We start from the raw sequence: 72,089 nt of genomic DNA, 5'->3' as shown, positions 1-72,089 counted from the left end.
ACTATTTTCATGAAATTAATAAGCAAAAATAAAATAAAATAAAATAGCGCCAGCTCCAAGGGACCCAGGGCCTAATGTTAATAAAGGGTGAATTGCTAAAAATAAAATAACAACAACAAAACCCCACCTTTCTAGTAGCTACAGCTCTGATAAGGATGGCATGAAAATCTGTCTTTTGACCACTTTTTTGACCACTGCTTGACCACTTACAAAGCACTGGCATGTTGATTAACTCAGTTGAGCCTCACAGCAAACTTGTAGAATGGCAGGACATGCATGAGGGTTCCCATCTTGCAGATGTGGAAAGGAAAGTCCAACAATGTGAAGTCACTTTCTCACGGCCATACCACTCCCAAGTGACAGAGCTGTTACTTAAGTTCAGGTGTGTTGGCTCTAAAATACCTGGGATTTCCATGAACCAGATCACCTCTTCTGAAGCATGAAAATTCAGATCCAAGAGGTACTCTCGTCATCAAGATCTCAAGTCACGAAATCTCAAATGAAAGAAAGTCTTTTTCTTCCAAATATTTCTTTTTCTTTAATATTATCCCCCCACCATCCCCAGATCTACTTTCTTCTTTGTGCTCTAGCACTAATCACTTTTTAATATATTTTTTATGATATTAATGGTGTATTTCTGTTGCGTTCCTTCCTTCACACTCCTTGAGGACAGGATTTTTGTGCGTGTGGTTATTTTATTTTGGTCATGCAGTTTTGGTCAAGTGCCCAGAACATTGATCAGCAGACTATAGTTTGCAGCTGGTTTTACTTGACCTCCCAAACTAAGAATTGTTTTTACATTTTAAAGCGTTGTTTAAAAAAAAAACTGAAGAAGGCTATGTGACAGAAAGCATGTATGGTCCACAAAATTTCACTATCTGGTCCCTTACAGAAAAAGTTTGCCAACTCCTGGTCTAGAAATTTGCCCAGCACACGGTAGGAGCTCCGCGTACCTGTTGAATGAATGGTGCATGCGTGCACCTGTGTTGAAGTGCATCTTCTTCCATGGAGCTAATTCCTGACAATAAGACCCACCCAAATGAGAGAACCTGAATGCCTCATTCTCCCACTGTGAGCCAGTGGCATCTGGCAAACATGACGGTGTTTTCTGTCCCGTTGTTATTTCCATCTCCATAGCACAGATGTAGGTTAGGCATCTCAAAATCAGGAGCTATTCAGCAGCTAGTGGAGAATATTCATTGTTATTTGGGCTGTCAGTGTAATTAGCTCATCTTTTAGAAGGCTTTGCACCAAGCCTTGTTTGTTATTGGAGACTTTGCCTCATCACCACCATTCACATGCATATTAGAGTTTCAAAGAGCATGTTGCTATTTTGATTTTTCTTAGGAGTTAAAATAAAATATTCAATATCTATCTCACCCATCGCTCACAGCCCTTGAAGACAAAGCCCCTTGGTCTGCATGTAGCTAATGGCCAATATTCCACGGAGCCCTTGATAATGGCCCAGATAAGAGTGCAGAGCAGGCAAGCACAAAGTACACTGTAATAAGGTCACTAAAGCTGTAAATTACTGGTTTTCATCCTTAGATATGTCTTGCAATGGCCGGAGAGAGTTTCGCTTCATTAAACGTGAGAAGTCGCAACTCAAGCTAAATCTCTCTAGAGATATTAAATGCCGAACATATGCAATTACACCAAATGATTCTCCCAACTTGAACAGCCCAAGCTTTTTTTAAAAACTGTTATCTCAATTTCTTACCCATGTTTCCTCTGTCTTCACTGTCCCTTGCCCCCAGCCCACTCTGCCCTCCTTTACAAATAGCTCTTGAAATACCAGCCAGGGCTCTGGCGCTGGGCTGCTGGCTGCTCATCCCGTCTCACTGATGATTCCCACCGGTTTTTAGAATCAAACTCTGCTTCTGTCGTTCACAGCAGCCTTTCCTGGCTACATTTTAATTAATTCCGTATGGTACAATGACGATAATTTGGCCCAAAATAAAAGTGAGCCTGAGTTAATGCTGTTATTAGAAAGATTTAATGTACAGAGGCAATTAGGAAGTTCTTCTGGAAGTATTGTGGAGTGTGAAGGGAAGAAAGAAGTAAGGGATGCCAAAAACTCATTCACCATATTAACAGCTGTGAGAACGGGAGACCCTAGAGAAGTTCTCCCCTGGGTCCCTTCCGTGATTGCATCTGCTAGTGAGTCTTATTGAACCTCAGCATGACCTACGTTTTTATTATATGGTTGGTACTGAGAGCCGACTCACAAGATCCAGAGGGGGCAGAGATGCAAAGCCTTTTCCACGTCACCTTGGTGACCGACCTGGATTGAACTGGATGCCTGGATTGAACAGTCATGCCCTCTTCCTTGGTAGTACATTTTCTTTATTGTTTTTTTCAAAGTGGGATGACCAAAAGCCAACGTTGTGACGCCATCTACATTTAGAAGTGTTCTGCCCACTCTGTTATTGTTTTTGCTGTACCTTGGTAACTAGCCCATACATCTGGATGTGCCTGTTCTCTTTACACTTCCCTACTTACAAAGCATCCTCTTGACTCTGGGCAGGATTTGCTCTTTAAACTGGTCTCAGGGCTGCTTCCTCTATAAAACTTCTATATCATGTGTTTAATCTGTGATGCTGTTACCAACTAGCTGTCCTGGAAAATGGTTCTAATATGACCAAGCTTTTTTTTTTTTTTTTGCGGTACGCAGGCCTCTCACTTTCGCGGCCTCTCCCGCCGCGGAGCACAGGCTCCAGACGCGCAGGCTCTGTGGCCATGGCTCACGGGCCCAGCCGCTCCGCGGCATGTGGGATCTTCCCGGACCGGGGCACGAACCCACGTCCCCTGCATCGGCAGGCGGACTCTCAACCACTGCGCCACCAGGGAAGCCCTGACCAAGCATTTTTGACTGATAACAGTTGACTTACTGCCTTTCCCAGTGATATTTGCACCTTAATATTGATTAATGGAGGCAAGTCAAGTCCTTTTATAGCAGAGAAAATTTTGGTTTGAGGTAGACTCTTCCTGAATTCCTGACAGCTTTCAACTGATTTTGATACATATTTCCAAATTGGTCTTAGGAATATTTAATTTGCTTATATTGATCAAATATACAAGTTTTCCCAACGTTGGAGCACTCCAGCCCTGTCCTCGGTCCTCATCTCTTTATTCATAGTTACATCCTCCTTGATCTCATCTAGTCTCATGGTTTAATACCTCAGGCACAGACTTTTCTGCTAAACTCTTCGTTCACATATCTAACTGGCAATTCCACATCCCCACTCGGATGGCTAAGAGATATCTCCCGTTCAACGTGCCCAAAGTGAAACCCTGGTCCTTCCTACCAAATATGGTTCTGTCGCAGCCTTCCCTACTTCAGCTGATGGAAGCCTCATCCTTCTATATGCTCAGGTCAATTTAGATAAAAAACTTGTCATCTGTGACTACTCCATCTTTCTCATACTTTACATTCAATCCAATTGTTGGATCTATCTTCTTTTTTCTTAACATCTTTATTGGAGTATAATTGCTTTACAATGGTGTGTTAGTTTCTGCTTTATAACAAAGTGAATCGGCTATACATATACATATATCCCCATGTCTCCTCCCTCTTGCGTCTATTTTCTATAGATAGAATCTGACTATATGTTCTCTTTAGAGTACCTCCGCTCCTTCTACTACCTTGGTAGTACAATGCGTTGCTTTCCTCTCCTACCACAGCAATAGTTTTTTTTTTTTTTTTTTTTTGCGGTACGCGGGCCTCTAGCTGTAGTGGCCTCTCTCCTGTTACGGAGCACAGGCTCCGGACGCGCAGGCTCAGCGGCCATGGCTCGCGGGCCCAGCCGCTCCGTGGCATGTGGGATCTTCCCGGACCGGGGCACGAACCCGTGTCCTCTCCATCGGCAGGCGGACTCTCATCCACTGTGCCACCAGGGAAGCCCCACAGCAATAGTTTTGACCAGGTTTCTGTGGCTTTGTTGTTGCTCCCCTGTAATCCATTCTCAACACTGCAATGGGAGTGAAATTTTTAAATGTTAGATCTTTGTCATTCTTGCCATGGCGCTCCATGTTAGAGTAAAAGCTCATAGAGAACTGGCTCTAACACAATGTTGTAAATCTACTCCAATAAAAATTCTAAAAATTAAAAAAAAGAACTGGCTCCTCTTTACTTGTGTTTCCATCTCCTACTGTCCTGCCTGCTCAGTCCACTCTTGCACTTTCATCCTTGTTACTGCCTTAAGTGTCACCCTTCCATAGCCCCTTTGCTCTGGTCCACTTTGCCTAGAATGGTCTTCCTCCAATGCCTTCTTTTCTAGTTCCTGGTATCTTTCAAGTCTTTGCTTATATCTCACCTTCTCAATGAAGCGTGTTCCACACCTCCTAAGCCTTCCTCCTTACTCTGATTTTACCTTTTTAATTTTTCCATAGCCCTTGTGACTTCTAGCATACTATATAATTCTATGTATTATGTATGTTTTCCATCTCTTTCCACTGGCTAGAATGTAACCTCCTTGAGGTCATAGATCTTTATTTCGTTCATTGATATATCCCAAGAACTCAGTAAGCCCTCAATAAATATCAGTGAATCGTATGCAGTGTTTAGGGTTCTGGCGTCAAACAGCAAGGTTAAAATCCCACCACTGCTTTGCTTACTGGTACTGACTGACCCTGTGCAAGCCACTTGGCATTTTGTGGTCTCATATTACTTATCTGAAAAAAAGCATTGAAGATATTACCCACTTCATAGAGCCATTGTTAGGATTATTTGAGCTAGCATATACAAACTCCAGAGAATTGCACTGTACAGACAGAAAACTCTCCAAAATTTTATTTGTTACTTATCCCCTGCAACAATCTTATGAGATGAGTACTATTTTATCTACATTTTACAAGTGAGAGAAACTGGGACTTAGAAAACTTAACAATTTGATGAGACACACAGTAAGTGGCAGAATTGGGATTCAAATTCAGTTCCATTTGACAATATATTTAATGTTCAGTCTCTCCTTATAGTTTATGATGCTTTTGCAAATGGAATATCTTTTTCCAATTACATCTTCTAACTGAAGGTATATAGGAAATTATTGATTTTTAACTATTTATCTTTTATAGCCTATCAGATGAGCTTTGTCCTTTCAGTGTTTATTTCAAATCTTGTTTCAAACACTTATTTAAAATCTTGTGTCAGATCTTACTGTATGGAGGAGAAATTTCAGAAAACATTTAGTAACGGAGGCAGCAAAGCATCCTTGAGTAATCTGAGTAGTTTATGCCATCATGGGAACGCTTTTAATGCTCATTCTTTATTGTTATACTCACTGAGGACTTAAAATATACATTGTTTATAATGCTTAAAGGAATCCTTTTATTCTTAGTTCTGTGTTGCTTTCATCAAGAATGTTTAAACTGATCAGTTATCTTCATATACTATTTTAAATAACCTTAAAAAAATAAATGAGATAATAGTTGCAAATACCTGTTTAACCTTATGAAGAAGAGTAGCTTGTGAATTGTAGACACCACACAAACAATATTGATTTGAGGTGTGCCTATTGCTATAATGTCTAGGATGCTTTGATGAAAACTCTATTTTAAACTCACATGCTGTATGAGGCAGCTGGCTGTCTTGATCAATCCTTTCTCCACCTGAAACCAAAGCTTCAAGCACCTGATAAAAGGGTTGCTACTCCAGAGGCTCATAGGATCACACTGTATTCTGTCTTCTACTCTATGGCAAATCCTTTCTTTCTGCCTTGTTGTCTGTCTTTCTCCTTCTGGGAAGGTTATCTATTGTTTCCAAGTATCTGTGGCCCTACTTGGTAACCAAGGAGATGGTATCATTCCCCACTGATACGAGGGGCAGTGATGGGACTTGCACCGGTCAATAAAGTGTGACCAGGATGACACATGCCATGTGTGAGCAGAAAGTTTGAAAGCCATAGCATTGCTCTACCATTACTCTTTTCCCTCTATCACAAGAGCAGCTTGCCCCCTGTATGGGTTTCTCTTTCAGGCTCAGTCTCAGAATAAAGAAGACGAAGAGCAGAGCTACCTCCAGTTGGAGCTAGAAATTGTTTATCTTGGGAAGGGGTTAGCGTGTTGTGGGAGAAGGAGGGAGGGAAACAAATACTTGTGACCAAGTGAGAATACTTAGGAAGTCGTGTTAATTTTCTCAAGTACTCTCTGCTCCACCCTGTGAGAGGATTATACACTCCCAATCCATGGTATCTAGCTTAGTCATGTGATTTGCTAGTGCAACGTGACTTCTTTGGCCAATAAGATGCCAGCAGAAGGAGGTCCAAGCCACATCTGAGAAAGCTTGATTGTCCTTCTGCCATAACCAAAGCAGCATGTCCCAGAGAGGAGCTGTTCCATCAGCCTTGTTTCCAGAGTGAAGACGAATGGACAGCAGAGATGCAGCCAAAGCACATTGGAAAAAGCATGCATGAGGTAAACCCTCATTGTTCTAAGCCACTGAGATTTGGGGATTGTTTGTTAACATTGCAAAAGCTCACTGATGTATCTTCTTTTCCTTCAAACAGGGATTCTATTTCTCAACCAACAGGGTGGCCAACTTTTTAGAAAGCCAGCCTGGGGCATGGCCATACCAAAAATACAAAGTAATAGAATATATAATAAATACTTATATATGTATGTTTATGACTCAATCATAAACTTATGTAAAATATGTATTTACATGAAATTTATATTATACTTTATTATTTACTTTTCTGTTATATACATGCTTTTATTTAAGCAGAAAAATAGGACTAGTTAACAGTGACAATTAGTAGTAATTTATGGTAGGATTAATTGAATAATGTGTATGAGAGAACATAACAATATTTTGTAATGTTTCTTTTTATCCTCTGGTTTAGTGGCTTATTTTTAACTTTTTAAAAATCTTTTACGTGGGTGTATAAATTTGTAGGCAAAATTACTTTATTTCTTAAGATATATAAATATAATATACTTTAAAAGTAGAATAGGACTAAGTACACAGATCTTACCTATATTTAATTTTTAAAAGATACATGTTTCTTTCTGTGCCATAGTATAGGGTATTTTTTATCTTGTTTCTTTTCCTAACGATACTTCTTTGAAGTGTCTGCAGCTTTTAGAACTTCCTTCTTTTCCTTTATGTGGTGATAAAACTTAGTACAAACATACAACTCACTATGAACAGTTGCAGGCTGCTTTTCTCACACCCACTTACATTGAATCCTGGTGTCAGTCCAAAGCGATGACATCAAGCCAAATAGCTTCTCCACAAAAATGTCTGAACATAGAATATTTGAGATTTTACTTACTGGCAACAACAGGTTTTCAAATTTGTATACATTTGTTTTCACCTTTCCAAAAATGTGCATTTATTTTGTATCAGTAATCTCGTTTTGGTAGACTAGCTGTTTGTCAGTTACGACCTTGGCATCTATCTTTAATATGGAGGGTCTCCATGTTTAATATGTCACCATTTTTAAACATATTGGGTATCATCATCAATTCAACTTTTCTTTCTCAGGGAAATGGATTCGTATAAATACCTAAGGGGCTAACACACCTGTATCAAAATTTTGACTGTTGTTTGTCCACATTTTATGAGTTGCAAAATCTGAATCAGGAACTGTCACTTAACTTAGTTGCACTGAGAAATTAAGGGAATGATTGGATAGTGTGTGTGTGTATCCTTGTGGTATGTCCACGGTCATCCAGTACCTGTTATTTTCAAATGAGCATTGGTTTTATTTGGTGAGATTAAAAAAAATTCTTGATTTAGAAGTACTTACCTTTCTCATGCCTAACTTATGAGATTCAGGCTCTATATTTGCTTTCATATCCTTTCTCCACCATGCCCAAACCAAAATTATATTTGGCATATTGGCAGGACGTTCTGTTTTTGATTATTTCCTTTCCCAGTCCTTTCACCTGTCTCTAAATGAACACAGCTATTTATCCCTCTTTTCTGGTGATGTCTGGGTCATGCTAGCATTGATATTGTCACCATTTTCATTGTCATTATCTGACCTCTTAGAAAAATGTGGTCCCAATATTGACAATGTTAAAAATTAAACTAGCACCATCTGGATAAAAAGCAGAGCAGTTTGTCCTCAGGCAAAGTCAAAGATGGACTGTTAGTTTTCATGGTTACAACATACTTAAGCTGCACACTTAAGTCACAGCACTTGGAATGACACAACAATGGTGATACATTATGGTGATGGACGAATCATGATTTGTAATATCACCAGTCAGGGGGAAAATCAGTGACAGAGATTACAGAAGGCGAGTAGCCTATGCCTTATTCATGTGACACTAAAAACAGTATTACTTTCAGCCCATGGGTTTTTTTTTTTTGAAATGTCCCATTTTTTGTTTTGTTTTGTTTGTATTTTCCCGCCAAATGTTTGTACCTATCTCTGAATACCAGGATTTCTTGCTGAGCTTTCAGCACTAAAACCAGGACAGAACTGAGCAAGCGGTATGGGTTGGCCACCCTATTGCCAATTCTCTCAGATTATTGCTTTATTTAGCTATTTGTCAAGGCATTGCTAGGAGACTGCCTCTTCTATCATGCTTGGCTGCATTTTCTGGAGCTCTAGGGCCAGTTGCCAGGACCTCTGTGTTCCAGAGGATTCCAGGGATTCCATTTTCTGGAAAGGTTCCCACTTATCTTCATCCACCCAAAAATGTTACTTATTCCAGAGCATGTCACCCTAAAATGTTTCATTTCCTCAATTTCCTGGAGTACTTTTATTTTATTCATGAAATTTCAGAAAGATTCTATTACTTGACCCTTTAACAAGCATGGAAAAAAATTTGTCAGGAGAGTTTAAATATCAGAACTTATTTATACTTTGGTTGTTTTTTCTTTCTCTGAGAACCTGATCAAGTTCTGGAGAAGGTATTATGGATGTGGAAGGAATGGTTCATGTGCTGAGTCTTCTCTTGTTTCAGAGTTTTTGTTTTCATATTTTTACACTTTATGCCTGTCTTGAACTGCCTGCCATGATTTATGAAGCTGTTTCTTTGAATATGGTGTCTTCTCTAGAGGGAAAGACAGATGTGGGGGGCAGGGGGAATTGTTGAGACACATCTATAAACATTGTGAAAAAGCAGGAGGATGCAATTTCCAGAGTCAGGCAGTTTATATTTTCAATAGAAATTTTCCTTGCTCTCAGGAGGGGGAAACACTACCACCTGTGTGCTTGTCAAGTCTGGAATTAGATCATTAACTCTTTGTTTAATGTCCTTGATCATTTACTAAGAAGAAAAGAATATCCTGCTTTGTTAATGTCATAGAAAGTTCTCTTAATTTCTTCATGGGAATCTGTAATAGGATCTCCTAAGATCCTAGAATCAAACTGAAGTCATAGCATCCCATTTGTATATTAGTATCAGATTCAACTATGGGGAAACTTTGACAAAGTAACTCATGAAAATAATTAAATGAAATCACAAAGGAATATAAAAATTGTATATTCTATTCATTTTAAAGTTATTTTTACAATATCTGATTAGAAATTTAAGCTGCAATTAAAGGTTCTTCTTGAAATAATTTGACATTTTTTCTGGCTATGTACAGGCTCTGAAATTCTGTTAATAATGAATTCTTTGAATTTGCTATTTATTTGACTTTTTACTATGCTAGCGTTTCCTTTGACCTATTTCCAAAGATATTCACTTCTTATTCTTGAAACCATAGTGGTAACCTTTGTTCCTTGGGATCAATACTACGCTACAGGAGGTAGATGTGTGGAAGACAAATGCACTGTATCAGCAGTAGAAACAACCTACATTCAGATTTCAACACCCGTGATTGTTGGAGAACTCAGGGTGCCTTTGTTGTAATGTCCTTAAGGGGTGCGTGGAGAGAGGCTTTGCTGGGGTCTGGTGCTGTTCATCCTGCTTCCTTCCCTTTTATTCCCTGACTTCTGAGAAGCATCCTTCCTGTGATACTCCTCTCCTCTCGCTCCTTTTTTATTTTCCTTCTCTTTTATTCCTCTCCCTCTCTTTTTCCTGGCTACTCCTTTCTCCCAATCTCAATCACATTCTTTCTTCCTTTCTCCTCAAAGAAAACTAGTTCCCAAATATTTTTTTTTCTGAATACATAGTGGAAGGTAGGACAGGATGCAATAGAATATAGAAAAGAGAGAGAGAGAGAGAGAGGGCTGTAAAGGAATACACCTTATGTTATGAGACTAAAGGCAGAGGAAAATTGTTCTATGGCAATTGTTATGGAATCAAATGAGAGATATTTTCTGTTTCTTCTTTCTCTTCTTTAAAGCTGTTAATACTGATGGCTTCCTCTTTGAGAACCTTGAAATAAACAGTAAGGGGCAGATGCTACACAAATGAACAGTCTTGTTGCAACTACGTAGCAATTTTTAGTTCACTCTAAATTAATGTGTTTTCTACTTAGAAAAACTCTAGTGAGTAACTCATATGTGTTTTAGATAATAAAGATTGTATTTTACACAAATTTGTTTATCCCCATCCCAAACTAAACAGAGAGAATGTGCTTTCTTGACTGCACTGGAGTTAACTATGACTGCTGTAGACAAAAGTATTGTCATGAAGTTAGGGCTGGCCAAGGTCCCCTGTATCCCATCTTCCAGGTCCTTGGAAAATTCTGTTTAAAAACTTATAGCTAAATTGTTACTGTTTCTTGAAACAAATTACCTTGACAGATGTTGAGTTCTGCTTCACCTTCCCCTACCTCCAACATTTTAGTACTGTTTCGCTCTTTTGAACAGAACTGTTTTTGTCAAGTCATTTCTCTTTCCATGCACAGAGATGAAAAAAAAGAGAAAAACATGATATGAAAACAAGCACAAGCTCCTGGGAAATTAAAAATTGTGTCTGAGCTAAATGAGCCTTAGGAGAGAAAGAAAAAAAAAGGCAAAGGTAAACAGAGTGAAAGCAACATGCATGGAGTCATGTTGATTTTAGTAAAAGTTACCCAAAGAATGTATATTTCGGCATGAGAACAAAACTGAATCAATATCTTAATCTTTAAAAAGTGACCATAAATAAACAATATAAAAATTAGCATAGAATATGAAAGTTGTTCAGAAAACATAACAAAAACATTTTAATTAACAGAAAATATTAATCAAACTCTTAGGAGAAAGAAAATAGTATTGGTAAATATGGTAATATTGGTCTTATTAATAGACCCTTCAGATGAAATTTGCACGGTCAGCTGCTTACGTTGTAGTTCTGAACTCTTGCTGATTCTTTTTGATAGATGCAAAGTCATTTAAACACTGCTAATGTTTATTAAGTGTCTGTTGGGGTTACTTGCATTCTGTGAGATGTGTGAGGATGAACAAAAGAAACGTTATATATTAACTGTTTTTTTCATCACGCAAAGTACACCTGGGGAAGAAGATAGCCAGATGTAAAGGCAATATGTGATTATTAACAAGAGTGTTGTAGATAGTAAATGGGACCAAAAGTCAGGTGCAAGTGTAATACCTTTTTTTTTTTTTACATTTTATTTTATCTTATGTTTAACTGGAGTATAGTTGCTTTACAATGTTGTGTTAGTTTCTACTGTACAGCAAAGTGAGTCAGCTATACATATACATATATCCCCTCTTTTTTGGATTTCCTTCCCATTTAGGTCACTGCAGAGCTTTGAGGAGAGTTCCCTATGTTATACAGTAGGTTATCATTAGTTATCTATTTTATACATAGTATAGTGTATATATGTCAATCCCCATCTCCCAATTCATCCCTCCCCACCCCTTTCCCCCTTGGTATCCATACGTTTGTCCTCTATGCCTGTGTCTCTATTTCTGCTTTGAGAATAAGATCGTCTATACCGATATCTTTAAGTTGGAATGATTAAGAAAAGAATTCAAGCCAGATTTTGAAAGATGGGTGCAATTCTCATACACATTAAGGAGAAACAAAATCAAGTTATGCGGAGGATAAATATAAAAACGGTTAAAATGTATCTTTCAGGGAAAAAGAGGATAGGTGTCAAGGAAATAATGGAAAGTAAAGAAGGAAATGGGTGAGGAAATAGATCATTTTAATGACAGTAAAGAAGATCTTTTTGCTTCTATCCTAATCTTCCTTTTGGTTGAAGCTCTGTGCTCATAAAGAAGATAAAGATTATTGAAATGTGCGTTTCACAGGTTTTCATGCTCGAATCTTAAAAATACATTAACTCATTGACAGTTCTACTGGTTTCACATTTTGAGTTTATTCTTTCTGTCCTGGAGATCACAGTCGTCCCTCGGTATCTGCGGGAGATTGGTTCCAGGACCCCCCCTTGGATACCAAAATCTGTGGATGCTCCAGTCCCTTACAGTAAGCACTCTGTACCTGCAACCCACGGTTGGTTGGACCCGCAGATGTGGAACCTGCAGATACCGAGGGTTGACTGCTCTTTGCTCATCCATGAATTTACTTTTCTTCAATTTGTTTATATGACCACGGCATTTGCGAGACAACTAAATAAGGTTAAAGGGTGCAACCTGTGAAACTGAAGTAAGAGTTGGAGGAAAGCTAGCTGCTAAAAGTAAGATTCAAACAGGAAAACTTGCTCTTTTACAATGTGTAACTAAACAATGGATGGTTGTATTGACTAGAAATAGATCCTGATTCACCAGCTTGATGGTACCTCAGCTCAACTATAAGACACCAGCACAACCTACTTTAATATATTAAGCTTAACTTTATTCAACTTTATTCTAACATATATTAAATATCGAATGTGTTGTCATCTACTATGCTAAGTTATGGAAATATTAAATTTAATAATAAGTGATTATTATTAAGGAGGAATTTATAGTTCAGTGAGGGATAAACCCATAATTATAATACAAGGTTCTAAGTTCAAAAATAGGGGTACACTCATGGTATAGATAGAGAAGATTATTGTTAATTCTGCTGGCAACAGGAAAAGGGAGGCTTCACAGAAAGGTGACTATTTGTTATGGACCTTGAAGGAGTTTTTCAAAGGAAGAAAACAACTTTATAGCTGGCTATAATAGCAAGAGGAAAGGAATGGAGAAATGAAGTTGTGGTAGAGTTGGGAATCAATGAGATTTGGTATGAATAAGTTGGACATGAGATTCTGGGAATAAGACAAAAAGGGGAAGGATGGGTACAATTGTGAAAGGACTGGTAAAACACTAATGCTTAGGAATTTAAAACTTATCTTTTTAAGAACTGTAATTCAATGAAGAGTTGTGGATGGGAAGATGATGTGTACAGGTCTATGCCTCAGGTGATTCTGGAAACAGTGTTAAAAATTAAATGAGAGAATCCTAGCTAGGAAAATAGAGTGGAAATAGAAGAAACATAATAAGATGAATATATAACTCAATTTCGAACTGAGAATATTTGGTGATGCAAATAGTCAAGTGGAATATTACTTTTGTATAATTTGATGAATATTATTAACAACTATGGAATACAGGAGAAGAACACCATTGAGAGAAAAGTTTGAGTTTAATTTTGACTATGATAAACTCACATTTCCTACATAACATTCAGGTAGAAATGATCCTTTTGTATTTGGATAGGGAGTTGAATAGAGAGATTAAGACTGAAGATTTAAATTTAGAAATTATAAGAATATAAAATATCGTTAAATCCTTGGTATTTGATGATCACCCCCAACATGTCAGTGAAGCAACAGGAAAATGGGGCATGGGCAAAATACTCAAAAGCAACATTTTTTTTTTTTTTTTTTGCCAAACTGTCAGAAAAAGTTCCCAAACCTTAAGCTTCACAGTATGACATATTGAAAAGTTAAGAAGAAAACTGTTTAAAAGCAAGGAGTCAAAGCCTTAGTAAACAACCAGAGTCTCAGTTAGGAACTCCCTAAAACACAGAAGCCTAGGAGTGTGAGTGATCCGGATAAAAATGGAGTAAACACTTTAAAACCTGAAAACCTGCTTCAAATCAACTGGCCCGGCCCAGATGGAATTGCCCAGATGGCAATGTAGTGTCCACTATAACTGCCAAGTAGTAGATAGAATAGAACATACCTGGAGGAAGATACCTTCATCTCTAGTTTCTGTAAAATATTCTACGAAATATCAGGCATTAAATCAAACATTACTGGGCTCATTACAAAAATAGAAATAGATTTATAAATGTCCCAGATTTTGAAGTTATCAGATATTGACATTAAAATAACTGTGATGAATATATTTTAAAAATAAATGGCAAGATGATACCTTTCACCAGAGAAATAGAATCTATAAGAAAAAATACAACTGCTATCCCAGAGCTAATAAGTACAATAGCTGAAATTATGAATTTAAAAGCAAATTGGATAAAGTGAAAGAAAGAATTAATTTTATTAAATGGAGTAAGTTATTTGGCAGCAACTAGGATGAAGCACAGAAAGCCTCACACCCCTGCCAAAAAAAGAAAATACAAAGGACATAGAAAGGAGATATATATACACATACACGTATATTTAGCAAAGGCGCTATATTAGCCACGATTAAATCATCAAATATATGTGAAACTGAAATTTCAAAAGGAGCAAAGAGAATACGACAGAAATTATATTTGAAGATATAACAGTCCATACTTTTCTGAAACTGATGAAAAACTTCAGAAGAGAATGTAAAAGTACATTAGTACCCCCAAGCTAGATATATACAAAGAGAATTATATGTGGAATTACACACCAGAGAAAAGCTGATTAAGACCAATGACAAAGGAGAACATTTTAAAGCAATCAGAAAAAAAAATACACACTGTCTTCAAAGGGTAATTGAAAGACTGAAAACTGACTTCTCAGCAAAATATGGCAGGCCGAAGACAATAGAGTAATATCTTGAAAGTACTGAAATAAAATAGACACTGACCTACACATCTATGCCCAGTGGAAATATATTGTGTAATTAAAAGAAAAGTAAGTACTGTAAAAATAAGTCTGAGGGCTTCCCTGAAGGCGCACTGGTTGGGAATCCTCCTGCCAATGCAAGGGACATGGGTTCGAGCCCGGGTCGGGGAAGATTCCACATGCCGCGGAGCAGCTGGGCCCGTGCACTGCAGCTACTGAGCCTGAGCTCTGCAGCCCGTGAGCCACAATTGCTGGGCCTGCACGCCACAACTATTGAAGCCTGCGGGCCTGGAGCCCGTGCTCCACAGCAGGGGAGGCCGCTGCAACAAGAAGCGCGGGCACCACAACGAAGAGTAGCCCCCGCTCACCGCAACCTGAGAAAGCCTGTGCGCAGCAACGAAGACCCGATGCGGCCAATAAATAAATAGATAAATAATTTAGTAAATAAATAAATAAATCTGAGAATTTATTGCTGGAAAACCACACTAAGAAAAATACTAAAGGGATTTGTATAGGCAGGCGGGAAATGACCTGAGTTGGAACTAGGAAAATGCAAGAAATAAAGAGCAATGTAAATATGAGGAAAACTGTAAATAATTCCGGATAGAGTCATAGTGTTAAGAATGGTACAAGACAATAAGAATATGTTTTGTGGGATTTGAAACATATGTAGAAATAAAATATATTATGACAGTAATAAAAAGACGGAGACATAAATGAAGTAAAAATATTCTAAGATGTTAGCATTGTTCAGGAATTTATAAAAATCCTAATTTATATTACCTAGCAATAAATCTAGCTATGGATAAAATATATATAATCAACAAGCTGGTACAGAGGAAAAATTGAGTAATTAACAAAACTGATTAACCCAAAAGAAGGCAAGAAAGGAGAGCAAAGGGAAACAGTAGATATATATCCTCATATATCACTAATTACAGAAAGTGCAAAGAAACTAAACACTACAGTTAGATAACAAAGATGTCACACTGACGAAAGAACACTCTAGCTAGAGTGTAAGTTGGTACAACCATTTTGGAAAACTGTAAGTGTCTGTTAATGTTAAACATATGCAAACACTATCACCCAGCAATTCCACTCCTAAGTTTATACCTTTAGAAGAGCATACATACATGAACAGAAAAACATGTTATAATCACAACATGGTGATTCCCTCAAACTGGCAAAAACCCAAATATTCATTAGCAGAATAGACAAATAATATTATTGCCCATTCATGCAATGGGATGAATGAGAATTCAGCAATGAGAATGAACTGCTTTATACATCAACACAAATGAATCTTACAAGCATAACATAGAAAACTTCATATACAAACGAGCATGTACAATATGGATCTATGTACCCAACATTCAGAAACAGGCGAAACTAATGCATGATGCTGGAAGTCAGGATATTGGTTATCTTAAGGGGTTTATGATTGGAGAAAGGTCATAGAGTCCTCTTTTTGAACCTTTGTTCCGAATACATCTTTGTGCTTACTTTGGGGAAATTTACTGAATTGTGCATTTATGATTTGAGGTGTTTTGTTTCAATAAAATATTTTCTTAACAAATATCAAATCTTGCTTAATAAAGCTTAACTCTGTCTATTAATTTCTGGGTGAGGTTAGAGTCTAGAGTAGGCAGATCAAGACATAAACGCAATATTAACATTTAAGGGATGATCTTAATTCCAGCAGATCTGCTGAAAATGTCATATTTTTAGAGCTCATTTTTTGGAATTTATGTGATAAATTAATTTACAGATAGCTATCTGCTAATTAGTCACTGAGCTGGACATTTTAAGTAGATCCTTTTAAGGGAATTTGCAAGCAATTCTTTATATTGTTTGCAAAATACTGAGAAAAAGCATGCGGCATATGTATTATAAAGCAATGTTCTATTTATCAAACAATGGGAAGGTTCTGACACTGCTTCCTGGTGTGCATCTAATTAAACTGATGGAACTGTGGAAGTTACTGCATGTTCATTGACACTTATCAGTTGTCTCTTAGACAAGAGGATCTTAAGTCTAAATGCTGAGATCTGAAAGAGCAAACTTCATGTTTCCAGGAACTTCTTAGGATAAAGTGACTTCTCTGCCTTTTTATTTTTTTTCAGATAACCAGTTAATACTTTTTAAGAACTGAAATCTGACTCCTCTTAGCTTAAGGAGGGCTACTCTGGTCATCACGGATCACAAAATATTGTGGCCTCTTTAAAAGTTGAGTGGCTAATATAATTCTGGCCAATAAATGTAATAAGTTCCTTTAGCCCAACCCTGCCTTTACTTGTGGGACAGACTAATAAAGGTGAAAAGTGAGTCACATAAGTAGTGCATTGATTCTTTCTGAAGCCCTTGAAATACCCTGACCACTAGGGAAATCATGGAGACAAGATTTGGCTGCAGTATATGTCCCACTTGGGATAGACTCGCGAATATAGTGCAGGAGGACTGATAATTCTTGTCCTTTCCAGATTCCAGCTGAATGCCTCCAGTTTTAAAAAATTCTTGTCTTTTCCAGATTCTAGTTGAATGCCTCCATTTTTTTAATGTCTTGACTGAATTTTTTTTTTTTCTTTTTTTTGGTACGTGGGCCTCTCACTGTTGTAGCCTCTCCCGTTGCGGAGCACAGGTTCCGGACGCACAGGTCCAGCGGCCATGGCTCACGGGCCCAGCCGCTCCACGGCATGTGGGATCTTCCCGGACCGGGGCACGAACCCGCATCCCCTGCATCGGCAGGCGGATTCTCAACCACTGCGCCACCAGGGAAGCCCTTGACTGAATTATTTTTAAATATTCAATTCCAAAGTTGATTTTTTGGTTGGGCAAGGTGGTTGGGACATGGAGAAGTGGTGGAGCATAAGGAGAAATGTAGGGCATATGGTTTATCACATCAGGCAGCATGGCATGTAGTTTCATATGTAAATTCTTTGCATTGCTTTTTTAAAATTTTTTTTTATTATTTTATTTTATTTTTTTAGGAACTAGTATTATTGCAGGTAACTTTTTATTTTATTTTATTTTTTTAAACTTCAATCATTCTTTGGCAAAGACTAGACCTTTGTTTTGTTTTGTTTTTATTAATTAATTTATTTATTTTTGCTGTGTTGGGTCTTCGTTTCTGTGTGAGGGCTTTCTCTAGTTGTGGCAAGAGGGGCCCACTCTTCATCGTTGTGCGCGGGTCTCTCACTATCACGGCCTCTCTTGTTGTGGAGCACAGGCTCCAGATGCGCAGGCTCAGTAGTTGTGGCTCACGGGCCTAGTTGCTCCGTGGCATGTGGGATCCTCCCAGACCAGGGCTCGAACCTGTGTCCCCTGCATTGGCAGGCAGATGCTCAACCACTGTGCCACCAGGGAAGCCCTCTTTGCATTGTTTTTAATGACCCTAAAGACAAGAGGTGAGACATAAATATAAGTCAACATTATTCATCACATAAAACAATCTTCATCACAAATGAACACTCAATAAGGATGAGTAAGAGCAAATGAACTTTGCTTGATTTCTCCAGGAAAAAAAAAAAAAAGGGATTTTAACATTTCCAGTTTACACCTGGTAAAGGAAACCTCACATCCTCCTGTTCCTTTATTGCTTGGACTCAGTACTTTTGACACTTCTCATCACCAAATGTGTGTGTGTGTGCGGGTTTCCACACACCAAGCAATTCTGTGACATCAACTGGGTGTCCTACAGTGTAACTCAATTCTGACACTACCTGGAGATAGTATCAGACCCTACAAAACTGAGCACCCCCCCCCCCCACACGCACGCAGACACACACACACACACACACACTTCAGATGCCAATTCCAAGTCCAGGTTGTCACCTGTGCTTATGAGTGCCAGTGGGTTGTATAAATCCACCTCCTTCTTAGGTATAATTAATTTGCTAGAATGCTCACAGGACTCAGGAAAATAGTTTACTTACTAGATTAACAATTTATTATAAAAGGATATAATTCTGGAATAGCCAAAGGGAAGGGGTGCATAGGGCAAGGTATGGGGGAAATGGTGCTGAGTTTCCATGCCCTCTCTGGGTGCACCAATGTTCCAACCCCTCTGTGTGTTCACCAACCCGGAAGCTCTCTAAACCTTGTCCTTTTGGGTTTTATGGGGGCTTCATAAAGGCATGATCATATAGGCATGATTGATTAAATTATTGGCCATTGATGATTGAACTCAATCTCCAGCTCCTCTCCCCACTCAGGAGGTCTGGGTGGTGGGACTGAAAGTTTCAACCCTATAATCACACGGTTGGTTTCCCCTGGCATTCAGCAGCCGTACTTAGGGGCTTTCGAAAAGTCACCTCATTAACATAAACTCAGGTGTGATCGAAAGGGGATTGTAATGAATTACAAGACACCTTTATAGCTCTTACCACTTAGGAAATTCCAGGAGTTTTAGGGGCTCTGTGCCAGAATCGGGACTAAGACCAAGCGTATATTTATTATTGTAAATCACAAAATCACACACCCTCACCCCCACCCCGATTATATAGAGAGATGCGCAGACATACAAAACCACAAGAGAACACCAGACTTCCTTCAATTATCAAGAATTATGATAAAGAGAAACTCTACTATATCCAATCCAAAAAATGTCTATTAGATCTGATTTATCCTTTCATTCAATGTATATGAGTATTTTTACAAACCATTGCTTTACCTTCCAAAGAACTTGCAGTTCTAATTACTTGTTAATTACCAACTATTTCCCAGTTGCAGTGAAGTTCTAAAATAATAATTGCTGTTAACATATTACATTCATTTTCTGAAGAGCCCCTGTGCGTGCACATTTAACTAATAGAAGCAACATGATGGCTACTTTGCTTGTATGTTTTATTTATTTCCATATAGGTTTAACTCCACTGCAGTTTCTTATTTTTGCCTGTTGTATAATTCATGATTTGTACTATATTGTAGTAGGTGTATGACACTCTCATTTTATTAGCTGAACTATAATTTCTGCAACTATGTAAAAATAAAGTTTGGCCATGGAGAGTTTTTATTTATTTTTTAATTTATTTATCACCTTTTGGCATAAAACATATTTCTAAACCGTTTCCTCAAGACACTTTCAATTTGAACCCATGTTTTGAAGTTCCTTTTAACCCCCCTTGGATTGCAAGAGCCTTCAAAGGGGCCAAACAGCAGCATTAATTATTGGAGTTTCCTAAGTCATTTTGATACCTAGCAAGAAATTGGAAAATAATAATCCCGTAGCAGCAAGAGCTGAGAGAGTAGTCTGATTTCAATTAGTGGGAATTTGATGTTCTGGAATCAGAAAGGCAGTCACACTTCATGAATTTATTTATGACATTTAACCAGAATTGGCATCATTTTTGACACTTCCATCAATTAGTAGGGTGCAAAGAAATTTTTCTTTTTTTGTCCAATAGTGACAATGGTACCATGAGCTCAGAGAGATCAATTTTAAAAGGCTAAACATAGAGACTGAATTCTCAAACTATTTTAGCTTTTAAGGAAAGAATTCTGAAAACATTTGGGCAAGACTTCAAGGTAAGATGTGACTTTGGCTATAAAATGTTTGAACTTAATGTTTTTAAAGTATCTGCCTTTTAAAGATCAATCGTCTCAATTTGGATTGATCATCTACAACATTCTGTACAGCATGCTAGACCATAAAGACAGCCTGAACCAGGGTCTAGGGTTCAAAACACAGAAGATGAGAGTAATGCTTGTAAAACAACCAGATGGTTTCTGATGGAAGCATAGTCTATTGGAAAGGGGATAGTGAACAGAAGGTTTGGAAAGAAGGTAAAAGTCAGAATGTCGCGTGTGTTGAATGTCAGGCTAAGGAATTCATTTAGAGCAATAATCAATGTTATCAGTTTCTATCTGGGCTATTTCTAGAGCCTCCTAACTGATATCCTTGTTCCTAGGCTCATCTCATGCTTATCTACTCATCAGAGTGAGAATAGTTTTCCAACTTGTAAATCTGTTCAGATCCCTCTGTTACACACCTTTCTATGGTTTCTCATTTCTTTCAGGATAAAATCCAAACTCCTGAGCTAAGCACACAGACCTTTTATGATCTGTCACCTGATTTCTTCCACAGCTCATTTCATTTACCCCTACCTAATCTGTCAGTTTCTGAAGTTTCTTAAAGGTATCATACCTTTTTTGCTTTGCAATAAAATTCTGTCTGTCAAAAAGTCTCCCTGATACCGTTTTCTTCTATTCTTCCTAACTTTCTAAACAGAGTTCATAGAGCATCTTTTTGGGGGGGGGGATGTCCACCCTTACAATGACAGTGTAGTTTAGTTACTTCTTCTCTGTGTTGCTGTAGAACAATGGGCTTAGCTCTGTTTTGACAGTTCCACTATTTTTAAATTGCCCTCTTGCTTCAATGTTTTCCCCAAGAGACTGTGACTTCCTTGAGGGCAAGAATTTTGACTTTTTATCTAGAAGGCCTACACTGAATGTTCAAATATTTGTTGAATAAATGGATGCTTAAGCCAATGTGTGGCATAATTTGGCCTGGATTTTAGAAAAATTAATCTAGCAGCTGTGAGAATGGATTAGGAAAGAAGGAATAATACTAAAATGTGGCGGATCAGGAAAAGGTAAGGAGGACAAACATTTTGGTCTTAGGAGTAACTAACAATTACTAGTGTCACTATACAAACCCTCCTGTATAAAATATTTTTACTGTGGTTCTCACTATAGCATATAGCTGGATTACTCCCAAATAATTATTTCCAGTCTTGATCTGTCTCCTAAATTTCACAGAAGCACTGGAAAAGAGTAGAAATTTGGGGTTTCGATTCAGGTACATGTGAATTCTTATTGTGACGCTGACACTCAACATTATTATTGCACTGGTCTTAATTAAACGTTTAAAAACTCAGAGAATTGCCTCTGAGAGAATAATTCTTATTATGATTAATTATGAGGTATACACTGGGTAAGGTTTACAGTAGAGTAATGTTTGGTGTCTGATCGGTCTTCAATAATGGTAGTCATTTTGTTTTGCTTACTGGAGTGTGCCACCTAGATATCACACAGGTATCTACTTGAGGTTTAATTTACCGTATTTACCCCTGTATCTGCTGCTTCTCATCTATGGTTTTTTTTTTTTTTAGAATTATGGCAACTCCACCCCTCAGTTTTTCTTTGTTTGTTTTTGTTTTTTCGTTTGGTTTTTTTTTGTTTGTTTGTTTTTTTGTGGTACGCGGGCCTCTCACTGTTGTGGCCTCTCCCGTTGCGGAGCACAGGCTCCGGACGCGCAGGCCCAGCGGCCATGGCTCACGGGCCCAGCCGCTCCGCGGCACGTGGGATCTTCCCAGACCGGGGCACGAACCCGTGTCCCCTGCATCGGCAGGCGGACTCTCAACCACTGCGCGGGAAGCCCCTCTAGATGTTTTTTAACTTCTCCCTTGTAGTGGAACAGAAGAATGATGATGCTTAACTGTGTTCAAAGATTACAAACTGGATAATAGATATTCGCTATCCCAGTGCCAGACTCAAGGGAAACACATGAAGCAGCATTGCCTTCTAGGTAACATTAGTATAAATGCTGAGCGTCCCATGCAGACATGTGGTACCATTCCAACCTCAAGTCAGCTTCAAGTCTGTATCCCAGAGTTGCAGAATCTCATTTCTAACGCCTGAGGATTTCACAGCTATGAAAGCTAAGTCATTGTTAAAGTTCTGCTTCTTCAACTCAATTGAAATGATAGTTGAGCAAAGATTTTTAGGCAACCCAAGAAAGAAAAAGGAAGTCAAAGAAACAAGAAAAGTAGGGAGATCCTAAATGTAAACATGTCACTTAAAATCCATTATTCAGGATGGTGTGTCCATCCTCTCACCAAGTTAGAGAGTAGGTAATGCACCTTAAGCTATTTGGAGAAAAATAAAACTTTGCAATTCCAATAAATAATGAAAATACTTCCCTGGAGTTTTTGAACCTCTTCTTAAATGTATCTGTTTTGGAATATAAGTTCCTTTAGGGCAAATATTATATTATACATAACACCAAGAAATGATATATGCTTTATAAATATTTTAGAAACCTCAGAAATTAATTGCCGAGAGGAGAGGGCTTATTAGTTATTATTTCAATGTGCACAAGCGTCTCTTGCAGTAGCGCCTATTTGTAAGATGATTGAAACGCTTAGACTCAGAGATAAACTGAACCAGGTTGTTAGTGTCTAGGATAGAATGGAAATCAGGAGCTATTCCTTCCTCTCCAGCCTTTGGAAAAGATATTCTTCGGATACTTTATCATATTTTCTCTATGGAACTGTTCCTCAGCCATGGCTGTGCATTAGAATTACCTGCAGAGCTTATAAAAGATACTAATGGTCAGGACTCACTCCTGGAGATTCTGGGGCTGGCTCTGACATTCTGGGATATGTAACCAGGCTGGTTCCTTTTCCTTATTTACATATCAAAAGCCTCCTACAGTGCATGTTGTTATTTTAATAATGAGATTCTAAAGCACATTCTCAGATAAGTAATAGCCACTGTGGTCATATAATGATTGCACAAAATCCAAAGTCTTCACGATGGTCCACAAAGTCCTATATTACCTGGAATCTTGCCTGCTTCTCTGATTCCGTTTCCTATTACTCTCAGCCAGGTCCATTCTGCCTTAGACACACTGGCCTTCCTAATAGAGCAAAGTTAATTTCCATTTCGGAACCTTTGTAAATTCTCCTCCGTCTGCCAGGATGCTCTTCCTCCAGCTCTCCTTATGGTCTGCTCACTTCCTCACTTCATTCAGTTTCTCTACTATGAGAGCAGGGATTGTGTTCATCTGATTTACTGCTCTATACCGAGTATTTAGAACACTGCCGTTACGGAGTAAGCACTCAGGGATATGTCTCAAAGGAATAGGTGACTTAAAAAGTGACAAATTAACACAATGTTGTAAATCAACTGTACTTTAATTAAAAATAAGGTGAAATATACTTAAAAGAGTTTCTTCTTGATGTTAACTGACTGTATCTTCCCATTACGATTATGAAAACCTACTAGGTATTTTCCAACTAGAGACCTGACTTGAGTTATATATACGTATATGGGAGCGAAGAGAGTTGATAGGGGTGGGGCTTTGGGACACTCAATATGCTCTTGCCTCACACACGTTTATTTTAAGGTCTCTCAACAAGTCAGGAGAATAGACGTGGGCGAGTTATTCTGTCAAGGAATGGTCCTTGGGTATTGCAACTTTATAGGATTTGAGTAATCCAGAGTCATCTGAGTCTAACCAAATATCCCCAAACTATGTTTTAGGATTGCATTCTTTGACAATTAATCCTCTCCCATATTTAGATAACAGGACTAGTCAGACTGTGAATTCAACTCACCCTATAATTCATCAACCAAATAATCAGATATTTTACTGTGTTAGCTTTTAGCTATTTCTTTTTATTGGGGTATAGAGCACAGGCTCTAGGTGCACGGGCTTCCGTAGTTGTGGCTCGCGGGCTCTAGAGCGCAGGCTCAGCAGTTGTGGCGCACAGGCTTAGTTGCTCCGTGGCATGTGGGATCTTCCCGGACCAGGGCTCGAACCCGTGTCCCCTGCATTGGCAGGCGGATTCTTAACCATCGCACCAGGGAAGTCCTGTATAGCTATATTGTATATGTAGATGTAATTTGTTCATTTTATTGCTATATCATTCAGTCCAAGCTGGTGATGTAGCAGGCTCCTGAATTCACTTTTTCCATAGACACACCAAATATACAGCTACACATAGTAGTGAAATAACTATAGCTATAATAATTTGTTAATAGATACAGGAAGTAAAAAGATGTAAATTGTATCATCAAGAACAAAATGTGGGTAAGGCAGAGTACAAATACAGAGCTTTAGAATGCTTTCAAACTTAAACTATCATCTTAAAATAGACTGTTATGTTTTATATTGCTATATAACATTCTATTGAATTAATTTACCAAATGTTATTTATTTAGTCTACTGTGATGGGCATCAGGGCTGTTTCCAGTACTTGCCTATTAAGAATAGTCCTGCTGTTAACATTCTTGTTCATGTCCTTTGCACCACATATACACACTTTTCTGTTGGGTGTATACCTAATTGAAATATCTACATTATTGGTAGAATAAAATTTATCATCCAAACCAGTACTAGGTACTACTAGTCATTATACCAGAGGAATAGGTATAAATTGAGTCTATCTTGTGTAACCTAGGGCATGTGGACATTCTGGTCACAGCATATGTATGTGTCCAAATTCAGTAGATAATACTAAATATTTTTCTAAGTGATTATATAAATTCCACTCCCACCAACAGTGTACCTGTGCTCCATATCTTCAGCCACACTTGGTATTAGAGTTTGTATAGTATTATCTAATTTATTTAATTAGCATGTCTGTGATTATTGGTAGAGTCAGGCAGCTTTTCAAACATGTAATGGTAATTTGGAATCCACTTTTGTGAATGCTCATTTTAGTCTTTTGCTCATATTGCCTGTTTTTTTTTCTTATTGGTTCGTAGATGCTCTTTACACATTCTGAAGACAACTCAGAATGCATTTATATGCAGTTCCATATAGACTTTTAAATTAGCTTGTCAAAAAAAACAACAACAAAAACATTTTATTTTGATCTGACTGCATTGAACCTATTAGGTCAAAATGGAGAGAAGTGACATCTTTATAAGTGAGTTGTCTATGGTCTTTTTTTTTTTTTTTTTTTTTTTTGGCGGTACGTGGGCCTCTCACTGTTGTGGCCTCTCCCGTTTTGGAGCACAGGCTCCGGACGCGCAGGCTCAGCGGCCATGGCTCACGGGCCTAGCTGCTCCACAGCATGTGGGATCTTCCTGGACCGGGGCACGAACTCACGTCCCCTGCATTGGCAGGCAGACTCTCAACCACTGCGCCACCAGGGAAGCCCTGTCTATGGTCTTTTGATGCCTATAATTTCACAAGAGATTCACCTCTGAAGGACGAGGTAATAAGTAATACATGATAGCACTGCTTCACTCTCCAAGCCTAACTTGGAGCAGAGGGTAATGGCAGAAAAGAGTCCTAGAGGCCTTTTGGCCTCTTCTTCCCATGTGTTGACCAATCTCTAAGGTAAGAAGAGAGCCCATTGCCAGTTGAAATCACCTTCTCAGCAAAGAAGAGGATATAATGTCATTGCCCCATTCTCTTCTTTACCAATATACAAAGAAATCATTCTAACAATATGTTCCACTGATCTAATGAGAAAACCAGACATCATTTAGTCATCTGGAACTAGATTTAAGCTATTAACCAAGAGGTTACCTACTATTCTTTCCACTGCCAACTGTTCTTCTTGCATCACTCTGTTTTAATATCTCCCAGTATGAGGAACTAACTTGATCCACTTTTATAGTCATAAAACTCTTTATTTTTCTCATATTTGTAAATCTCTGCATTTTTATGGCCATCTGTTCATTTTCTGTTTCCCAGGATACAGAATAGAGTTCAATCCCAGATCCTCTATTTTTTTCCTCTTTCCTTTTATTCAAGAAAATTCTATTTTTTTTCTTACTTCTTTTTAAACTCCTAGAAGAGTCCAGGACCTAATAGCATTCCATCTGAAGTGATAGCCACTTATTTCTCTTACGTACCATCAAGATTTTCTTTCTGTGTCCCAATTCTCATTAACACAGCTCCAGATTTCACTCATGCTGGTGTAACAATTTCTGTCAATCTTCCTTCAGTAATTATCTTAATTCTCACAGAAATCTCTTTTTATCCTAAAGGTTCAGAGACCCGTTCTGTGGAAATGATTGTGATTTCTTTTCAAGCTTTCAAGTTGTTTTCTTCACAGTTTCCTAGCTAACTAGGAGAAGGATTTTACAGCCAGAGCATCATATGCTTAAGACAGGGGCTGGGGAAACACTCTCAAAGCATTCTTTGTCCTTTCTCTTCTAAGACACACTGCGCAAATATTCCCCTATTTTATTCTACTAACAGAATTTCTGGGACAGGCCCCTCTTAGCTCTCCTTAAAAATCTGTGGTTCTCAAGCAACGAATCAATTACTGTATCTTTATCAAAAGATAAAGCACTTAGGTTACTGCATAGTGTTGCCATTAAACTTGAGTGTTTTGAAGTAAGAAAACCTGGGTTTTGATCTCATTCTGTCAAATGATTGTATATAATTATCTTAATCAGGGCTGTTAATACACACTGCTTTAGCCAACCCCCTTACAATTTCACTGGCTTAACACAATAAAAGTGAATTTGTTTCTAGCTCTCAAAAAATCCAGCTCAGATGTTCCTGGTTAAGTGGCTTTCCTGGGTGTCTTTACCCCAGGTGGTGACTGGGGGGTCCATGTCCCTTCCATCTGATGACTTCTGGCATCACATAGGTGCTCTGCTGAATGTATGCATTCGTCTGGCTGATGAATGTGTAGCAAAACTTAAAACATCACACAGAACATTTTGGGGACAAGGGAAAAACATTTCCATTCACTTTCCATTAGACAGAACGAGAAGTATGGCCCAATCTCCATGCAAGTATATTGGGAATTATAGCCTTCCATGTTCTGAGGATTGAATGGTTATCATTGAGAAAGTTCCTTTATTGAAGTTTCTTCAAATATAAGATGGAGCAAATAGCAGTACTTACATCATAGGTTGGTGTGAGTATGTCCAACCACAGAAGTGTGTGATAAATGCTAGTTATTAAACTTGTAAGGGTACCACTATGCCTTTTGAGACCAAACTTCATTTGCAGCAACATCAAAAAACTCTTGAAATATTGGGAGTCCCAGAGACTGAAAGGGACCTCAGACAACAATTTGTCATTTATGGCCACAGAACAAGAGGAAAGGAGAGCCAGCCTCAGCTGCCAACACAACAGAGGAAATCTACAGATTGTTACCAGACTGATCCCAAACCCACATTTTTATTATCGGATCTTTTTTTTTATTAATTAATTAGTTTATTTATTTATTTTTGGCTGCATTGGGTCTTCATTGCGGTGCGAGGGCTTCTCATTGCGGTGGCTTCTCTTGTTGCGGAGCAAGGGTTCTAGGCGCGTGGGCTTCAGTAGTTGTGGCACATGGGCTCAGTAGTTGTGGCTCGCGGGCCCTAGAGCACAGGCTCAGTAGTTGTGGCGCACATGTTGCTCCGCGGCATGTGGGGTCTTCCCGGACCAGGGCTCGAACCTGTGTCCCCTGCATTGGCAGGTGGATTCTTAACCGCTGCACCACTAGGGAAACCCCAGATCGTATTCATTAAAGCTAAAACAAGAGGAGCTCTTCACCTGATATCCTCCTATTTCTGCAAGATCTGTTTGGGGGGAGGGAGAGGAGTGCTGTGAGCCCCCTGAAATTATATGTAAATAAATGTATGTAATTCTAAATGCATTTTTCCTAAGGAGAGATGCCCTAGTTTCATTGCCTTTTAAAAGTGCTCTGTGTCTTATCAAAATCAAAAGCAATAGGTCTTAAAGGAGTGACTAGTGTCTAAAATTTATTATATCATGGCTGGGATTCAGTTAATTACTCGAAGGCCGCTATTTTGAGAGGAGAAAGTGAGAAAGCATTAGTCAAAAAGAAGGGAGAATACTTACCAGCCGTCTCCTGTGTCCTCCCCATTGTGTTGAAAACTACAACTGTGGAAATGGTGATGTCTTTATTTTGCACTTTTCAAGGAGATTTTTTCTGACTTTTTTTTAACAAGGAGTTCCAGACTTCTAGGTTTGCCGTTGCTTTTGTCTTTCAAAAGTTTGCTCCAGTGACTTCATGTGCTGCTACCCTGTTGGAGCCCATTCCCTTTAATTGAATTATACTGACTAGATGCTCTCACAGCCTCTCTTCATCTCACAGCGTATTTTGGACTCTCTTCTGATGCTCCAGGTTTTGATTAGCTGGAGCTCACTTCTCTGCTCCATTGCTAAATGACCTTTCTTTTTTAATTAGTAGAGGAACTACTAGAACCTCTGGTTCTTTACCTACTAGCTTTCCGCTCTTCCCTCCAATGGACCTGTTACAATGATGTTTCCTGTGCATGTTTGCAGACTTGGGGCAGACACTGACCTTGTATATTGAACTAATTTCACTGAATCCAGTGTTCGTATCTGGTTTAGACTCTCTTATTTATATAGTTGACATTGAGAAAGGTGATAAGATCCCATTTTCCAGTAACCAGTATAGCATAAAGATCTATCATTTTAACTGGATGATACAAATGCATAGTGACAGCTTTGTAGAGATGTTTATAAGCAGAAAGACAAAATATCTTGTTCAAAAAAGACTGACCCTTTAATTCCCACTCTCATCTGCCTTGCTTGGCTCTGTTGCCCCCTTTCTCTCCTCCCCCAAGCTTCCCATCTCAGCAAATGTCACCACCGTCTAGCCAGGTGTTGAAGCTGGAAACCTCAAGTGGTCCTTAATTGCATGTTTTGTGCATCCCAACACCCACAGCCATTAGGAAGTCCTCTTATTTCTACATTCACTATACTTTATTTCAAATCTGTCCACACTACACCATCTCCATTGCCATAGCCTTCTCCATACCATGTTATCTCAGTAGTCCTTGACCTTCTAGTTGGCCAGTTTTTAATGGCTCTTGCCCACTCACATCCATTCTTCATGCCAAAGTAATATGTAAACCAGAGGACGGCACTGCCTTTTAAAACCCTACAGTAGCCATGATTGTATTTAAGATAAAATCTGAACTCCTTCTGATAGTCTGCAGAGCCCTGACCATCTTCGATCTAAGCTTGCCACTCTATGCTTAGTTTACTAAACTTCTTTCTATTTCTGGAAGATGCCAGGTCAACTGTTACATTAGAGTATTTATATATGCTATTCTTTCCACCTGTGATGTTCTCCCCCTTCATTCTCTGTACAGTTCATTTCTTTTCCTCCTGGGTGTCTCACCTTGCTCTTCTCAGAGATGCTTCCACCCCAAGAACAAACCTGGTCTTCTTTTTTTTTTTTTTTTTTTTTTTTTGCGGTACGCGGGCCTCTCACTGTTGTGGCCTCTCCCACTGCGGAGCACAGGCTCCGGACGCGCAGGCTCAGCGGCCATGGCTCACGGGCCCAGCCGCTCCGCGGCATGTGGGATCTTCCCGGACCGGGGCACGAACCCGCATCCCCTGCATCGGCAGGCGGACTGTCAACCACTGCACCACCAGGGAAGCCCAAACCTGGTCTTCTTTATCTCATTCTCTTATGTATTTCCTTTTTAGCACTCTTCACAATCCATAATTTTGTTTACCTTATTTTTTCTTTATTTGTTCTTTTGCATTTCATCATGTTAGAAAATACATTCTTTGAGTAGAGTGACAACTGTCTTGTTAAACTTGTTTTGGAAAAGGCACAATATGCATTTTATGATTGAATCAAAAGCTAATTTTCTTCATCCTCATCTCAAGTCCATTCTCTTAACTTCCTGGCACTTAGTGAACAGGAGTGGAATGAGAGTCAGAAAGGAGCATAGCAGAAATGAAACTTTTCCATTCATTCATGGAGCACATTTTTGTTATGTGTTTACTATGTACCAAGTGGAGCGCTAGATGCGAGAGATTCAACGTTTGGCGAAATATATGTTTCTCGTGGCTTCAGGAAGAGTGCAAACTAGTCCAGAAGAACAAGTTTCCTCAATAACCAAAGAATTAGCATAAATCTGAAGTTGCAATAAATGCTACAACTGACGAGTAAGAGGTACCATGCGAGCACCTTGTTGGGAGGAGAAAAGGAAGAGCATTCAGAAAAGGAGTCACGTGTGCAAAGGTGGAGCGACCATGACAAATATAAGAAAGATACAGGAAAGCTGGAGGACTGAGCAGAAGGTACCCTGGTGTCAGGTGGGCTGGACCAGAGGCAAAAATCCTGAGACATCAGCGTTCAAGTATTTTGTCAGGGCTGGGAGACGGAGGACAGGAGAAGGCAGGAGTCCGTTAGAACTGCCATGATCAGATTGATGTTTTCAAGGAATCCATCTGTTTGCCAAAGTCAGCATTAGGGAGTTTAGTCAGGGGAGGTCATTGATGGCTTCAGGGCAAATTTTAGTGAAGTAAGGTGAATGGATATTTGAATGTATGAAGTCAAGGAGGAAATTAATAGTTAATAAAAGGACAGATGACATAATTAAGAATCTATTAAATATAAACCTATTATTTATTAGTCAATTCCAGGAGTAGTAAACTGTGAAATAGTCTGTGTATGTTTAAACAATTGACCAAGTAATTGTATATGGAGAAAATTAATTCTGATCGTATTTAAGCTTGAGTGCCAAGCTCATTGCATACTTCAATCTAAAGTTTTCTAGGTGTCCCACTGCCAGCACTCCTAATTATACCAAATAAGAATCAATAAGATAGTCTTAAGGTATGCACCAAGTATAGTGGGTCGTAATGTAGCTGATCTGGCTTAAGACAGGTTCTGGTACCTAACCAAACATGTTGCCTTCTGTACTGAGAACCTACATATGAATCTTGTAGTTTACTTCTCTTTTATATACAAAAACGCCAAATCCATAGCTTAAGATTTTTACAGAGGTCCCTGAAGGGAAGGACATTTTATAGCCGTAATTTGAATTGAACATGGAGAAAAGGATTAAGCTCTCTCTCTCTCTTTTTTGTGTTTATAAATAGACTCTCCCATGTTTTCCTTTGACTCCACGACAGCCTAGGAGTGACTTTAAATGCATGGCCCTCTATGCATGTAGAACTGAATCCTTATCCAAAATGGACAAAAGCAAGACGCATCTCCAAAACCTCCCCTCTCTTTTCCTGTTAGATCAAATGTATCAGATCTCAATTCTTTTACCATCACTTGCCGCAGATAATAGCATGTTCCCACGCTGAAGTCAGTATAAAAGGTTATGATGTTACTGACTTCACACAGCTCTATCAGACCTCAGTATTATTGATTTAATGACTCTTTTTCTTTTTTTGTAATTCAACTCCACAGTTACCCCTCGGTTTATTAGTGCGCCAGTGCTCAGAGCTTTTTATTACATATCTGAAGACTTATTTTTAAGGCTGCCTGCCCATAAATTACTCACCAACCGTTCAAAAGCAGAGCCAGAATATAAAAAATATCAAGAGATTGGAAAAACAGGCCTAGGTAGTGCACAAATTTCTTCCTGCTCTCTGCCTGTTGAGTATATTTCCCAGTTTAAAAAAAAAAAAAAATTTAAAGGAAAATGTCACCTGGCATGTGGCATATCTGTGTCTCATAGCAGATGGCATGGTTCTGCATGGGGAGAAGGATGAAATGCCACATGCATGGCTGGAATGGAAGGATTTTGAGCAAGTGGCATTCCTGGGATGCTAGCCGGCAGGCTCTGACATTAACGGTTTTATTAAGTTCAGCTGTGGGCTGGAGCAGCCTTGGCTTCCAATGTGTGGTAGTGGGTTTTTTTGTTTTTTGTTTTTTGTTTTTTTTTTGCGGTACGCGGGCCTCTCACTATTGTGGCCTCTCCCGTTGCGGAGCACAGGCTCCGGACGCGCAGGCTCAGCGGCCACGGCTCACGGGCCCAGCCGCTCCGCGGCACGTGGGATCTTCCCAGACCGGGGCACGCACCCGTGTCCCCTGCATTGGCAGGCGGACTCTCAACCACTGCGCCACCAGGGAAGCCCTGTGGTAGTGTTTTAATGGCTGTCCCTCTGGTTCAGGCGGGGTGGTGTGAAAAGTGATTGTAGCGGGTGGCAAAATTGATAGGGTCGAGGCAGATGGGGAGATAATGTGCTTTATTTCCAACTTTTTCATTTACTCAAGAAGAAAAGCAAACATGGATGAATTACTCCAAGAATGGGATTTGCTTTTAAAGGGAAATTGTCTGAGACAGGTGACACTGTGCCCTATTTTGAAACTTCTCTAAATCATAGCTCCAATGACTCTTGCATCGTATGTGAAAATGGTACATCCTACTGTGAAGTCAGAGTCGGGAAGAAAGTGAGTTTGCAAACACGCTGGGCTCTAAAGATGCCTGGCATGCACTTAGCAGCATGATAGTTGTGAATATTGGGGCGTCATCTACAAACGCCGGGAGTGCTTTTTCTCTTGCTTCTGTTTCAAATGAGTCTAGGAAGGGAAGAGATGAAATGATATGATTAGAGTTTATTGTGCTCTGTTTACCTGTTGACCACATTACGTAGTCATACCGGTTTTCCTTCTGAAGAGGTTGTTCTGACGTTTTTGAATTGTGTCATTTTAAGGCAGCCTTCAGTGACAACGGGTTGGGCTTTTGGCAGCATCCTGATAGTTTGGGCCACTCTTCCTTTCCCCAAAAGACAGCTTCCATGGGCTTCAGCCTAGACCTCAGGATAGTATAAATAGATGTTTGTTGGTTCCTGGTTATAGGTTCCTCGTGCCCTATTAGGCTTGAGGAAAACAGCTTCTGCGTGATGGGCCGATAACTGGGTGCGTGTATAATGGCAAGTTTTAAAAATTTTCCCTCTGCTGCTTGACATCAAACACCACTAACACAAGTTGAAAATCATGTCTACATTTCTGTGCCATGCATGAAACTTTTGTCTACACAATACTAAACTAACTAGTTAATTCAATAAATTTAACCAAATCAGTTATGTGTAAAAAAAAAAAAAACCTCAATAACATTTACTATTGAGCTAGTGGTGTTAGTCCCATGTCAGCATAACAAATGTATTTTATTATGCAAAATGAAGAAATGTAATAGAGAAGTGGTCAAAAGCAACGTTCAAGTATGTCACTTTATGCAAATTCAGTTTCTCTTCTCCACTCCTCACAAGCATTTTAATCACTTTTCCGTCTTCTTGTCCTTTTGTTAGTGGAGGGTCTGGCTGCTTGCTGCTCAAAAGCTTGCAGCTCAAAAGCCAACAAAGAGGTAAGTTGGTGGAAAGTTTGCTTTATTTCTGATGCCGGCAATGGGGGGTGGTCTCCTGTCCAAAGGCTGAATCCCCCCCAACCAGTGGGCAAGAGCTTATATAGACAGAGGGAGGGGGCTACATGTAGAAACAGTACAATCAGCTCTGACAATCATCTTGAAATTAGCCATGCAGTGATCTGACCAGTGTCATCTTGATTGTTTTAAAGTACAGTTAGTCTTCAGTTCCAGGGTCGGTTTTTTCCCATGTCCTTGAGGCCAATTCTTGGAACTGTGCCAGCTTATGTCAGACTGGTCATCATGTAGTTAACTTCTTTACCTGGCAGGGGTTTCGGTATCTATAAGACAGCTCACAGGATACAGCTCAGAATATTATCTATAGCACCTGAGAAGGAACTAAAGGTCCTTAACTATGCTTAATGACTGAACTATTATTATTTAGTCTTGTTGGGCTGTTTTCCTTTGTTTCTGCATTTTCTCACTTCTCTGATTAAACTTATTCGTTGGCTAAAGTCTTTCCACAAAAGGCAGGTGGAGCACATGGGGGGAAGGACCACAGTGTCCTGCTCTGTTTCACTTTCTTGAAACACAGCTTCTCCCATTAATACCTTTAAAATTAAGACAAAAGACACAGTTTCCAAAATGTTTATGTTGTTTTCTTTCTAAAGCAGAAGAATAATTATTTTTAAGGCAATGTAGTTAGATTTAAATAAACTGTAATGGGTAGGGATGAACTGCAGTGCACACATTACAGCTAACATCCAAGTGCCCCCAGTATACTGCAGACCGAATTACATTTTAAATGACCTATTTTCTTAGTTTCGAGAAACGTGCATTTTCCCATATTACTATACTATATTTTTCTATATTTCACTCCATTCTCTAGTGAGGCAAAGATGTCATGTGGTTAAACATGTTAAAATGGAAAATGAAATTAGAAATATAAATAACTGAACAAAATTTGGAGCTTTGGAAAAAGAAAAATATCATTTTACTATATATAGAATGCTGTTTCTTCAAAGAAAACTATTTCTATCTACCAAGAAAATTGTCTAGAAATTTAACTCAGATAATTTCACATTATGATTCCTGAGGAGAGGTAACTGTCCTCAAAACCAAATCCATAGAATTAATGGATTTAATTATTAATTCCAGGTTGCCTTTTTCTGGACACTTTGGCAGGAAATGAAATTGACTAGATAGATAGATATAATGTTGACAAGAATTTTTTTTATTTTCGGTTGACTTCAAGTTCATTGATAACTTTTGATGATCTCTAAAAATAACCTAACGGGTATTGTAATAGAGAGATGAGTTAACACTAGGACACCCTTCAAGGATGCTCAGACTTGTGTCATAGGAACGTGCCTAGAATAGATCAAGAGAGCTCATCTTTATACCCTGCATCTTCTAGTTTATCATCCTCATCATAAACATAACTTCCTTTGGTCCTCATAACATTCCTGTGAGGTCTTTAGCACCCAGTGATGATTTTAAAAATATTTAAAACAGGAACTGCACTTGCACTAAATAATCAGAACCCAGGAGGCAGCAAACAGCACCCAAAGGCTCCTGTAGTAGACATTAATCTTTCAGTTGCTAACTGAGAAAGGTTCAGGGCTTCTGGAGGAAAGGACTAGATCAGTGCAGGCACTGATGGCGGGTGGGGTTGGGAAAGGGCACCTGGGAAGCTCAGGGCAGTGGGTATTTATCAGCTGGTATGAAAGTCCTTATTTTAACAATCATACATGGTGATGAATCCTGAACAAGTTATCTGCCCATTAGTTCTCTGTACTATTTTTTTTTTTTTTTTGCATCAGTGGGAAAGACAATACATTACTGCATTAATATTACCAGTTTAGGAGTTTGAAAGTTTGTACTGTAACCCCTGCACCATCACAAAATAAGTACTACAATTTCGGTCAAAAAAGTGGCTCTAAAGTCAGTTTCTTTTTCTATAAAATGAAAATTATATTTGCCTTGGGTATTTAAAAGAATTGTTGGGAAAGTTAATAACTAATGATATTCAATATGTGTTGGGCTTATTGTGGATTTCTTGAAGGAATAACTCATTTAAGTTTCATAATTATCTGATGTTATAGATGCTCATATTTTCTCCATTGTATAGATGAAAGAACTAGGATACAGAGAAGTGAAGAAATTGTCTAAGATCACATACATGAAAAGCTGCAGGACGTGGATCTGAATCCAGGCACTTGGTGTCAGAGTCCCTCCTCTTAACCACTACGTTCCAATGCTGTCTTTTCTTTATAAGGAAGACTTCTGAAAAAAAAAAAATCACACATTCATGAAAAACAGTCATTTTCAATATTGTTTTTCATCATTGCTTTTGGTTGCTTTTTATAACCAGAAACAGAAACCAACGATATTCCTAGTGCCTCTAAGAACGATTATCAGTCCAATTTAGAAGTTTGGTTTTAAGAAGTAGTTTTGGTTATAGAATCTGTAGGAGTACAATTGTTACATTCAGTTTTTATCTGTGGGTTGTTGCTATGGCTGTATGTTTAGTTCATTTATATTAGAATAAATGCTTTGCTTCGTAGAATATAAATAATCATATCGAACCAGCATACTTTTTTCATCAAGAATCTCTGATTAAGTATCGATGCATAATAATCAGGAACGACAGTGAAACTAATAGTGAAAATTTAATAGTTGAATGTTTACCATGTATTGAAAACTAGTGCTAAGCACTTTGAATGCCTTATTTCATTTCATCTTCCTAAGACGACTATAAGGTAACTGTTTTTTATTACTGACAATTTACCAGTGAAAAAACTAAGACATAAACAGTTGAAATAATACATGCGGGGTAGGGCTTGACTCCAGTTCTGCCCACAAAAATGCCAGTTCCTAAACATCTACTGCCTATAAACTGAGTTCACAAAACATTTTTAAAATTCAGTGAATAAGCATGGTCAGCACATGGAGCTATCAGCGAAGTAGCCCCAGCATTAGTTAAAAATATGTTCAGAAAATTAGTTAATTTTTTTTTTTTTTTGCGGTACGCGGGCCTCTCACTGTTGCGGCCTCTCCCTTGGCGGAGCACAGGCTCCGGACACGCAGGCTCAGCGGCCATGGCTCACGGGCCCAGCCGCTCCGCGGCATGTGGGATCTTCCCGGACCGGGGCACGAACCCGTGTCCTCTGCATCGGCAGGCGGACTCCCAACCACTGCGCCACCAGGGAAGCCCCTTAAATTATTTTTAAAAAGTCATGTGATGAGTGAGATTGTTTCTGGAAAAGGAATGCATTCTAAAATTAACCTGTAAAGATGTTTTAAGGGGGAAAAGTGTTTAATGAAGAAAAACAAGATTAAGGGGCAGGACCAAGAGGGTGGAGAAGGAGGACGCTGAGCTAACCTCTCCTCAAGGACACATCCAACCACAACTACACGTAGAACAGCTCTTGCTGACAGTGACCTGAAGGCCTCCGGATGGCTCTTCCACCACCAAGGCTGTAAAGTAAGATCTGGTAGGAAGGGAAAAGCGATCAGGTCAGGACCCACATTCCTAGCGGGGAACCCGGAAGGGGAGGGGATATCACAGGATGGGGAGTCTCCTTGGGGAGTGAGGAGTTTGAGCCACATATTAGGCACCGCAGCCCTGAGGTCCAGCGCTGGGAAGAAAAGTCCCCTTAACTGGTTTGAGAAGCTGTAAGAAACCAAGATTCCACGTGCTTCCTCCCAGTCAGAGTGCAGAGGCAGCAGATTGAAAACTGCCTGGGGCTTTGGCAGGAGGGCCAGACCACCCCAGCGTGCCCCAGGCTCTTGCTCCAGCCCCCCTTGCTCTGGCACTGCTCCCCACTAATGCCCAGGCTGCTGTTGCCAAGGAGATCACATACACGTAGAGGGAACAGGGCGGCTAGACCCGGGCCTGGCATCTGACCAGGCATTGCCGGCACCCACGTCCCCGCGCACACGTGGGAGGGAGCGAGACCAGCTTAGCAGGGCAGCTGCAGCCACTCCAGCGCCGACCCAGCCTCTAACAGGAGTGCATACCTGGGGAAAAGTGAAACCAGCACCCAGAAGTGCAGCCATAGTCCCCCCAACCAAAGGTGGAAACGCCATCGCGCCCAAGGAGAAACCCAACTCCCTCAGGCTTTCTGCTATCAGCCCCAACTCCACGCCAGATAGGGTGGTAACTGCCTTTGAGCCTAGGAGAAGCCCTGGCTGGCACGTGGCCTTGGCTCCAGCCTCTCCATTTTCATCCCTACCTTCCGCCAAGGCAGTGGCTCCCAGCTCACCCAGGGAGAGACGCAGCCCACGCTCACTTCACACCCAGCTCTGGCACCAGAGCCACTGGGTCCACACAGACTGCACAGGGACCGGACGGTGAGAAAATGGAATCACCGGAGGAGCAGAAACCTACTTCTTTTGATAATTTATGATCGGAAAACTATTCATTATAACTTTAAAATTCTCCAAGGATTTGATTATTTCTAGGTACAAGGATAAAACTGAGTTTTACAGAAATAGAATCACAAACTTACGATTATGTAAAAAACAAACTTATGGCTACCGGGGGGGAAAGGGGGGTGGAAGGATAAATTGGGAGATTGGGATTGACCTATACACACTACTATAAGTAAAATAACTAGTAAGGACCTACTGTAGAGTACGGGGAACTCTACTCAATACTCTGTCATGACCTATATGGGAAAAGAATCTAAAACAGAGTGGATACATATATATGCGTAACTGATTCACTTTGCTGTACACCTGAAACTAACACAACATTGTAAATCAACTATACTCCCATAAAAATCTTTTAAAAAACAACTGAGTTTTAAACATGCCAAGGGCCAGATATGGGGCTGTGGTGACCCTAAGTATTAGTAATAAACCTTTGTCAAGAAGCAAAAAATAAATCTCAGTTTGATTTAAACAATCAAGATATAGTTTTGGACTCATCTATACCTAAAAACTGAAGGGTTAGGTCTGATTTTATGAGAATCTTAACGTGGTTTCTTCACAGACTTACCAAGACTTGGTTTGTCTTTCTCCAATATTAGTTCTACTCCCAGAAGCTGATACCACCCTCCTCAGCTTTTCCCTGTGGTTTTCTTAAAATGGCTACATAGGAACATGCTCTCTCACTGTATCCTGCAGGGAAGAAAGACTATTTCCAAAGAAGACCTATGTTTCCATCACATTGAACCAACTTAGGTTGTATGAATACCTCTGAACCAGGAAGTGAAAATATCAAAGTTACTCAGTCTTGAAGTGCATAGACTTCATGAGGGAAGGATGGAGATCTACATTGAGTGGGATACTATACAATTTAAAAAAAGGACAAATAAATCTCAGGTGGCTAGAAACAGCAAAATTCTATTACACCTAGTTTCTACTTATTTTAACAACCACAATAAGCATAAAGAATTGGTTTCAGTTTTGAATATATCTTTCTGAGGGTTTCACTTCTAATCTGATTTATTTTCTATAAAAAACTTTGAAACTTTGTTTTTTGTGTTTTTTTAAAGTAAGTTATTCTTCTATTTTCATCCAGCTGTTCTCCCTGAAAACTAGTTTGATTTGTGGTGAATATCCTGACAAACTCTTTAAGCTGTAATCGTCTCATTTATAGAAAATAAAATCATTTATTATACTTTCACAAAACACTTTGTGATGCAAAACTTAAAAGTTAAATGAAATTTTTATCTTTCAGAATTATCCATGTTCCTGTTCTAGATAATTTCTGATTCTCTTTGGCCAGGCGTTTTTGCTACACTTTAACGTTCCATAAGTACACGTATATGAAACCTTGTATACGTTTATAATAAGGGGCCTAGCAATTCTTTTTGTCTATCAGTGACATGAATGGTATGGGAAAATGTATTATAATCTGCAAGCCAAGAAAACAATGCTTCTCAAGCATTATTTACTTTCCTATATGGTTTGAGAAGCGATGCAAATCATTAGTTCTCAGGTTCTCAGTTGTTTGAAAGTCACAAGGCAGACAAGGATCAAGCAAGTTTGAAAAGACTGTCCTTTACCGGTGTGTACATGACTCAGTTTAAACCTTTTCAACCTCCAAATCACTGAACCATGAAATCACTGGGAGCAGTAGCCCAATCCTCCACAATTACATATTTTCTCTATCTCCACTGTTGCCACACACATAATTCCATCAACACAGTCTATGGTTGTGTCTACCCCCAGGGGAAACTTACACAAATTTAACAAGAAATATAAGCATGTACCATGTTCAAGGCACTCTACTGGCCAGTGGTGGGGGCACAAAGATGAAGAAGGACGATGCAATGATAATTTAGTAGGAGCATGAGGGAAGATGTTATTAACCGCCTTGGAGTTGGAAGGGTAAATAAATATGACTTGAAGAAAGAGGATGAGGGTGTAATACTAGGAATCAGGCCATCTCATAGTACAGCCTCTAAACACATAACCTCTGCTAAGTCACTTAACCTCTCAGGATAGTATTTATTTACTCAAGAGGACAGAAACTGTTTCTTTCATTTGTATATTCCCATCACCCAGCACATTGCCTGGCAGATCCCCTCAAACGCACGCGCACATAAAAGTTCTCAAGTCATGTTTGCTCTTGAAATGAATAACTTTGTGCACAGGATGACCCTAAATGCTTTTTCAGCACTAGCATTCAGTGATTCTAAGAGAATTTGGCGTGCCCCTGTGTTACTGTGTTATCTTCATATTTGTGAGAAGAGACGGTCCGGAAGCTAGGAGCAGAATGATAATTCGTGATTAACAGGAACACCACCTGCCTGAAGATGTCCTTCTTGAGAAAGGTCAGCTCTTGCTGTAAGTAAATATACTTCTCCCGCAAAGTGAAAATGCTAGGTTATACTTTCTCTCTTCCCTCCTATTTTTTTCCCTTTCATACTATCGGCTTTGCAAATGTTGACTTGTGAAAATGTGAAAGGTCAGGAGTGAGTATGTTAAGGAGAGGTGGACGCAATTCTTTTTCATTTGTATTTATACAGGCAAAGAAGATTGAGCTGGAATAGAAGTTGATCCACATTATTGAACTGTAGGCTGACACTTGGAGAGCTGACACTGCTATCTTCTTGGATAAGACTAGAGCAGGGGAGGGAAGTTATACCAAAGGTCACGCAGAATAAATGACTAAGAGACACCAGAAGAAAATGAGAGAACATTAGGAGGTCCTCTGATATGTTAACTGGGGTCATTCACACGTAGGCAAACACAATTCAGCTCCCTAGAAGCTCCTGCCTAGCAAGGTAAGTAGAGACAAGAGAAAAAAAACAAAAATGGGGAGAATTATCCACAAGAGACAATCAAGCCAGAACTGTTTCCACACTAGGAAACATTTAAGTTCAGTCCAAATAAGATGATGTTTACCAATGTTTACCAATCTAAACAGGAACATCCATGGAAATAAGAAAAGAAAAATATAGGGAACTGCCTAAATTCATATGAAACCATTCCTCCATGGGGTTCAGGATTACCAGCCAGGCTGGTACCCAAACTTACTGATGTTAGATGAGGTGATGATGGCTCTTACGATGCTTTACATTCTTTATTCTTTACGTCTTCAAGATATAACTTACTTTATTTCTGCTTCATTCGGCCACTTAAGTAAAGATAACAGTAGCTGCTAACTAAACTCATTGAAGTGTATATATATATAAGGAAGCTATGTTGATGAGTTCTTTTATTTACTCAAAGACACCTCTGCCTAACTTGCATGTTGCGATATATTGATACAGAAGTAAGTTAGACAGTAGTTGCCAGATTGGGGGATATTTTTTTAGAGTAAATGATATATAAACTACACATACTATACACACAAGCACACTCATTCACATAATTGTCCACTTTTAATTTTGCCAGGAATTAAAAATAGTGTCATTTGGTTTTATCACTTTTAATGGAGCATTTTAATACAAAACATAGGAAGGATATATTCTCAGAATAAGTGACAGTTATAAATTGAACAAACCTGAATTATGAAAAATATATTAAATTGATCTTCCTTTCTCATGTCACACACATTTGAAAAAATTAATTAGGGATTGGCAGCAGTCCTTGCATTGGCATTTGGAATATTATGACATCTGACCTGAGATCTAGGGCATAAATATCCAGGCCAGGATAAATGTAGCCTCTCTTTCTGCTTCTGTGTGTGTGCTCTTCCTTTTTTCTTTTCTTCTCTCCACCTTTTTCTTCTACTCCTTTCTTTTCCTTCTTATCTGCCCATGCTTTGGGATGCAATGGGCATAACTCCTCTGTTCTTGTACCTTGAGGCTATCATGGTAGCTGATAACTGAACTACAAGCTTTTCTCAAGTTGTTTAAATATGTCCTATCTAGGTGGCCCATCCCATTAAGCAATGAAACATGCTTTCAGTACTGGACTGGGAAAGACTCAATGAAAAGAAGTTGGGGTAGACAGAAGGAGATGGTCAGGGCTGAGAACAGGACTGAAGGGCTAAGTGTAAAGCTGGGGTGAGGGTTAGGACATCTGGAAAGGTAAGTATCAGAAAACTAAGAATTGACACCAAAGTGTGGGCAAAATGGTATTAATGGTAGAGAAGAACCACAGGTCAGGTGCAGGTGTAGACACTAGGACTGAGGTGAAGGCAAGTTGGAGTAATAGACTTGGGCAGTGGTTATTTATACCTGTTATTTGAGAATTCTCAAGGGCACTGTTGGTCACTCTCATTTCTGATGAGGGTTTCTTCATATCTCAGACACCAAAAAATTAACAGTATCTTCTGGAATCAAAATGTCAAGGTATAATTTCTCCTACATTTCCAATTAGTGATATTATTTGTACTTCTCAAATGATAATATAGGATGTTAAGAAAGTATTATTTTATTTCTTATATAATGGCTTAGCTTCTTAAGAAAGTATTAAAGGATTCTTGCATAACTGTGTGATCATGCTCATCGCTCATTGCCTCCAAAATCACGTTAAAGGAAAATGGGCCCAAAAGCATGGGCTATATTTTTATTTTAATTTGGTTTACTAACTTTTATGATTTTTAAACATTCAGAACAGCCCAAGAGTTTTCCTAAGTTAATTCTCTTCAACACAGTGATTATTTTCCACTGCCTGTTACAATGTTCCATACAGATGTCCTGTGAACGTCCTAATACTTGCTTATCTCAACTAGTTAACCTGGTCCATACCCCACCCTTCCCCAATTTCCCGGTTTCAATGAATAGTTGAAAGCTGGAGTAACAATACTCATATCAGATAAAATAGACTTTAAAATAAAGAATGTTACAAGAGACAAGGAAGGACACTATATAATGATCAAGGGATCAATCCAAAAAGAAGATATAACAATTATAAGTATATATGCACCCAACATAGGAGCACATCAATACATAAGGCAACTGGTAACAGCTATAAAAGAGGAAATCGACAGTAATACAGTAATAGTGGGGGACTTTAACACTTCACTTACACCAACGGACAGATCATCCAAAATGAAAATTAACAAGGAAACACAAGTTTTAAGTGACACAATAGACCAAATAGATTTAATTGATATTTATAGGACATTTCATCCAAAAACAGCAGATTACACTTTCTTCTCAAGTGCACACAGAACATTCTCCAGGATGGATCACATGTTGGGTCACAAATCAAGCCTTGATAAATTTAAGTCTTTTTTTTTTTTTTTTTTGCGGTACGCGGGCCTCTCACTGTTGTGGCCTCTCCTGTCACCCAGCACAGGCTCTGAACGCGCAGGCTCAGTGGCCATGGCTCACGGGCCTAGCCGCTCCGCGGCATGTGGGATCTTCCCGGACCAGGGCACGAACCCGTGTCCCCTGCATCGGCAGGTGGACTCTCAACCACTGCACCACCAGGGAAGCCCTAAGGTAATTATTGATATGTATGTTCCTATGACCAGTTTCTTAATTTTTATGGGTTTGTTTTTGTAGGTCCTTTTTTTCTCTTGTGTTTCCCACTTAGAGAAGTTCCGTTAGCATTTGTTGTAGAGCTGGTTTGGTGGTGCTGAATTCTCTTTGCTCTTGCTTGTCTGTAAAGCTTTTGATTTCTCCATCGAATCTGAATGAGATCCTTGCCAGGTAGAGTAATCTTGGTTGTAGGTTCTTCCCTTTCATCACTTTAAATATACCGTGCCACTCCCTTCTGGCTTGTAGCGTTTCTGCTGAGAAATCAGCTGTTAACCTTATGGGAGTTCCCTTGTATATTATTTGTCATTTTTCCCTTATTGCTTTCAAGAGTTTGTCTTTAATTTTTGTCAATTTGATTACTATGTGTCTTTGTGTGTTTTTCCTTGGGTTTATCCTGCTTGGACTCTCTGCACTTCCTGGACTTGGGTGGCTATTTCCTTTCCCATGTTAGGGAAGTTTTCAACTATAATCTCTTCAAATATTTTCTCGGGTCCTTTCTCTCTCTCTTCTCCTTCTGGGACCCATTTAAGGAGAATGTTGTTGTGTTTAATATTGTCCCAGAGGTCTCTTAGGCTGTCTTCATTTCTTTTCATCCTTTTTTTTTCTTTATTCTGTTCTGCAGCAGTGAATTCCACCATTCTGTCTTCCAGGTCACTTTTCCGTTCTTCTGCCTCAGTTATTCTGCTATTGATTCCTTCTAGTGTAATTTTCATTTCAGTTATTGTATTGTTCATCTCTGTTCATTTGTTCTTTAATTCTTCTAGGTGTTTGTAATTTAATTCTTCTAGGTCTTTGTTAAACATTTCTTGCATCTTCTCGATCTTTGCCTCCAATGCTTTTTCTGAGGTCCTCGATCATCTTCACTCTCATTATTCTGAATTCTTTTTCTGGAAGGTTGCCTATCTCCACTTCATTTGGGTTTTTTTCTGAGGTTTTATCTTGTTCCTTCATCTGGTACGTAGTCCTCTGCCTTTTCATCTTGCCTATCTTTCTGTGAATGTGGTTTTCCTTCCAGAGGCTGCAGGATTATAGTTTTTGCTTCTGCTCTCTGCCCTCTGATGGATGAGGCTATCTAAGAGGCTTGTGCAAGCTTCAGGATGGGAGGGACTGGTGGTGGGTAGAGCTTGGTGTTGCTCTGGTGGGCAGGGCTCAGTAAAACTTTAATCCTCTTGTCTGCTGATGGGGGGGTCTGGGTTCCTTCCCTGTTGGTTGTTTGGCCTGAAGTGACCCAGCACTGAAGCCTACCTGGCTCTTTGGTGGGGCTAATGGTGGACTGTGGGAGGGCTCACACCAAGGAGTACTTCCCAGAACTTCTGCTGCCAGTGTCCTTTTCCCCACAGTGAGCCACAGCCACCCCCACCTCTGCAGGAGACCATCCAACACTAGCAGGTAGGTCTGGTTCAGTCTCCTATGGGGTTACTGCTCCTTCCCCTGGGTCCCATGCTCTCACTACTTTGTGTGTGCCCTCCAAGAGTGGAGTCTCTGTTTCCCCCAGTCCCGGCAAAGTCCTGCAATCAAATCCCACTAGCCTTCAAAATCTGATTCTCTGGGAATTCCTCCTCCCATTTCTGGGCCCCCAGGTTGGGAAGCCTGACGTGGGGCTCAGAACCTTCACTCCAGTGGGTGAACTTCTGTGATATAAGTGCTCTTCAGTTTGTGAGTTACCAACCCAGCCATTATGGGATTTGATTTTATTGTGATTGTGACCCTCCTACTGTCTCATTGCAGCTTCTCCTTTGTCTTTGGATGTGGGGTATCTTTCTTTGGTGAGTTCCAGTGTCTTCCTGTTGATGATTGTTCAGCAGTTAGTTGTGATTCCGGTGCTCTCACAAGAGCGAGTAAGCGCATGTCCTTCTACTCCGCCATCTTCCCCATGGTCTTTTTTCAATATTCATTTAACTCGATCTCTCAAAAGCAATGGATGTAGTTGACTACTTTCTCCTTCTTGGGACACCTTCTTCTCTTGGCTTTTACACTATCCTGATTTTTCTTCCACGTTTCTGGTCTCTTTTTTTTCACTGGTGTTTCTTTATGTCTTCAGCTTCTAGTTGTTGGAGAGCTCCAGGGCTGAGTCCTTTTCCCTCTTTTCTTCTCCACCTATGCTGAATCCTTAGGTGGCTTTATACAGTTTCATGGTTTTGCATTGCCATTCATATTGTGTTTACATCTCAAGTTTAGACCTCTCCCCTAAACTTCAGTGTAATATATCTAACGGCCCAATTAACACCTCCACTTGATGTTTCATATTCATATAAAAATTAATATGTCCTTGTGGGTATATGTGAGTGTGTAAGTGTGTGAACACCTGTGTGTGTATGAGCACATGGAGTGTGTACGTGAACACGTGTGTGGAGGTATATGGGAGTGTTTGTGGCACATCTGAGTGTGTGTTTGTGTGGACATAAGTGAGTGTGTATGTGATTGTGTGAGTGTACTCACATATGTCACACACACAAATACTTGCATGGAAAAGTGGAAGCAAAACAGACAAAAGAGTCTTTAATTTTTTCAGTATTTGATATGGACAATTGTGAGTCGCTGGGAAGATTTAAAAAGAGATGCAAATGATTGATTAAATTAACTCAAAGTGAAAAAAAATTAATACATTTAAAATTAATTTCCTGGTATTTTCCTGTCAAAAAACCTTACAACATGAAACAAAAAGTAATTCCTCTCTCAGTCTTCCCACATCACTTGTTCATCTTTCTTTTAGTTGCTAAGGCTAAAAACCTAGAAGTCATATCTGCTACCTTTCCTTTGCACATCTCCCCTTCAACATATATCCAGAATCTGACCACTTCCTCCCCATCTTCTTGGCCCATTCACCATCTTCTCTCTTTTGGATTATTGGTCTAGCCTCCTAACTAATCTTCCTGTTTCTGTTCTTGTCTCCTGCTATCTTCTCTCAACACAGTAGACAGATTTATCATTTGAAAATACAGATTGAATCAAACTCCTCTTCTGGTTAAAACCCTCCAATGGCTTCTTAACTGTCTCAGGGTAAAAATCAATACACTTACTATCTTCCATAAGCTTACATGAATTGGTCCCTGGTTACCTTGTTCCCCTCATCTCAAACCAAGTTCCCCTTCACTCACTGTCCAACCACCTTACCCTCCTCTTCCTGGATTGCTCCCTCTTTAGATCCTTGGCAAAGGTGGGTTTCTTTTTTTTCTCTGATAATGATGCTGCTTTTCACTCACACATCCAATGTGACAATTTCAGGTTTTGATTCAAAATTCACTTTCTCATTCAACTCATTCAACTCATTCAACTCTCATTCAGTGATTCCCATTCAACTCTCACCCCAATGTTTCATGTTTCTATTTTTTAGTTCTTTTTTCTTTTTATATATTTTGACTATAATCTGTATTTTTATCTTGTGTAGTGTCTTGCATAATATGTCACCTCCTAGAATGATGTCAAAGGGTTTTGCCTATTCTACTAACAGCCCCAACACGTAGAACACATAGTTCAGTAATTAACCACTGAATGAATAAATGGACCTTCCACTACTTTTCAGTCTTTGCTTCCAAAAGACATAGGTATGCTATTCCCAGACACTCATTATCTTCTTTTTCTTCCATGCTTTGGTTTGGCAGCCTTTTCCTCTGTCTGGCACAGCTTTTGTCCTTTCCCTAAATCTTTGCAAAGGCAAATCTCATAAACTCTTCATAGCTCTTCAAAAAGGTTCCATTGTCTATGGCTACTTTTCAGTGCCTTTTCTACCCAAGAGTGCTTGGCTTTATTCTGATTATCACAGATTTGCCACACTTGAAAGTAATCTCTCTCCTTCTGAACAACCACAGCATTCCTCCAAAGTGTCCATCCCCCAGCAGCAGTGAGTTCTTCCTTTTGAGTCTCACTCTGAGCCCCGTATATAAAGTCAATTTTGTTGTCTTTAGTCTGATGCACTTTGTTTGGCTCCCTTGTTACAGTATTATACCACTTGTCTCTATTTCTCCTCGATTTCTTTTTAATCACTCTATTCATTTCTTTCATTTTTTTTATAACCTAAACTTACTGATTGCTCCCCGGGGAGCTTCATGTATTTCTATTTCCTTAGATGCCTACTTCCCCCAGCCCACGCCCTGTCTCCCATTGGAATAATTTGCTATTGAAGTGGTTTTTAAGCTGTGGTCTTCTGAGACCTGGGGTTTTGCAGAGTTTCTTGTTGCAGAGATATAGGGGGAAGTCCAGAGTATGGAATTCCTAGATCCTTTCCACATCCACAGCTCTAGCCCCACACCTATTTCTGCTATACCTGTCCCATACTTTGGGATTATACACTCATACATGTGTGCACCCACGGGAATGTGCGTGCGCGCGCACACACAGGGGCACCTTTTCTTTGACAAAATGACTCTGTTCTTAAAGATAGTTTTAAAAATTGAATATATGGCCACTCATTAGTACAGTAATTTTCCATTTCCAACTGCCTTTTGAACCACACTCCAGAGCACATTTATGGTTTTTCTTTTTCAACTTTAAGAGCTCCAAGTGATGGTCATTCTCCAGATTTAGGTCTTTCTAAATAAATCATAGATAATAGAGCTGCAAGGATGTTTTGAACTTCCTGTACAGCATCCGGTTTTGTTTTGTTTTTTAACAGATGACAAAAATAGGCCCTAAGAGGGATTTTTTTTGTTCACATTTACCCTGTCCCTTGGTCCAAAAGTCAAAGGATCAAAAATCCCAAATGGGTTTCAAGAAGAATATACATTTTATCCTCCATCTTGCCAAAATAACCAGTATTTTCTTTTCCTTTAAGTTAGTCTGAAATATTACTCAGTCCATTTGACTCAAGGTAATGAGGAATTTACTAAATATTCCACTTTTAACAGGCTGAGGCTCCTATCAGCTATTTTTGTAGTGGAAGATTTCTACTCCTGTTCGATTTATCCAAAGTGCCAGCTTCAGATCTGCATTATGATGGTAAAGAGATAATAAGAAAGAACAAAGACTGTGAAGGTGAATCATCTAAGAGGTGTGTGAGGAAGACATACTTACCTATTAGCTCCAGAAGAATCAAAATTATTTAGAATGATCATCAGGGCCTAATTGAAAGATCATGGACTTTAGAAACACACAGAAATGCTTAATTTCTTGCTCTGTCATCTACTGTTGTGACCTTGGGCCAGATACTTAATATTTCTGAGCTTTGGGTCCTCATCAAACATTAAAATGGCAGAAATAATAGTATTGTTGTGTGGATCGACTTAGATAAATTATTAAGGGACTCTGCCTCAGAGGAGTCTCTAAATAAATCGTAGATGTTAGTAATTGAGTAACAACATAACTCAACTAATAGTGTAAAATTATCAGAGAGCATATTGCATTATTAATATGACTTCTAATGTCAGACACACGGACCGAATTCTCTTACCTGGCTCTCCTCTAAGCGATCACACCAACTGTATATTTATGATGAAACTCTGAAGACCCCTAATACCACTCTGGTATATCTGCCTCTGCTACTCTTAATGGGGAAGTGCACATAGCATGTAACAAATTTTGTTTTTCTCTATTTTGGAGTTGATGTAAGTGTGGCATCTATCATGTACTATTTCTTGCTTGCAGTCCTTGTACAGATCTTTGGATGATGCATGACTGTGTTTTACTTACTTAATTTAAGCAGAAGGAACAAAACAGACAAGTTTACCTTCACCATCAGTTCTTCTGAGCCAATATCAATTGCCTTGGTGACATTAATGTGATTTATATGCAGATTCCTGGAATGAAGGGGAACTGCTGACCTCCTGTTCCACTGCCTGGCATCTCCTTGGACTCTGGAACAGGGAGCTTAAAATATTAATGCTTTGAATAATAAATTAGAGTACAGAGTAAATGAGGTATGAGCACAACAGTTTTAATTAGTTTTAGGCACATTTTAATGATTGTTTGGCCATTAACTCCAGTAAACATAAAAATGCAAGGGAACAAGATGTATGAGTTCCTTATTACTTAGCTTTGTTTTAACTGAAGGCTTTGCAAAGATGTATATCATTTTAATTTTGGTTCCAGAGGCTTTTATGTAAATTAATTGCATTGGAGAATTGGCAAGAACATTTTATTCAATTTGGAACAGCAGTGATTATAAGCTTTACATTAATATAACAACAATTTAACAATGGCTGATAGATGGGCCACAGCCATGCAATTATCAGAAGTGAGCCACTCTCTTGATCTCTAATTAGGTCTATAAGCAAATAGAGTTTTGCCAGCCCTAATTGCCGTATTAAAGCTGGCAGTGAGGTAGCAAGTCAGCTTATGTTAAGGTAGGCAGCACAGGATGCTATATCCAAAGATTTTCCCATTTTCTGATTTAATCAGATATGTAATTCAATTATATATGTTGTGGAAACAGACATTTAACTGAATTGGAAAGCATTCTCCTCCTTGCTCGATACAAGCATATATGTCTTGTTAACTGCAGACGTCACATCTAAAGGATAAGCATTAGGTGAAGTGTTTTTTCCCACCCTCCTCACTGCCTGCTCAGATGCCTGTCCCCCTCGAATAGCTCCGACTCTAATAGGACCTAGGATGCCTAGTGCTACGTGCCAGGCAAAAACGGAAATGGAAGAAGATGTATAATCTTTGATTTGCTGCTGCACGTTAGTAGAGATTAAAAAGCACTCAAAGGGGATTTGGAAGGCATTTGAGCACCAGGCTAGATATTGTGGGACCCATTTTGAAGAAGCCAGGAAATCCCTTTATTACTTTCAGTCTTTGACTAAAAGCTTGGCCATTATGGGGCAAAGACTATTTGGTTTATTTTTTGCTCCGGCTTATTCCAACGTGCATGCCAACAACATTTAAAGGGAAAAGTTTTTGGCTTAAGCATCCGGTTGAGTTTAATCTAGAGCCGCAAAAGGCAATTTCTTATGGAAGCGTCTATAAAGAAGAAGTCACTCTGGAGAGAAACGGTCATGTAATTTCTAGAAGGAAAATTACTTCTTTACATACCCCTCCAACTGAAAAATAAATAAATCAGTCCTCCCCACTCCTATTCAAAATGGAAATGGGCGTGCACGAGTGTCCACAGCAAAGAACTTAATATAATCCTATCAGGGACTAATTTCACATCTTTGACCAGGTCTTTTGTATCCAAAGGAGTGATCGTTAGGAGAAATAAGGTGCAGAGGTCTCAAAGGACAACACTGGGAAGGAGGAGATAATTACTTGTGCCAAAGTTTGTGAAATATTCACACCATTGTGTTGAGAGGCACCTGAAAACATATGACAGTTAAAAAGATATATATATATATTATATATACACACATATATACATATTTATGATAATTACTATTTCACTGATAACTAGTATTTATTCCAGGAATTGAATGTGTTCACGTTGGTGTGCATTTGCACTTAACAGCTACCCACTGGACAATTAGGAGGATAAACAAGTGTACCCATAACTCACACAGGTGAAGAGATCTCGAAGAAGGATCAGACTCAGCATTTCGGTGTCAGGTCTGGAGTACGCTGAGCCACTTAACAGGGCGGCGCCCTCCTCTGAGCTAGTCTTTGAGGCTTGAGGTGTCAGTGACCAGCTATGACAAAACATGGGGCTTCCCTGGGGCTTCCCTGGTGGCGCAGTGGTTGGGAGTCCGCCTGCCAATGCAGGGGACACGGGTTCGTGCCCCGGTCCGGGAGGATCCCACATGCCGCGGAGCGGCTGGGCCCGTGAGCCATGACCGCTGAGCCTGCGCGTCCGGAGCCTGTGCTCCGCAACGGGAGAGGCCACAACGGTGAGAGGCCCGCGTACCGAAAAAAAAAAAAAAAACCATGAAGCCTAACCTTCCCCCAGTTCATTACCTTGACTTACTAACCCAAACCCGGGGAATCCATCACTACCCTCAGGATAAGGGATAGAATTCCCAAAAGATGGGTATTAATTTGCACAATGCAGATTGGAAGAAGGATACGCACTTCAAGAGAGGGGAGCAACTTCCCGCAGGTGTGGTTGATTGAATCCGTGGATATGGAAACTGCGGATACGGAGAGCTGGCTGCACTACACCCTTTTATATAAGGGACTTGAGGATCTGTGGGTTTTGGTATCCTCGAGGGTCCTGGGGTCAATGCTCCGAGGATGCCAAGGGATGACTGTATTCAGGAGAACATCCCAGCAAGGGATCAAATTCCCAGGTGCTTTCTCAGAACCATGGGGAAAACAAGAGTTGGCAAACAGTTTGAATTTTTCCCCTTGGTTATAATTCGTCCAAATTACTCCATTCCTTCAGTACAATCATTAATCCCCTATAGCCTTGCATGATCGCGTAGTGGGGAATAAGATTACAGACACAGCAATGGAAAGCCCCCCTCTCCCACACGACCCTGCAGTCTGGTGCTCCTGAAAGGAGAACGTTCCAAGTGCTAACTGGCAGCAAAGGTCACCTGGCTGTGCAGCTGGGAGAATAGTTCTGGAGGGTCCACGGGCATCATGGAGTGAGTTTACTCTTGCAGGTTGTCGTGAGGAGGAGGGCGTCGTGTTTCTCTCCAATTCACAAAATCTCGGGACTTAAAAATCAACTGTGTGTGTGTGCGTGTGCTTGCCTGCACACGCAGTGGAAAAGGCACATGATTTGGCACGAATGCCATTCAAAGTGTTGTTATCTTTTCTGGCAGGTCCCAATTTTCACAGAGTTAACTTTTCACAAATTTCTGACGTGGTAGAAGTCCGCGACCAGGAAAAGGCTGCGTTTGAAGCTTGGTGACCTTTCACAATAACTAAGAAAGCACTCTCCTGGTACTTTAATCAAAACAAAAAGCAGTAACTACTTCTCTAACTACTACTACATGCCAGAATCATTGTCAAATGTGTGTACATACATGTGTATGTATTTATATAGACACGTGTTGGCTTATATACGTGTGTATATTAGTATGCCTATGTATATACCTTTCATTCTCACGATATTACTGAAATGTGGGAATTATTATCTCTACATATAAAGAAATGAAGATGAAGGGAGGGTAAACAGCTCTTCAAGAAAATGGTGAAGCCAGCATGGAAACTCAGGGCTAGCTGGCCCGCAAAGCCATGCTTCTTTCTAGCACGTTGCTCTCCTGCCAGTTATATGATGTGTCTTGAGGCATGTTAAGTCCTTACTATACTTGTAATGATGTATGTCTGCTAACAGTAGTGTTGTTCTTACTCATACATTAACAGAGGCAATGAGGGAGCTCTAAGGGACACTGAAATGCTTGTCCTTCCTTCAATCCTACCAGGAAGTCTAAAAATCAAATATTCTAAAAGCCTAATATTCTAACCTTATGTCTTGGTAAGGTGTCAGTATGGGTTACTGGAAAGAGCACTGTGTCACCATGGTCAGAATAGCCACATTCTTGGTATTCAGGTTTATTGTGGGTAACAAGGAAGGTTCTAGAATAAATGACCTTCAAATTTTCCTTTTGTCATAAAATTTAATATGTTTGATGTTATTGATGTTAAGGCTTTGTGTTTTTCTGGAAACAAACATATTAGCCTCACGTAAATTATCAGGACTAGTATCGGCGTATTAGTCTCTTGCCATCACAGAAAGAGCTGCTTCTTGAGCAAAGGGAATAGGATGCGTGAGTAATCACGGTGAGGGTACCGTAGGGAAAGGATGGAAAAAGAGTCAGCTGTTTGGGAGGGAAGAAAGACGTTATAGAATTCAACCCTGGGCTCCCTAGAGAATGTGTGATATTTCTGAGTGCCGAGAAGGTGAAATACAGAGCAGCAGAACAGTCTGTGCTGACTTAACAGTAGTTGCTCACAGGAAAGAGGTGGACAATCAAATTAGCCATATTCAGAAACCTTGTACTTTGAAGTGTGTCTGCCTGGCAATAATACCCGGAGAGCCTAAAAACACAGAACTTTAGCCCTGAGTCTCGATACCAGTTTCTATTTAATTCTGCCTTGCTTGATGTCTGCGTTTTTCAAGTCCTTGACCTATAGGCCAGCAGTAACGTGCATAGTAAGAAATTCCTGACGCTGAGAGTCAGTCAGGAAGTCAAGAAAGCCTCTGAAAGTTAGACGGCTTAGTTTCATGCCTCCTGCTCTAGCCTCATGTTAGTACTTCAGAGTTCTAGCAAGGTCTTCTTCCCAAAATTCTATTGCCAATTTACTTGGCAAGAGATATGCATCACCGGACTAAAGCTAAATGGTCACCCTTTTAAATGTAATGTTCCTAACCTTAATTAGTGGTTTAGTCTTTCAGACCTTCATTTGTTACACTTAAATGGATTTTGTAATTGGCTTTGCATCCCAGTTAAGTCGGTTGCCCCATCCCAGTTCAGAAAAGCAAACAATTAGTTCTGGTTTCCCATTCCCTCCCACTTCCTTGGAACAATTGCCCTATTTCTAATTGCTTAAACACAACAAATACAATTCAACAAGATCATAGCCGGGCACTACTAACGTACTTAGTGAAAAGATCATTGAATTTATTAAGCATTTGGCTCAATATAGCTCCTAACAAACACATTTGGAGGATATGACCATCCTGGTGAGTGAGTTAAAGACTCATTATTTGGACTGCTGGTGTCCTTGTGTGGAAACTGTGATTCTTGTCAAGTCCATTAGCTGCATTACAAAACAAGAGCTGTCATTTCATTAAGCTGCTCCACACATATCAATAGCTCCGGGGTGAATCCTGGTCACTTCTTGTCTATGTCACAATGTTTTCTGAAAGCTGACTTCCCCCAGTGTATGCCAACAGCCTACAAGGAAGTCTTCATTGTATAAGGAGATACCATGGATCTCACTGAAGAAGCAGCAATGGGTTTAAAAAGAATAGAAACTTAGATTTGAAAATTTGTATCTTTTTTTGTCTTATTTTCTCAGTGTTTAAAAAAGAAAACATCATTTATAGACGATTAAAATTAAAGCATTAACTTAGTTCACTTTTTGGTTAAAGACAAAACAGGACCCGGAATTCAGATCTTCTCTCTCCCAGTCTAGTGTTCTTTCTGAAAAATCACACCGCCCCTCTGAAGGTCTCCATATGTTAATTTCTTCAGTTCTCCATTTACTTAAATATTTATTGAACTCTTCTTTTATACCAGGTGCTGTCCCAGTGCTGGAGTCGTATCAGTAAACAAGGCTAAGTCCTTGCCTTCATGGAACTTAAGTTCTAGCTAGGTCAGACAATAAATCCATTTAAACATATGATATCGTATAAGGTTAAGTAGAATAGGCCAGAATAATGGGGATGGAGAATAACAGGGTATCTCTTGCGGTAAGGTGTTAGCAAAAGCCTCTTTGAGGCTGTGTTGCAAGAGCGGTGATTTGGCTGACCCAAAGGTGAAAAACAACCACGCAGAGAGGAAAATTGCAAAGGCCCTGAGGCAAAAATAAATGTTGTGTTTCTGTTCACAGAATAGCAATGAGGTCAGTGTGTCTATAACAGTGAGGGTGGCTGAGAGTGGTAGGAGATGAGTATATATTTATAGATAATGATTATTTCTGCTTCCTCTATGAGTGGAATGGCAACTCCAAGAGAAAGTAGAAAGAGAACATTTATTGTACCAAGAAGACTGAGAAGTGGCTGCATAATCAGGAAATATTAGATTTTCTCCAGGATGGAAGGAAAGCCAAATTCAATCTCACAAATGATCCACCCAGGCCAACCTTATGTCTTAATTTCAACCTCAATTGACTGAGCATCATTTGTGCTCAAGGTTCTGGAAGACATACAGTAATGCAGAGACTCACTTTGAAATGGATGAAATAAAATGAATGAACAACAACAAAAGAATGAATTCGAAAATAAGACAAGTTAAAAAAAAAGATTAATAAAAGAGATTATGAGATGCCATTAAGGTGTAAAGAGTGCTGGGGAAGTCCGCTGGGAGGAAGGAAAGTAGCTTGCTGGAAGGTACAGACAGGTATTATGCAGAAGTAACATGTAAACTGGGAATAAAGGACTAGCTGATATGAACAAGGAGAAGCAGCTCCCTGGGAGTCCATGACATGCTCAGGAAATAGCATGAGAAAAGACAAGAACAGGAAAGTGGGTTACTGAGAAGCTTGTTCTGGGGGAAGAAGTCTAGGTTGGTTGGAACATAAGGGTAAGAGAATATAGCAGATACCGTTGAAAAGATGATGAAGAGCTTTGAATGCTTTAATGAGGAACTTTAACCTAATTAATTAGGCAATACAGAGCTACTGAAGGTTTTATATCAGAAAGTGACAATGACAGGGAAAATGAATTAGCTGTCCTTTAGTTCTTTGTGTAGCTAATAGGAAGGAATTTAGCTATATTGGTGTTTCCAATGTTTTTAAGCTTTGGAATTCTTTTTACCAATTGAAATCTTTCAGAGAACCCTTATCTATAGACCAGTAAAAACAGGATATATTGGTTTTGTAATGGGATTAGAATTCCTGACGTCTTAACCTCTTTCTTCACATCTAAGGAAGTTCATCATTGAACATCTGCACATCATTGAGCCAAAGCACTCTTTTTTTTTTTTTTTTGCGGTACGCGGGCCTCTCACTGTTGTGGCCTCTCCCGTTGCGGAGCACAAGCTCCGGACGCGCAAGCTCAGCGGTCATGGCTCACGGGCCCAGCCGCTCCGCGACATGTGGGATCTTCCCGGACTGGGGCACGAACCCGCGTCCCCTGCATTGGCAGGTGGACTCTCAACCACTGCGCCACCAGGGAAGCCCGAGCCAAAGCACTCTTGAATCTACTTTCATTTTCAGACCATGACAACTTTTAGGAGAGATTAACTTTTTTTTTTTTTTTTAGGAGAGATTAACTTTTCACTTGGTAAAATATTGCATTAATTGTCCTTGTCTTTCTTAGAAGGTATCCCTCTAAAACACCAATGTGTTATTAGCACACAGAGCCCTGTACACCAACAATTTTAATATTTGAGATGGGGTTCTGAAGCTCACTACTTTCCAGATAACTGAGAGACCAAATAGAGAATGAGTCACCCCAAGTAATTCGCATATAAGAGGCATCAGAAACTTAGAATAATGCAAATGCGTTTTTAGAAAGAAATTTCACAAATTTGGGAAAACGTGAGGAAATGTCAGCCAAACATGAATACGATCCATTCTTTTAAGTCGTTGTTTCCCCAGCATGAGCTTACTGATGTTTGGACAAACATGAATCTTCTGAGTACCTGAAAACGGAAGTGAGGATGAGGTCGGCAGTGATCTTCTTTGGCGGATGAGGATAGCAAAAAGAGCAGAAATGAATTCAGACTCTCCTCCTTGCACGCTCTACACATCTCAAGTTAAGAGTCTGGCTGTGAATTAACAGTACGGCGTTGGTTTGTGCTTCAATCTGTTCACGTTCCTCACTCTGGCTCAAAAAGAAGAGCATTTGAAGATTTTCTGTGTTCTGACAAATGTTATCCTTTCCATCCACACCCCCACCCCCAGTTCCTTCTGTACATTAACCAACTGCTCTGACTTCCCCCCGAGAATTCACACTCTTCTAAAATGATGCCTATGTGGTTGCTATCAAGCCTTGGTGCCTGGCAAAACACCCCATACATACAAGTCTCTTCTGCGGGGTTGATGTAAGATTGGGAAGGAGCCATCAGGAGATGGCATAGCTTCATGCTGCTGTAGGGACAGTGGGTTTCCATCTGCTGTACCCACACTCAAGCTGCAGTTTCTTCCCATGAACACAGAGATTTTGTAGCGGGCACTAGTTGACTCTCCTAAATCTATTTCACTAACTTTCTATTTTGAAACAGAAAGATGGCTTGAGGAAGGCCCCAGCTCGGGGTGAGTCCTCATTGGTCTGAGTCTTTCCCATGCCATTGTTGATGCAATCAGCCCCAAAGGATGGGCTTTATGCAGCTTTGAGTTGTTGATTTCAGGGTTCAGCTTACACCTGGCTTGAGACTTCATTCTTCTTTCTTTCCAAAGGTGGGGACGGCAGAGTGAGGTATCTCAAGGAAGATGTGAGTTAGAGATTGTAATTACCTTTGCAGAATAGTATAGTATTAATAGATAAAGTGAAGAAATCTGGACTCAGGCGCTGGTATAATTACTTATTAATTCCATGATGTATTATGTAGCTTACTTTTCCTGATTACATGATTTTTTATCAGTGGATAGGGGAAAAAATTAACCCTTCCTTCCAGGATTTTTGTGTATATTATATGATTAAGCTTTACGGAAAATTGAAAAAGTGGAAAAGACATTTGGAAAAGTCTAAACACTTAATTTTAAACACACTTAAACATGTGTGGTGGTATCATCCTGCAACACCTTTTAGCAAAACACCAGGGGCTTTAAATTGAATCGTTCACACATCCTCCTGTCTCACCTCAAATGAGGATTATGCGAATGCAGTAGGACAAAATAAGTGGCCTCTCACCGAACAGACCGTATCAGTGTATACTAAAGGAAGACGGAAACGAGCAGCGCGTGGAAGCACAGGAAAGATCAAGGTGACGAGGAAGAGAACACTGTCACTTGTTGATCCATAAAGAGACAGTCAAAAGCTACTCCGGGGCTTCTCTGGTGGCGCAGTGGTTGAGAGTCCGCCTGCCGATGAAGGGGACGCAGGTTCGTGCCCCAGTCTGGGAAGATCCCACATGCCGCGGAGCGGCTGGGCCCGTGAGCCATGGCCGCTGAGCCTGCGCGTCCGGAGCCCGTGCTCCGCAACGGGAGAGGCCACAACAGTGAGAGGCCCGCGTACCGCAAAAAAAAAAAAAAAAAAGCTCCTCCAGTGGCCTTGGACTTGTCTTTGGCGGAGCCTCTGAGAAGCCTGCATGGTGTGTGACCATAAGAGAGATGGCGAGTGGGAAGATTTGGAGGATAAACCATTGAGATCTGGGGTCCTTCTGGCTTCAACTTGGGTTTTTCCAAATCAAAGTATCTTTAACAGAGACATCAGCTACCTACATGTGGGGCTAAGTGGTGAAAAGAACAAAACTGCTTTTAAGAAGGAAATGAGGGGTATTTGTTGTTACTGCCTAAAAGGTTAGGATAAAGAAGAGAGAAAGGAAAGAGGCCTGAGAAAGAGAACCAGAGGCTGCAGGTCTCCTGAAAATGCCCAAGGGACCTATTTGAAGACCAAAAAGTATTTAAGAAATTTACATTGTTTGAGGTAAATCTCTCCATCCAGTAAAATCAACAAAGTTAAGTCTCTGTTAAAGTGGTTTTACTAGTTCTTATCTATGGGAGTAGCTGGGTTTTTTTTTTTTTTTCCAGGTACATACTTATTAATATAGTCCAAGCGTGCATCACACATTTTTGTGATTATTTCTACTTAATTTTTATTAAACAAACAGCTTATAATTTAGCACAGAGCTTTGCACATACTGGAAGCGGCCAAGATTAGACAGGCCCAGGTAATGCAACGCAGTCACATTGGCTGATGAGGATTTTCCTTCCCATCCTCTAGCCACATGCTGGTGAAGGGATTAAATTAAGTGACATTAGGGAGGCAACAGGAGAGAAAAGGAAATACGACATTGAATAATTTTCAAGCTGGATAATTCAGCCGTAAAATAACTGATGCTAGCATACCACCTCCACAGTCTCTCAGGGGCTGTAGAAATACTATTCACGGCACTTTTGTTCAGAAGCTGTTCTTCCAGCCCTGCTGCAACAGCTGCTTGTGATGTTCAGCTGGGAAACCCAGGCAGATGTCGCACATCTTCCTTTTTATCACCTCCTACAGGAGTGCGATGTGAATCAAAGGGGCGTTTATATTGTTAAGGCCGCCGAAAAGGAAACACAGTCCCCAAGTTTCCTGAGGTACGGGGCTAAGCATAACTTGATTTTCCAAGGGAAGAGACTCTGAGTGTTTACATGGGATGTTTAGGCAAGAAGGAATAAAGATGAGAAAAACAGACCATGTAGGAAGAAAACTGCACTCAGGAAATGAAGTACGTACAGAGAACAGCAGTCATATTCCTAAATTAACAAACACGTGTTTAACGGAGAGGAAGGTTTCGTTGCAGTGGTCTTGGCTTACTTCTCTGTTTTAGCAGGGCTTTCTGCTTAAAATTGGAAGCTGTGTTGAGGGTCTCCACTTGCATTATTATTACCCCAGGGACAACACTTGGCGTGGGAAATGGGAGGGAGACACTATAATTGCTATTTATAGGTCGCTTCAAGCTCATTCCATTAAATTTCTACCTTAGAGTTTATTTTTAATGTACATATTCAATAGCATATTTATATCACCTACATATTTGCTTATTTATACACATATATACACTGAATCCTTAAAAAACATTTCCGCAATTAGGAATTTATAGTAAAACATCTGGATAAGACTATTCTAAAGGATTTATGGATTCATCAGGGATCTGTTTATAGGAGGGATTCAGAAAACTCCTGGGAACAAGCTTTATCTTACTTTGTGTCTGGCAGTTCAATAGAAACTCAGTGGCAATACTTGGCACGTGGCCTGAGGTTTTTCCCTCAGGACTTGGGCAGATACAAGGTGTCTTTGCAGACACCTGCCTAGGAAAGACCCTTTTGTAACAGCCTGAGAAGAACAGCATTTTGTGATGCTGTAAAGCAATAAGACTAAGAGCAGGGTGAACTCTTTTCAAATTGTAAATAAATGACTGATTTCAATGATTTTTCCTCTGTCTTATTAAGTTGTCACCTATTTGGACACTACGGATGGAACTGAAACCCTGAGAATCGGTAACCCCATCATCCAAGGCTCTACAGGATCTCTTTCTATTGCTGTACATGATGGAAGTCCAGACATACCATAGTCTGCTACAGAGGCAAGCATTTTCTTAATAACCAGTTCACTGAAGAAGCTAAATATGTCTGGAGATATAGCATGCGGAAGTGACATCTAATTTTTAATTTTGAAACTATTTGTGGTTGAAGCACCAAAGTCTGTTGTCATTAGTCATGTATTTCTGCAAAGGATGTAAAATAACGGGACATTTTATTATGAGCTTCAGGTGTAGACTTAGGTCAGAACTTAGGTCAGGTGTAGACTTAGGTCAGAACTTTATTATGAGCTTCAGGTGTAGACTTAGGTCAGAACTTTAGTTGGACTTTTTTCAAACAAAAATATTTGGGTAGAAATTTGCTGCACCCCTCCACGGGCAAACAAAAGAAAAAAAAAGAAAATTCTGATGATTTTGGAAATCCATCAAGTATAATGGTTTAAGATAGTCTTGGAGTGAAACTTGATTTTTGCTTTGCGATTTGAGCATCCCTTTAACCTGGATTCCCCTAAAGTGAAGCCGGCCGTGACTCTAGGGTTAGATGAGGCAAGACTCATGAAGACTGGGGCTTTATGATATTTTTACTCCCCACAATTGGGAAAATCTACAGAAATTCAAAATCGCTTTTCGGTGCCATGAAATAACAAGGGATTTGAGCGTATCTACCCTGATCACCACAAAATCAAATAAACTAAAAATAACTTAGTTGGGAGACAGATGGGGAATTCCCCTGGGAAGGCTTTCTTTCATGGGAGTCTTTGGGGCATAAATGGTGGAACTGTCACTGATTTATAACTTTTTTCTTATTGAGAAGAGCCAGGCCAGATGAGGTCCATCAACACGAGGGCAAACTATTTAACCATATTCACATCCTTTTGGCTTATTTTCCATTAACCTCACTGCTTGTTTTGCACCGAGTTTGTTCTGAGTGCCAGTATTCCCTCGTGACTTGGGTTAAAGGGGAAAAAACACAAAACGGGAAACTTTACAGGAGATTGAACACGGAATAGCTCTTTCCCAGGGCCCCAGTGGTGAGTGAAGTCTGAGTGAATCAGGAATAAACTCTGACAGCCAATGAGCAGACCTCAAATTGGCTCCAAGTCATTCTATCATCATTCTATAATTACATCGTCACGAACAGTGGATTTACATGTGTTAAGATTCATTTAGAAATGGCGCATGAGCACCTGCAATTTGGCATTCCAGTTCCAGTCCCAGTGTATCAAACACTTGATTAATAAACTCTGAAGTGTTGAAATGATTCTCTGTCATTAATCATATTCTCTTCTACCTCTATATTACCTGAAATCATTAGAGGAGGAGAAAGCCTGAAATGTAATCAGGTTCCAGCTTGTTAATGCAATAACTAGATGCTTAGCCTCAAATAGGCAAAAGAAATTAAGTAAGTGGGAAATTACACTAGATGTGGTTTTTATTTGGGGCGGGGGTGACTGTGGGGCAATCCTTCTTCAAAGCAGGGGATATCTAATGAAAATCACCTATGAATAATAAGAGAATTTATGACTATAGACAGAGTTTCATCTACTAGAATTAAGAGTCTGAGGACCTTGTTCCTTTGGGCAAAAGGAAACCCCCCAGTAGCAACTCAGGAATTTATCCCAGTTTTTTGGGGTTTTTTTTTTTTGGTGGAGCTATTGGAAATGAACCATGCAAAAGCTGCAGGAAGCTTTTTTTTTTTTTACATCATCCCTTATCTCATTCATATTCACACACATTTAATTCACACATCAATCAGTGCTTACCGGGAGATAATATAGTCTCTTTGAGGTATGGATGTGTCTATATTTCAGTGAGATCGAGTAGCCTCTTGGTCGAGGTGTTTAAAAAGATTGCAACAAAATTCAGGACATACTGGGTACAAAGTCATACAATGTACATCAGCTGGTCGATGCAGACTTTTTCCCTATCAGGGATGCACTGAATTATTGTGCACATAAGAATTAATGTCTACTTACAAAATTGTACAGGATAAAAGATTTTTACAAAGCAAAGAAAAATCTTTTGAATCAGACAAGCTGAATCACTGTGAGTGTTGAATCCTAATATTGAAAGAGATTTTAATATTCAGACTGGAGTTGGGAAGAGATATTTACCTTGAATCAGATAACTCCGATGTGCACTTTGTTTCTTATAATTTAAATATTAAATTTTTCTAGTGTCAAAGATCCTGAAAAAGCAACCCTGCACTGTAACTTTTTAGAAGCTGTGTTAGTATAGTTATTTCTTTATTTTTATTTTTTTAATTTTTATTGGAGTATAGTTGATTGACAATGTTGTGCTGGTTTCTGCTGTACAGCAAAGTGAATTACTTATACATATACATAGATCCACTCTTTTTTAGACTCTTTTCCCATATAGATCATTACAGAGTATTGAGTAGAGTTCCCTGTGCTATACAGTAGGTCCTTATTACTTATATGTTTTATATATAGTAGTGTGTATGTGTCAATCCCAACCTGCCAATTTATCCCTCGCCCTCTTTCCCCGCTGGTAACCATAAGTTTGTTTTTACACCTATGATTCTATTTATGTTTTGTGAATAAGTGCATTTGTATCATTTTTTTACATTAAACATATAAGCGTATTTCTTAAATGCTCTTAGCTAACTAGATCACCATCCTGTGATGTGCCGGACTGCTATTTCTTGGTTTATACATTGAATAGTTTGCTGAAATATGCTATTTTACCAATTATCTTATATTATTGAACTGGCCCTAGAAGTTACTGAAGCTAAGAATGGAAAAAATGGATATATACACACCCCAGGCCCACACTCATGCACATACCCAGCAGTTCAATTCGGTGGTCTTCTCTCATTATTTGTAAAGTGACCGACTGGGCCAGGTGACCTCTGGATGGCCTCCAGCTCCCATTCTCCAGGAATCTTCACTGAATGCGCAGAGATGTAAGGTCCATGAAGACGAGGACTTTGGATTTCCTGTCCACTCAAATTTTTAAAGTACATTTACATCCGTTACTTCACTTGTTCCCACAGCAATCCTATTAAGCAGGAACATCCGACTGATAGCTTCATTTTACAGAAGGGAAGCCTGAAGCCAAGAAGCGATCTTCCAAATCTCATAAACCAGTGGCTGAGTTGGGACCTCATCCTAAGTCTTCTCACACAGAATTACATCTTGGATCTAGAGTCAGTGGTATCCTGTTGAATGTTTAACAGTCTGATCTCTGGGGATATATATATATACTACTATATATATATAAATCAAATTTCCTGATATAAAGGATGTATAACATACAATTAACAAATAATCATACAAATACGCGTTCCTCTTTATCGTAAATTCCTATAGCCAATTGATTCCTATAGAATGCGTTTGCTGATCTCTGCCAGATATTTGCATTTGAAGCCAACCTACCACTGCAATTCAACTACGATTTGACAACTAGGGCTTCCTCCTAATTTAATAGCTCTCCCCTAATAAATTTATCATCATTAAATCTGATATGTGATGTAGTATAAAATGACTTCTCATCTTTGTGTAAGTTATATTAATTAAATTGAAACCTTTTTCAACTTCAACACTAAATCAATCCCCAATTTGTTGGGTCTCCTGATTTTGGTGGTGTAAATACTCTGGCCAGGTTCAAGCCACCAATGTGATATGACTGAACACAAATTTGGGAAGAGATGTACAAGGACCCACTGTTGTATAGTGTTTCCACTCTACAGATACAACAGACATAAATATACTCGGCATCATAGGCAATGGTAAAGTGTTGTCAAGTAGTTAGGAAGTAATGAGTTTCAAGTATTTATTACCTTTGCCTTTAACATAAGTTATTTAATTGTAAGCTTTTATAATTTAAGTTTTAACAATGACTGCATTTAACAATCAGGTTGCAAAAATTCCTGAAAATTTAACAATTAGCTCTTACAAACAAGACCACCCGGACCTTGCTTCCCAAGTAATTCCATGCATTCCAGGTTTTACTATTTTAGTATTCAGGTATGAAAAATACTTTGCCTACCTTGAGTTAAGTCTATTTGACCTTAAGATGCTCATGATATTTTTGTTTTGTGGTAGTAGTTGTTGTGCAGCCAGATACTTGGTGTGAATAAGGAAATGTTGGACTCTCTGATTGAGGTTCTCTAGGCCCGCAGTGCATTTGCTTCCCCACTACTGCCATCATTCTGGCTTCAGATGCTCGCTACTGGGCATCTGGATGGATTTCCTAGGCTCCTGGCCAGCTTCCTCATCCCCGTCACCTTCAGGGCATCACTGGCTTTCCTGCTTCCTGCCCTTGTGCCGCTCCACCCACCAGTTCTCCTGTCCCATCCTTCAGAGACCTGGCACATTATCTGTACACATGTAACCTTATTAAATCTCTAATCCTATAGCCATGTAAAAACCAAAGCAAACCAACATACTAAAATGAAATATTATTTTGACTGCATCTCAGTGCAGCATTATGTATATATAGTTTGATTATATATATATATATATGTTGAGGTCAGTGGAAGATAGTATAAAATGAACATGAACTTTTCCTTTCCCATGGCTGCAGACCATCCTTAAAGAACATAGTCTTTCCCTATAACGGGTACTTGTTTATCACGCGATATTCTTCTCAAAGCTCTATCTTTATTCCCTTTACCAGTTAGACAAAGTAAAAAAAAACAAGAATGGTGAGAGGGGTTCATGCATGTTTCCACTGAACAATTAACTGTCCGTGGTAGTCAGGATTCTAAGATGCGCCCCTTCAAATTTTACCCCCTAGAGTACACCCCCGTGTAATCCCTTTGCTTTGTGTGCAGAAGCTGTGAATACAATAGGATATCACTCCTGAGCTTAGCTGCTTATCAAGTGACTTGATCTCTCAAAACAGAGATCATTCTGGGTGGACCTGATCTGATTAGAGGACCTTTTAAAGAAGGTGAAATGTCATAAAACTGTGCTCCTGCTGGCCCAGGAAAAAAGCAAATAGCCAGGCTTTGAATTACTTATCAGGGCCGTGTGGCATGGAACTGTAGTAGCCTCTAGTTACTGAGAGACGTCCCAGTAACTTTAACGTCTTCTTAAAGTTACTCTCGAGCATGGTAGCCAGAAAAATATTTTTAAGGACATAATTTAGATTATTTCTCTTCACAGCCTAAGATGCTCCACTGCTTCTCATCTCCATCAGAATACAAGCCAAAAGCATTAAAATGGCACTATATTATCTTAGCCGAGCACGACTGCTACCCTCTCCTTTTGCATTCCCCCTGTCATTCTTACTCAGCTCCACCCACACATGCCTCCTTTCCGTTTTCTGAACTCTTCCTTCTGCCATATTGTTCCCTATGTGTGGAATGCTCTTTCCTCACAAATCTTTGTATCTTATCCCCTGATCTCCTTCAGATCTTTGCTTCTTCCTCACTGAGGCTTTTTACTAACCATCTCATTTAAATCCTAATCACCCCACTACAGCCTAACATTTTCCCTTCTCCTTTCTTGCTTTATTCTTCCCTCATTTATCATGATCGGATGTGCTAAACACTTAACTCACTTATTTATTGAATCAATGCCTCATCTTAAAATATAAGCTCTATGAAAGCAAGTATGTTTGCCTATTCTGTTCACTATACCTTCCCAGCACCCAGAAAAGGCACATAGTAGGTGCTCAGTAAACATTTGGACATTCCTTATAGCAACAAATTATAACACATCTTGCAGCTTATTGCACTTTATAAACACTGGATCCTAATGAATTAACAGTCTGTCAGTGATTTTAAAATGAACCTTAGCCTGTTAATTAGCAAATGGTGGCCGTGTTGAAAAGTGATTCCTGGAGATATCCCTGAATGTTACCTTATCAACATTTTAATTAAAAATTGGATAGGGCTTCCCTGGTGGCGCAGTGGTTGGGGTTCCGCCTGCCGATGCAGGGGACGCGGGTTCGTGCCCCGGTCCGGGAAGATCCCACATGCCGCGGAGCAGCTGGGCCCGTGAGCCATGGCCGCTGAGCCTGCGCGTCCAGAGCCTGTGCTCCGCAACGGGAGAGGCCACAGCAGTGAGAGGCCCACGTACCACAAACAACAACAACAACAACAACAACAAAATTGGATAAAGACATAATCAAAACAGTTTCAGTCACCCAAAACTGAAAGAGTTATTGAAATACAAGAAGTAGATTACTGATTTAACATCTATTAACCCCTTCTTTCTTCTCAACATAAATACAATTTAAAGAAAGCTGACTGCTCTCACCTTACAGATGAGGACATGATTAGTCTAAGAAGGTCCTATTACTTTGCCAGAGATAGTTCAGAAATGAGCACGTCATCTTAATCTGATCAATGGGAAAAAGTTTGCTGGAGGCTTCTAACAACATCTTTAAGTCTTAAGAGAGAGCCACGAAAACTACTCTTGCTATCTTTTATGTGATCAAGGACACAGTCGCTTTGAATGTGCCTGGCAGCCACTGTGTGACCATGAGGATGCATCATTTCATGACGAAGCTGTAGAAAGCACATTGGAAAGAAAGGATGGACCTTAAACACCGATGACGTAAAACCCCTGCATCGATAATTTTTGAAGTCCACTCTACATCTACTTTAATGACAACAAACCGGTAGTTTTCCTTGTTCAAGTGAGTTTCATATAGGTAACTGTTACTTGGAGCTGGAGGCATTTTAATTGTGAGAAAGAAATGAAATATGAGCTATCAGAGAAACTACTAAAAATTTCTTGTATTGTCCCACAAGTATCATGGAACAAAATTCACAATAGTAAATTTAACAGAAAATGTAAATTTCTATATATACACTGGCAGTCAGTTACCTAAGTAAAGGAAGGAGTGACCAGACTTAATAACATTTCATGGTAAAAGCCTTTAGCAGTTCTTATTGACTACAGACTCAATATAAACGAGCAAAGAGATGCAAGTGCAATAAATTCAACTGTAATCTAAGACCAGATTAATAGGAATATAATACGTACAGAATAAAATCTGGGTCTCCATTATTCATGCAGAGGGCAATATTTCATTAAAAAGCAAATTTTAAAAATGGAAAATAGTTAAACAATTAAAAGTGATTTGAAGTAAGCCCAGTCCTTACATACATTTCTCGGTCAACATTAAAGAAGATTTATTTCAAAGAGCAACCACCTCCTCTTAAAATCATCTTTCCTTCATTCCTTTCTCTCACCAACCTTCTTAGAGTCTTTGCCCGCTTAAAAGATTTTCTTCCTTCCATCTCTCACCCTTACCTCTCGTCTCTATTTTCCACACTATAGGCCTCAATGTTTCCCTTGATTCGTTCTCTTCTTTTTTACTTGTTATTATTTTCTGTTTATGAGTAAATCTTAATCTTTCCAATACGATTATCCCAGCACGGCAGCTGTTGAGGTTAGGTTCTCTCTCTTCCATCTCCTCTCAATTAATTAGTTTTATTTATATAGTAAAATTATTTACTGGCAACCTAGAGGGATATGTGGAACAAATTTTTCCATAGTGGATGGGAAAGCAAGCCTATCTAGATATGCATAGTTTTGGGAACCATTTCAATAATATCCAGCTTAAGGGAGCGTAATTCCCCTGTATCCTGAGCTGATCAGATTTCACATGGAGGATATAATGTTCAATTGCCAGTATAATATTTTAACAGAGATATTAAAACAACGATAACGTAGTGTGATGTTAAGTCAGCACGTGAAGTAAGAAATGATTCAGGGAACTGGAAAAGCTTGGTTTAGAAAAGCTCTGTGCATTAGAGCTTTCTGATACGATGGAAATGTTCTGTGCTGTCCAAATGGGTAGTGAACACCTGAAATGTGAAATATGGCCACTTTGAATGACTTTTAAATCTTATTTAATTTTTTTGTTTGTTTGTTTCGTTTTGCGGTACGCAGGCCTCTCACTGTCGCGGCCCCTCCCGCTGCGGATCAACAGGCTCCGGACCCGCAGGCCCAGGGGCCATGGCTCACGGGCCTAGCCGCTCCGCGGCATGTGGGATCCTCCCGGACTGGGGCATGAACCCGTGTCCCCTGCATCGGCAGGCGGACTCTCAACCACTGCGCCACCAGGGAAGCCCTAAATCTTATTTAATTTTAATTCATTTAAATTAAGATGTAAACAGCTACTGTATTAATCAGGATTCCATCAGAGAAACAGAACTGATTACATGTACACAGAGAGAGCAATTAACTTACTGCAATGAACTGGCTTATGTGATTATGGGGCCTTGCTAGGCAAGTGTAAAACCCACAGCAGAGGGCTATCTGAAAACTCCTGGGTAAACCTTGGGCAGGAGCTAAAGCTGTATTCCAGGAGCAGAATCTCTTCTTGTTCAGGGAAATCTCAGTTGTGCTCTTATAAATCTTTTGACTGATTGAATAAGACCCACCCATATTACTGAGGATAATCTCCTTTACTAAAGTCGACTGGTTGTATCAATAGATGTAAACCACATCTGCAAAATACCTTTCCCAGTAGCACCTAGATTAGTGATTGATTATATAACAGGCACAAAACCCTAACTAAGTTGATACATAAACCTAACCATGTGGGTTGGTGGCTACCATGTTGGACAGGGCAGGTTTGGAGAAAAGGAAATTAGGTTGGGTGTAATTGATCACTTCACATATTGGAATAACTGTTATGGGAATAGAGCACAGCTTTATAACCGTGTTCTTATAGGGGATGGGATCCACAGCTTAAAGTTTGAACCTCCCTGTTCAACTTAATGAGAGGAAGGATTACCATTTTAAAAATACCCAAACTGAGAATGGACCGCCTGGCAAAATAATAAGCCCCCAGTCTCCAGGACTCTGAAGAAGTGATGCAGTGAGACTTTTTTACCCAGCATGGACCTGTCATAGATGTAGCAGAAGTTGTTTTTTAGGTAGGGTTTGATCTAGATCGGCTTAAGGTTCCATAACTTTCAGAGGCATAGCAACAAAGAAAAATATCATAGGCAGACTTACAACCAAGAAATTCTATTCAGGAGAGAGATGACATGTGACTTTTCTTGGCATGTTCCTTTAGATAGGAGGCTTGAAGGAAACATTAGTAAAACAAGGCAAAGCACACAATGAAGCAATGATATAGTTGTGTAAGTTTGAATCTTGATAATCAATTCCTTCCACTCCTGTCTCAAAGCACGGCATAGAGTACAATGAGATTAGCCAGTTTGGTAAAGAACTGTGAGTTTGCAGTGAAACTTGGATTTAACTGAACTTAAATTTTTTTTCTATAAGATGTATCACCAGTACAGACAAAATTATGCTACAAAATTTGCCTTACTGCCTTCAATTATGTCACTTGTACCTTTGTCACCAGTCTTCACGTGAAACATACAAAATCCTAATCCTTCTTGCCTTGACAAATCTTTTCTCAACCATGAATCAGAAACTCATCCATACACCAAAGCATAAGTGACTAACAATCGCTTGAGATAAATATCTTCTCGGAGTGTCAATGAAATCATGAAATCTAATCCTTATATTTCATATATAAGGAAGTATTGAGGTTCAGTGAGAAAAAGTGGTGCATTTAAGATTACATAGTTATACTGGTCCAACCAGGGATGGAACGCCTGTCCCCCATTCACTGTGCAGTGTGTCATTTTAACTACACTAGCTTTTAAAGTAATAAATTGCATCGGGAGTGAAAAATCAAACTGAAGGCATTCACTTTCAACAATTTAATTTAGATCTTCAGCAAGGCTTCAAGGGCTACATTTGGGAATGGAATGAATTATCCTCTTGGCCCTGACATCACATTATGCTAGGTAGTTACTTCCTTCTGTAAGACACTTCTACAAACAGAAACAGACACCCCCAACAGGTGTTCCTACCAATTTTCTGTATCGCTTTGATTGGTACTTGATGACAGACCGGCTTGGAGCCATAATGGAGCTCCTCATACTGGGACCGAAGCACCTGCAGCTAAGGAACAGTGGAAAGAAGGATGGAGTTGGCAACACTTTTGATCCATTCTACAGAAAGCCAAATTATGATACTCAGGGATGGAGATGAAGTGGTTTGTTTATTTGTTCTTACTCCAGATAAGGAGGTTAAAACCAGATACAAGAAAAACATCAGCAGGAGGAGGCTTGTTTCCAAAACACCCTGTTCAGGCTGATTTAGAATCTGAAGCTAAAGAAATCTTGAGGAGCATGTAAAGGGCTATTAACAATTGTTTGCAATGTTCACTAGAAGTTGGCCAATTGGTACTTCATCAAGAATTCTCTTATGTCTTCTGTTTCACCAACTGTACTATGTTTTTCTTTTCCTTTCCTTTCCTTTCTTTCTGTGTGTCTCTCTCTCCCTCCCTCTTTCTTCCTTCCTTTTTCCTTTCTTTTTTTACCTTTAAGAATTTTTGCAATTACTGTGGAGTTATGTGATGTTCTTTCTGTAAAAGATATATATATCCTTTAATATATATTAAACAGGCTAATTTTTAAATTGGAGATCTATATATAAAAGAAAATACAGATAGGAGTTTGTGTGACTAAAGATGTTTTTAAAAAAATCTTACTTCATATCATACTTGCTTCATCGATTTTCTCACTCTGATTTTTACTAATTTTGCTAAAGCTTTGAGCTTTGATTTCCATAGTATATGCTTTACCTGCGAAATTGAATCACTGCCTATAGCTAGGAGTTCTCAGATATTATTTTATGATTTGGATCTGAAACTTGTGCAATCCTGAGACAACTCTCTTGAGACATCAACTTTCTTTACACTCTTCTTTAGGACACAGTCGGAAAGAGGTATAAAAAAATTAAGGCAGTATGCAAATACATTTATGTAATAAATATTTTTCTCATGTATAAAAACAAATATCACTTTGCATTTGAAGAAGATCCAATTATATACAGAATAATTTCTTCTCTCATGGATTGGCAGGTTAAAAGAATACAACACACACACACAGACACAGACACAAAAGATTTACACACCAACAGAGAATCATAGCATCATTGTTTCTATTCACCACCTCCCATTCCCCTACACCCAGCCCTTCTCTGTGGAACACTAGTCCAGTCAGATATATATGATCAAACACATTTGGGAAAAAGAATATGTGTATATTACCCCAAGCCTTTTTGATCTACCTTTCAGAACTTATAAAATGTATTAAAGATCAGTTTATTTTTTGTTTAACTTAGCATTTTCTAAACTTACTCATCCACTTAATTTTTTCTATAGCACTTATTTTTTAAAACTTTTTATTTTATATTGGAGTATAGTTGATTAACAATGTTGTGTTATTTTCAGGTGTACAGCAAAGTGATTCATTTATACATATATTGATACATGTATCTATTTAGCACTTATTAACCCACAATGCTTACTTATATTCCACAGGATACTAGATTCATATAACTCATTTTTGGAAATTCTGACCTAGATAAAAGAATGCAATAATAATCATCAGTGTTGAATGGTGGGGTAATGGGTTAGTATGATTTTTTGTTGTCGTACTTCATTCACATTGAATACAGACCAATTTACAACATGAGAAAATGATTATTTGACCAACTAAATGGAATAGGGATCGCTTTTTTTTCTTTTTAACATCTTTATTGGAGTATAATTGCTTTACAATGTTGTGTTAGTTTCTGCTGTATAACAAAGTGAATCAGCTATATGTATACATATATCCCCATATCCCCTCCCTCTTGCATCTCCCTCCCACCCTCCTTATCCCACCCCTCTAGGTGGTCACAAAGCACTGAGCTGATCTCCCTGTGCCATGCAGATGCTTCCTGCTAGCTATCTATTTTACGTTTGGTAGTGTATATATGGCAATGCTACTCTCTCACTTCATCCCAGCTTACCCTGCCCCCTCCCCGTGTCCTCAAGTCCATTCTCTACGTCTGTGTCATTATTCCTGTCCTATCCCTAGGTTCATCAGAATCTTTTTTGTTTTTTTTAGATTCCATATATATATTAGCATATGGTATTTGTTTTTCTCTT

This window comes from Delphinus delphis, chromosome 21 (genome assembly GCF_949987515.2).
Source record: "Delphinus delphis chromosome 21, mDelDel1.2, whole genome shotgun sequence".
NCBI lineage: Eukaryota > Metazoa > Chordata > Mammalia > Artiodactyla > Delphinidae > Delphinus > Delphinus delphis.
Note: the sequence above shows the minus strand (reverse complement) of the source record.